Source organism: Sycon ciliatum, chromosome 1 (genome assembly GCF_964019385.1).
Source record: "Sycon ciliatum chromosome 1, ocSycCili1.1, whole genome shotgun sequence".
NCBI lineage: Eukaryota > Metazoa > Porifera > Calcarea > Leucosolenida > Sycettidae > Sycon > Sycon ciliatum.
The window spans coordinates 76,526,395-76,597,437 of NC_088643.1; the positions used below are offsets into that span (position 1 = coordinate 76,526,395).

At 47.2% G+C, this 71,043-nt stretch overlaps 4 protein-coding genes and 1 long non-coding RNA gene across 6 annotated transcripts in view; 3 read left to right on the forward strand and 2 right to left on the reverse strand.

The window, feature by feature from the left end:
* Positions 1-4,215, forward strand: part of LOC135805539 (uncharacterized) — an 8,012-nt gene extending 3,797 nt beyond the window's left edge. Inside the window, exons 4-6 of the mRNA XM_065319589.1 lie at positions 2,174-2,252; positions 2,729-3,088; positions 3,324-4,215. Of these exons, the coding sequence (XP_065175661.1) occupies positions 2,174-2,252; positions 2,729-3,088; positions 3,324-3,537 (653 nt within the window). The 3' untranslated portion in view covers positions 3,538-4,215. The remainder of the gene's footprint in view (positions 1-2,173; positions 2,253-2,728; positions 3,089-3,323) is intronic.
* Positions 4,216-5,434: 1,219 nt separating this feature from the next.
* On the forward strand, positions 5,435-22,749 carry LOC135805540 (uncharacterized). Its single transcript, XM_065319591.1, has 15 exons — positions 5,435-5,668; positions 8,886-9,058; positions 9,881-9,984; positions 10,832-10,923; positions 11,324-11,419; positions 11,679-11,803; positions 12,278-12,359; positions 12,551-12,678; positions 13,368-13,696; positions 14,001-14,083; positions 14,515-14,617; positions 15,244-15,330; positions 16,254-16,371; positions 16,668-16,838; positions 18,843-22,749. Exons 1-15 carry the CDS (start codon positions 5,592-5,594, stop codon positions 21,956-21,958), a joined length of 4,884 nt encoding a protein of 1,627 aa, XP_065175663.1. The 5' UTR covers positions 5,435-5,591; the 3' UTR covers positions 21,959-22,749.
* A 1,801-nt stretch (positions 22,750-24,550) lies between these two features.
* LOC135805541 (polycomb protein suz12-like) lies at positions 24,551-39,888 on the reverse strand. 2 transcript variants are annotated; one of them, XM_065319592.1, is made up of 18 exons: positions 39,625-39,888; positions 39,491-39,537; positions 38,293-38,360; positions 37,583-37,666; positions 36,233-36,282; positions 35,786-35,865; positions 35,165-35,383; positions 34,730-35,039; positions 33,947-34,312; positions 32,462-32,949; positions 31,859-32,113; positions 30,437-30,548; positions 28,835-29,028; positions 28,207-28,370; positions 27,972-28,028; positions 27,138-27,246; positions 26,140-26,219; positions 24,551-25,673 (listed from the first exon to the last, which is right to left on the reverse strand). In XM_065319592.1, exons 1-18 carry the CDS (start codon positions 39,671-39,673, stop codon positions 25,454-25,456), a joined length of 2,952 nt encoding a protein of 983 aa, XP_065175664.1. In that variant the 5' UTR covers positions 39,674-39,888; the 3' UTR covers positions 24,551-25,453. The 2 variants fall into 2 exon arrangements, with proteins under 2 accessions (XP_065175664.1, XP_065175665.1); XM_065319593.1 differs by lacking the exon at positions 33,947-34,312 and having other exon boundaries at positions 39,625-39,886.
* A 154-nt stretch (positions 39,889-40,042) lies between these two features.
* Positions 40,043-50,527, forward strand: LOC135805543 (uncharacterized). The gene is made up of 3 exons (XR_010551148.1): positions 40,043-40,336; positions 40,750-40,835; positions 49,720-50,527. It is a non-coding gene; the product is annotated as an uncharacterized LOC135805543 (long non-coding RNA).
* LOC135805542 (CD151 antigen-like) lies at positions 41,129-58,337 on the reverse strand. Its single transcript, XM_065319594.1, has 8 exons — positions 57,875-58,337; positions 57,019-57,060; positions 56,030-56,176; positions 54,641-54,715; positions 53,917-54,018; positions 49,229-49,396; positions 45,993-46,076; positions 41,129-41,848 (listed from the first exon to the last, which is right to left on the reverse strand). The coding sequence occupies exons 1-8, from the start codon at positions 57,938-57,940 to the stop codon at positions 41,774-41,776; spliced, it is 759 nt and encodes a 252-aa protein (XP_065175666.1). The 5' UTR covers positions 57,941-58,337; the 3' UTR covers positions 41,129-41,773.
* Between the last annotated feature and the right edge of the window lie 12,706 nt (positions 58,338-71,043).

Consider the following 71,043-nt stretch of genomic DNA (forward strand, 5'->3'; position numbering starts at 1 on the left):
CGCTCACGCTAGGGAAGATTCATCTATCTCCCGACACAACCAGTGCACAGTAGTTGAGTTAATATTCATACTTGTACATTACTATAAATGATACCTGACCGGTTTCTGTACGTATAGTGCTTCATCAGAAAATGAAAAATATATCTCTTACTATAGCTTTTATGCACAGCAATTTTATAGAAATCAACAGGTGCAATGCAGTTGGAACTATAGAGGTGTCTGAGACTAGCAGCAATTGCTGTTGCTTCTGGAAGAACAACTTCCGACACATCACTCAGACCTCCGTTTAAAAATAATGCAGGGGATTGAACAATCACTCTCGCTATCCTCTCAAGGAGAGTAGTGGGAGAGCAGTCCCCTCCCCCCTCTCCCCAAAAATTGCTCTCCTTATCTGTCCAAGGCCAGCACAATACAATCTGGGTTCAAGTTCGCTGATGTAGCATCGCCATAGTCGTCAACGTTCATTAGACCCAGTGTAAAGAACGTCGGCAGCCCTTGCTTGACAAGGTGCACCAACACGAGCTCTTTCTCGCTGCCCGTTTTCCTCGCCTGCGAACCGTCGTTCAGCACTGAGAAGGCTGTAGCTTGGGAGACTTGCGCCACAATCGTCGTCAATACGCTGGCTGCGAAATACTTGACGAACTCTCGTGCCCTGTCAGACGACTCACAGCCCTTCAGAAGTTGGACGCCGTTCGCCTTCTGAACTTTGACCATCGTGGTGAAAGTCGAAAACGGCTGCTCGCCAACAGGCACGATGTACGCCAGTGTTGCCAACCGCCCGTATTTGTCCGTATTTTTACGGAAAAACGAAGTTTTGTCCGCAGTACGGATGTCAATCGAATATCCCGCAAACGATCACGTATATGATCGATTGCTAAAACCTTCGTAACTCCATCGTTTCTTGCGCCAATTCCACAATCGAAGGGTCTACGTGGTAGCAAAAACTCCAAGTTGTCCAATGCAACAATCGCTGAAGCATTACGATGTCGGATTCCAGAGATTTCGCACGCCGTATTCATGTATTCTTACCTCAGCAAAATCAAATCTTTGATCGATCTCTTCCTATTTTAGGGAAAGTCCCTTTTTGCGTGACGAATTATTTGCTTGCATATTAGGCTTGGAGACGACTTTGCTGTGTTACCGCGCCTGATTTGTGGCGGCTTCATAATGGAGCTTGGCATCCTGGCGTTGCTCCTGCCAAGAGCTTTCCAACGAGCCCTAGATTGCGAAAATCAAGCGAAGCAAACCAAAGTTATGACCTGGTGAAGTTGAAAATTGTACTGAATCCGTAGGCTTCGCAAGTGAACTCTGTGGCTGGAAAAGTTGTACAGTATCGTTTTTCTTCCAAATTACACTAAATCAGTCAAAATGTTGACGTGAAAAACGAGTACGGAAAACTCTGAAAAATTCTGAAAAATGGCACTGGGCAGTACGCATGGGGGTAGAGGGCACTTGGTAACACTGATGTACGCCATGTTGAGGAGTTCCCTCGTCGCCTCCTGCGCCTGTTTCTGAAGAGCCGAGTCGATGAGAGGCTGTCGACGACGCCGGCAAAGATGTTGAGGAACTGGCAGCATCGTACTGGAGACGATCGCTTCGTGTGCAATAGCTGCTGCGTGAGCCTGCAGATAAATATTTACAATACTTGCGTTCACGACTAGTTCTGTGATAATGGGAAACTGGAAAATAAACACTTGCTTTGCTGGCACTCAAATGGCGAATAACTGCGTGTTTGGTAACGTAGTTTGTGCCTTCCACGAACTTCAGCATATCCTCCAGTGCCTTCCCACAAAGCTGACTGCACCTTCAGATCTTGTCCAAAAACTTGGCACACAGCTTGCACCACACTTTGGTGACGATGTCCTTGCCGCCGACACGCTCGACATCGTGGCCGATGCTGGCACCCACGTTCCATGAAAGGAGCTGAGTAGGTTATTTTAATAATGTGCTTGCAAAGCTGCTTGGTGTCCATCATCTCTTTCAGTTGTGATTCACATGGATATCATCGTGCACTATGGGTGATGCCTCACCCCATGCCCGCCATCCCCTGTTTGAAACTCATCTGTCTGTGTCTTGGCTCTGTGTCTGTCTGTCTGTCTGTCTGTCTGTACCCGTATATACATGCATGCATGTGTGTGTGTGTGTGTGACTGGGTGCATGTGTGTACATTCAGTGAGTGAAAGATATGCTTCTAGCAAGATCCGTGAGCTGTACAACAAGAGAGATGGTGGTTCTCGTAGCAGAGACAATAGGTTAGTTACTTTGTGTTGCCATTGCCCTGTGTGTCTGTGTTGGGCAGCCAGGAGTCTTTCTTCATGTAGCAGTGTCAATTGAGCTCACATGTGCATGCAGCCGGTTCGCACATTCACTCTTGCTGCATTGGGGGGGGGGGGGGGGCAAGAAAATACTTGGTTCAAAACAAACGAATAGGAGAGGTAATAAAGGAATGACCTTGTACCAGTAGTGTGTGTGTGTGCGTGTGTATTGAGTATGATTGATGTTAAAATATATTTATACTGGTACATTTATGCTACAGTTCTACAAGTGCAGTGCAAAGATGCCTGAGAAGATGATTCATTGTCTCAGGCCTTGCTTGTAGTATGTTATGATGTACTTAGAATCATATCCCTAGGCATGAACTCGAGGTAGTCTTTGCTGAAGGGCAGTTGTAGGAAGGTCATTTCGCACTTTATGATTCCTTTGCTTCGGTTGACTGTCTTGTGTTCAGAGATCGAGATGATCGCCGATCCTCCAGACATGATGACCGGCGGGATGAACGGTCGCGACGCCATACGCATCGTTCTTCACGCAAATCGAACCATTCTCGAGACTCCTCATCGGATTCTGATGACGATGGTGATCGCCGTAGACATCAGGATCGTCACCGAAAGAGGGGACGCTCGCGATCCCGGTCACCACGCCATAGCAGCAAGCGGCGTGAGACCAGCGGCCACTCATCACGTAAAGATCGCGTTAGGGATCGGAGCCCGTCTGCCAGTGACAAGGACGATAGAGATCGCTCGCTGCGCCGTGCTCTGAAAGAGCGTGATGTAGAGAGGAGACGACCCCGATCCTCGTCTCCGAACAGGTAAGGCTGTCTTTGGAGTCCCTTGTTGAATATTGACGTGGTTTACTGAAGGCCAGGCACATGTAAGGCACTTCAGTATCTGAACTCTCTTTTGCCAACACTTGTCATTTCAAGATAGCCCATTACACTTTGTGTCACCCTCGGCTGAATATGTGGCTATTCCCTGCCTCGTGCTTCTCTCCTATGAATGTTTCTGCTTGTCATGTTCTTTCTTCGGCTTCCTTGTCTATGCCAGGTCTCGGTTTGGGCGAAGACATCGTGACGCTAGCAGTTCTTCCTCTGCCGACTCGGACTCAGGCAGCAGTAGTGATAGTAGCAGCAGCAGCGATTCAGACAGCAATGACCGGCGAAGAAGTCGAAAACACAAGCACAAGAAACACAAGCACGGAAATGACAAGCACACGCGTGAAAAAAAGAAGCAGAAGTCACAAAAGACCAGTAAGCGCTGAAGGACTGTGTTTCCAACGTCCTGAGTCTGGCTTTCTATTGGATGTCCGTGTCTCTGTCTTTCAACCATAGATCACATGCCACAACGTTCTTCTACTTCTAAGGGTTATGTCTTGGCATGTGTAGTCGGTGCTAAATGCGGTGTCTGTATGTGTTTAGCCCGTATCATGTTGTGTTTGTCCTCGTAGTTTCTCATAAGAACGACTTTTCCTCCCTTGAGATTGTTCTGCTTTGCTGATTGGTATTCTGCTGTATCGCTAGTAATTCGCATGATATCTCTGTTGCGTTATTCCCCTCGCACTGCATATGGCATAAAACACACGAAACTTTATCAGTTTTATTGCAACTGTGTACAGATTACTACAGAACGCTAGCTCTCTCTCTCTCTCTCTCTCTCTCTCTCTCTCTCTCTCTCTCTCTCTCTCTCTCTCTCTCTCTTTCTCTCTCTCTCTCTCTCTCTCTCTCTCTTTCGTGGCTTGTTGCGGCTAACCTTGAAGGAGGGACAGTTTTGTGGCTTGCATTCCACTGAAACGTTAGCGCTGCTGTATCTTCAAGAATTGCTTGTATGTTGTATAATGACCTATCTGACGATGTTGCAGTTATTATTTGTGCGGCAGTACTTTGTCATCTGAGTGTCTTGCCTCCTGCCAGTCTTGGTCTTTGCCTGACTGCTTCCTGGACGTGCTGCCTTGTCATGCTGGTCATGCTCATCCCGTGGTAACAGAGAATACCCTGTGGACTGAGAATCTCTTACGGGAGTTGTCAACTACTTGGCATGACATGTACAGTTGCGCTCACTGAAATCCGACCAAAAGAGCAAAGCTGGTGTCCTAGACCAGTTACACTACTGTATTTGTACATGTGTACATCCAGCCGCATTCGTGCCACTGCCAGGGCATCAAGGGCGTGCAAGTAACTTACTTGAGGGCGCCACATTTGCACTTTGGGTCGGACTTCATCGAGCGCAACTGTACACACTTGGTATTTTGTTGTTGTCGTTGCTGGTGCCGGTGCTGGTATTTGTTGTTGTTGGTGGTGGTAGAGGTGGCGGTGTTGTTGTTGTTGTTGATAGTTGTACTCATCTAAAGCCGCATCACAAACAAACAACAGTTTATACCTTCTTGCATGTGTGTTTGATAAGTCCTTACATGCTCTGTGGATGCTGTCATTGGCCAGGACTGAGGACCTCAGTGAGGTAGCAAGAGTATTATCTGAAATAAACAACAGCAACGCCCACACCATGCACACTGCGCGTGCATGGTGTCCCAGACCCCTGCTGAGCGCTGACTCCTGCTAGTAGCCTACTGCTACCAGGGGCGTGCTCGGCCCCTCAACTAGGGGGGTGCACGGGAGCCGAGGGGAGCCCCCCCCCCGGCAATTTTCTGCAATTTGTTTGCAACCTTTCTTGAATTTTAGAGTATATTTGCATACATTACAATTGCCTTGGATCATATTGAAAATTTTTGGGGGGTGCACGTGCCCCCCGTGTCCATCGCCGAGCACGCGCCTGGAGCCTACAATATTAAAAAAAAAATAGTGCTATATCCTGCCTGTGAGTGTCATGTAGCTAGATCTGATGTTCGCCTTGGCTTAGGCCAGTAACTAACTACATATTATGTGTTACTTTAGGGCTAGCAGGCCTAGTAGTAGTGTACTGTACAGGGCCGTTCAAGGTTACCAATAGTATTTTCAAAACGAAAAGTTTTCGTTTGGGGGTGGGTGGGTTTGAAGGAGTTTCGTTTTGAAAATAATTGAATGCAGATGCAAACTTTTCGTTTTGCAAAAACTACTAGTATTGAACCCCGGACGGCCCCTTACGTCATTTTCACACCGCAGTGATACAGTTCATGCAGCGCAGTGCTCATGTCTCTGAGCATGAGATCGAGTAGGAACTAGGAAAAGAACTGATTCTGGATTTTATTCGTGTTGATTGCCCTAGCTCGAGCTGTGACTGAGAGGAGGTTTGTTTACCAATGATTATGTGATTCTTGTTGAAGGAAGTAGTTAGTTACGAAGAACTGAGATTTGCTGAGTTTTCAGCTCGAAGGTGGCGACCATGGATCTCATCACGCGCGATGAGCCGGTCGTGCTCATAACACCACAATTCAAGACGACAGCTGTGCTGAATCAAAAGTTAGTCTTTGAAAGTGTATTTCTCACTTTATGGTCTGCAGGGCCCATCGTTTCCCGTGCCATTTTGGGACGAATGCTACTAATGTATTATACCATTATGCGACATATAGACTACTCTAATTTCAGAAATTTTCGGTGCTCAATATTTTCGGTATGAGGGCAAAAGGCCAGGTTAGGTGAACAGAAATTTTCGGTACAGGGAAGCTGTTCCCTATTGGATTATGTGTGTTAGTTTTTGTTCGGTGTATTGAAATTTTAGGTATGAAGCAGATGCACCGAAAGTACCGAAAATAAAAGTACACCGAAAATTTGTGAAATTAGAGTATGTTCTGATAGTGATACCTGCCTCCACGATGACTTACGTAGCAGGGAGTAGTACACGGCTGTTCACGTGCAGGCACTTATCAATATGGCGTCGTTCGGTGCGATTTTTGTAACATTGTGCGAATAGTACAAATACGCGATGAGTTTGCGTTTTTGCGCGAAACTCATGTCGATTCTCGCGTGGTTCCACGATTTGGGACGCGAAACCAAGAGAAAAGTTTTGAAAGCGCTCGAGCGAGATACTCGACTTTTCGGCAATTTGAGAGAGAAAGAGGGTGGAAAGGCGTCCTGGCTTGCCCAGTTAGCTGTCTTTCCGCTTCAAACTTGCTCGAAGTACTCCTGGCAGTCTGGAGATTGATCTTACCAGTGATTGTCAGCCTCTGCTTGGCGTGCTCGCGTGTACAACATTCAAGTTAGACATTTCGTAATCGTTCAACGCACAATAGGGTAGATATCACAATTTCAAGCTCACTTGGCCGGCTGCTGTCTTCTTCTACAATATCCCACATGCCGACTAAGCAATTTACAGCAGGAAGCAGCCTTCTACACTCAACAGCAACTAAAGGGCCACACCATTTTGTCTTCCAAATCAAGAGAAAACAGGCTCCTGACTCGTCGCGCGTATTTAGAAGTTCACGCGCGTATTCTAATGACACTTGGGGAAGACAACCAGAGGATAGTCCTCTACCTGGGAAAAAATCGATCTAAGCTGGGAAAAAATCGGGAAGGGCTTCTCGGAGTCGAGTTTGTCAGCGACGACACAAGGAGTATTCCAGAACGAAGCCAAAGTCGCACGACACAGAACAAATGTTTCTTGAAGGAAAGGCAGTCATGTGAGGTACGAGCTGAAAGCTTGAAACAAGACGCAGATGATTAGCGTGTTCCCCGGGCTGTCCGGGCTGACTAGTCTCCAAAATCCAGGGGAAACCATGGCCTACTCGTGTTCTGACGATTTGAAAATTCAAATTTTCTTGCCATTGAAGCCCAATCAAGACTTTCGGCGGCCATATTGTTAAGTGGCGTGAAATCGCACAAAAAACAGCCGTGAGTAAAATACAGGGAGGTGACACGCCACTAATCGTGATTTTTGATGGGTGCCTCGCGCTTGTTTTTTTTTCTTTCGCAAAAAAAGATGATCTGCTGAATCAATCTTGAGTATTTGTCAAAGATCTAATTCCATGAAAAGGTCTATCCATCTCATGGAACAGCATTTGTTTTGCTCTTGTGATACATCTGTGTCATCGCCATATGGAAAGGTACCACCCTTCCGAAATTCGTCCCGATCGACGGCATGGAGCAATAGAACAAAGGTGATTTCCTTGAGAACAATACGTGTACGATTGGAGATGAAAAGCGAGTGCACCGATTTCGAAGTCGAAAAAATCTCTAGGACACCACACGATCGGCACTAATTTCTCCTCAGTTGTGATCAACCAGTACTTCTCGACCTTCTTTGTGATGATGAGCATTTCATATTATGGTATGCTAGAGATCCGGGAGTTCACTTTTCGGAATGAAATGTTCCTAAGTTTGTCAAGGATTCAATGCGGGCTACGTCGTCGTAAACAGCTTGTATCGACACAGGAAAAGTCTACGGCACGCAGGGATATCTCCCAAAGTGATACCACTCTTGCTAGAGTTCTATCCTGACATAGTGGTAGTTTGGTCGACTACCAAACTTTGTGAAGGCAGACAATTGTTGGAAATTCTCAGCGCTGAGTTTCTACGGGCTGCAGTAGGAGTCTCTTTGGCGGTAGGTATTTTATTACTCCCTGATCGAGAGAATCCTGATCCGCGCGCATGTCTACACACTTCGGTACCCATAGTACCCCAATCTCACCCGCCGGGTGAAAACGGTGCTGAGGCAATCGTCAAACTGGCCGTACATGCTCGTGTCACCTCCCTGTATTTTACTACTCCCTGGTACGTAGGGATGGATAAGCAGGGGCTGCATAAAAATAATGTAAAAAAAAAAGAGAAGAGGTTGTAGCAACTTTGGCGATACTTGTGGTGTGTTGCTCCCTATGTGGCCCTATAATGTGGGAGCTCGCGCTTTTCCTGCCGACTTGAATTCTCACTTGACTGACTCACGACTGCCGTCCAGAGCACACAAGGAGTCTATCGAACCTTCTACTCTGCGAATCTGCAGGAACGCACTATAATGTACTCCCTGCACAATACCCAGTGTTTCGGGGAATTCCCCTCGTCATTTGAGACTGAGTAGGCTAATGAAATTTGTGCTCGGAGAGCACTGCATTATGTAGTGCTCTCTGAGCCTAAGCATCACTAGGGATATCAACTTACAGTGACACTCCGTTTCCAGCGTAACAAACACCTCACAAACTCCCGAAAGCAACGTGAGTCAGTGTTGATTATGAAGGTGCAGAACAAGCGCTGAGGACCGCTGGCCTTTCACAATGCTGTTGCCTCCAAGCCAACGAATCGCAAGCCCGCTCTGGGGACGACAGTGCAAAGAAGAGGTTGTAGCAACGTCGGCGATACTTGAGGAATTGTGTATCAGCACTGACTCGAGTTGGCAGGGAAAGCGCGAGCTCTCACTTAGGGAGCAACACGCAATTCGGTAATAAGACTGTGATAGTAGAAATCCAGGATATACGTGCCAATCGAAGAACTACTATGAAATAGAGAAGACAGGGACGATGGATCAGGTGACGCTGAGAGAGTCAAGTGGTGACACAGGTCTGGAAGAGGCTGAGAGAGCCACGGTCCTTATCTTGCCAGGGCAACGTTCAGCCATGCAGAATAGGCAATGAACATAGGGGAGTACATGTACAAGATATGAATTACTCCTAGGGGAGGGGAAGTGGATTTCTTGTGCTGCGACGTCATTGCAAAACCTTCACTCAATCACACTGTACCACTCTTCTTGCAGGATCACCATGATAAATCGGCAGAAAGTTGACACGACGCCGGCTATAGGAATGCCGTTCGACTCTGTGTTTGAAATGCAAAAGACGTCTGGCTCGTCGAATCGTCCCGTCTTCAAACTGGTCCTGCTACCCGGTGAACGCAACCTGATGAAGTCTGATGAACGTGATGTACAAGGTAAGTTGCAGTGCATCACGTCATCACATCAACACGTATTACAATCTGTGTTATGACTAACTGACATTTTACTCACAAACTGATTGACATGAACAAGACTACTTTCCACTTCCAGTAACCTGCTTTGGTTATCAAGTAGCTGTCAAGAAAAGCAACCGGTATTATAGTAGGGATTTTTGGTAACATGCAGCTTTTCCGGTACACAGATCCCATGACACACACACACACACACACACACACACACACACACACACACACACACACACACACACACACCATTCGCACACACCATTCGCACACACACACCCCATTCACACACACACACACACACACACACACACACACACACACACACACACACACACACACACACACACACACACACACACACACACACACACACACACACACACACACACACACACACACACACACACACACACACACACACACACACGTACACACACACACACGTACACACAGTGTAGTATTCCACACGCTTATGCTCTTCTATGTCATGGGCTACACTGGCTTTCAGGTGTTTGAATGATTAACGCCCCTTATAAAACTGCATTGCAGTACATGTACTGGATGCTCGGAGCATGCATTCTACAAACAAATTTCGGCCGCCACTTATCATGTAGCCGTCAGTTTCGCTGAAGTATGTTAGGAAAAAAGGATGACTGTATTTCCGATTTGTGCCACTATACTGTTTAGTGCAGAACATGAGCTTATTCTGCTACTGTTGCCATCTCTTGCTGGGGACTGTATTTGTCTTTCGTAGTTGGTTTTTACCCTGTTTTGTGTGGTATGTTGTGACAGCGGCTGGTGATTATGACAATCGCAACCTAAAGGATGATGGTTCGTCTCAAGCATTGGACTATGAGGAGATTGAGCGCCTGAAGGCTGGAGGTCTCCGCGATCAGGTAAGCCCTGCCGCTGGACACGTACATGGCTTGCACAGCAATCTGTGTGAATTGCAGCGTTGTCAGTGGGAAGTGCAGGCCTCTACTACACTTGCGTAAGAACCGTCAAGCAGTGTTTGACGAGGCGGGAAACGCTCAGAGTTGATTTTCCACCATGCAAGCACATCTATTGACCCGGCCAGATGACACTCGGTGACCATAGTCACGTAGAGTTCAAGCTCGTCTTCTGCTCTAGAGGCTAGAACTGACGGACAACTCTGAATCTAGACCACCATCACATAGCAGAGCATCTAGCACTGAGCTTGGGACGGTTCCACTGCAATAACACCTGCATCATCGATACTGTAGAACGGGTAATTTTAGTGACTATTAATTTGAGCGTCTTGCCATTGTCAACCGGTTAGTGACGTTTTATTTTAGCGATTTGCAGTGATTTTACTCACGGATCACTAGTGCACTACTAATGTCTCAACGGATTAGCGACTTGAAACTTTAGCGAAAATGAGTCGATCGCTAAATTCGCTAGGGTTTTTACGTTGCTAAAATTACCCGTTCTACAGTGTGCTCTTTTAGCGATGTCATCGTCTGGAGACTAATCTTCAACTCGCAATGCCATCCCCATCGAAGAAACTGTGACTGTGGCAGTGAGGATCAAGTGTAGCTACATTATTGGTTCTGGCCTGTAACTGTGGACGGCAAACTTGTGTGTATTCCTGCACAATGCGGCCATCAGTGTGTTTGGCGCTTTGTTTAGGCCAGTACAATTGCTGCGTATTTGGCTAACTCTGTGCCCAGCTGTGACTGACATCTTCCATGGTGTCCTCTCACTGTTTGGTTGTTCTTGCAGGCTATGGTGGATCATCTAGTGGCACACAGCAAGACGTTTGAAGAGAAGACAGACTTTTCCAAGGCGAAGTACCTGAAGAAAAAGCAGGCCAAGTGAGTCGGCAGTGTTTCTGCTTGCCAAGTGTGCTGCCTTCATGCAAGGCTCCCTTCCTGTTAGTACAGTACTGGCATATCATGATGTATGGTGGTGACCTATTCTCTAATGCATGTACTGGTAGTGCTTGTACGTGTGTGCTCACGTACATACCGTTGTAAAGTTGTTATGTGTGTACCGTATTTTCTGGAGTATAGTGCGCACTTTAGATGTGCTATTTTAGGCCCTAAATCTCAGGTGCGCACTATGCTCTGAATATGAAATGCATGTACTTCAATGAAGATTGAAGTGGGCACCCCCAATGAAGATTGGGGGGGGGGGGGGGTGCGCGTTATACAAAGGTGCGCACTATACTCCGAAAAATACGGTATGTGATGCGTGTCTCTGCGTTGTTGTTAGGTACTGCTGCCGGGTCAAGATCTGTCGTCCTAATATTCAGTTGATGTGGGACCAGTTCTCAAACAATGTTGGCAATCTCAAGGACAACAAAATCTGGTATGCAACTACTTTTCTTTGCGCTAAGAACCTCTCCTGCTCCTTTTAATCGTTATGCTTTTGAGAAAGCCCGATTTCCGTAATTATGTACTGTATTGTAGCTGCGGCTTGTTCAGCTATAACCTTGTTGTGCATACTTTGCTGAATGCACATGTCCAGTTGTAGCCTTGACTTGCAGATTTGCTTGAACTTTGCTGCTTCTTTGATGTACTACGGTGTAGTGCTTAGTAGTATATTGTGTTCCGATGTGCCTCTGCAGCCAATTGCGACTCGACACGATATCTCAGATCGTCAATCAAGCTGATGTTCAGTTTGGGTCACGCCTTCTGCTGGTGGAAAACTGCATGGGCCTGGTTGCTGCAGCAATGTTAGAACGACTTGGAGGTCAGTGAGTCCCTAGCTGTGTTTTGTATTGTGCAGGCGTATTACAGAACATGTTCTGAACACTTCTAAATCAGTGCACACCAATCAAATGCCCCTGTTCTAAGCGATCCTGTTCCAGATCTGACCAATCGAACGCCCCTGTTCTAAGCGATCCTGTTCCGGATCTGACCAATCAAATGCCCCTGTTCTAAGCGATCCTGTTCCGGATCTGACCAATCAAACACCCCTGTTCTAAGCGATCCTGTTCCGGATCTGACCAACCGAATGCCCCTGTTCTAAGTGATCCTGTTCCGGATCCGACGAATCAAACGTGCCCTTAGGGAACCGTGTGATTTTGTAAATTGAGAATGCATGTGCATATAATTATACCAAAGCTTCACTATCCAGCAGGTGCTCTCTCATGTTGTGCTGTTGCCTCCCCTCACACGCACATTCTCATGCTCCCATTCCTCTGCTTTGCTATGTCTGGCCAAGGCTCGGGATCTCTTGTGCACATCCACAACTATCAGAGCAATCACTCAGTCATTTCGAAAACTCACCGCGGTGAAATCAGAATGTAAGTTGGCTGCTGTACCGGGCTAATCTTCTGCTCCTCTGTAACCTGTTGTAGGGATTTCTTTCCAAGACGTTTTGTATCATTTATGTGTGCACGGTCTTGAGATATGTCATGTACTGTATCTATGCGCTGATATGGCTATTATCTATCTGATTGTGTCGTATGTTGTTATTGTTTTTTTTTTGTGGCAGACCCATCATCCCTGCTGTGTGCTCCCCTAAACTCCGTAAAACACTTATAGACTTGCCGCTGGCAGAGTTGACTTGGATGCTGGCAGATGAACACTCCTGGCCATCCAGGCTCATCGAATGGGCAGACTGTAAGTGATTGTAACGTCTGAGTTTTATTTTCTCTTTCGGTCTGCACTTGGTTTGCACTCGGCTTTCCTTGGACAGTGGTTTCTCAGTTGTGGCTGCGGAATCAACATAGAAACTGTTTGTTTGTGTGTGCGCGCATGCGTCTGTGAGTGTGCTTGACAGCATTCACCAAGTTCGAAGTTTCGAAGTGGAATTCCCCGGTGCATGCTGTACCTGAGTAGGGCATTATGCCGTACACATTGTTGAGATGGGCATTGCTTTGGGTCTAGCCGATGATTCTCCGAGTAGGGCATTATGCCGTACACATTGTTGAGATGGGCATTGCTTTGGGTCTAGCCGATGATTCTCCGCATGAATCTATAATCATACTGTAAACCTGGAAATCTTTGCCACCTGGAATCGTTAGCGATTTTTGCGATGGGTGTTGCAAAAGTAAGCCGGCTTGAAATGTAGAACTGTAGAAATACAGAGGCGGTGCGGTGCGCCTTAACTGTGGAAATAGAACTAATGAAATGGACTCCGATCGGAAACCTTTCCAGGTGCAAATTGGTCGGTGCACGCGACTCACGAACTAGAACCGGCGCAAACGCTTCCTTGTTTACAGTAGTCCCGAAGATTTCTTTTTTTCGTGGCCGGGTCTGCAGCTCATCCACCTGCTTCGTATCTGTTGTGCTTTTGCTGTGCTTTGCAGCCCATCCATCCAGTGACCTGCACTCATTACTTGACAACTTTGAGCCCTCAATCGAAGAGTCATCTGAGATGCCACGCTTGCCGGGGGGACGGAGGCGGCAAGCCCCTTCGCGTCAACAACAGCGGCAGGACACTGAAAAGGGAACAGATGAAGCCATGGACACTGAACAGGTGGATCGCGAGCCCGTGCAAGCAGACACAGACAATGGCGATGTGCAAAGCGGTACTGCAACGTGCACTGAAACAACTTCCTCTGCCGCCGCATCAGAGGAGACATCGGAATCCAGTCTGAGTCGAGACCAGGTCCCCGCAGCTTGCATGCCATGTGAGGTTAGTTGCGTGTACTGGAGGCTGGCTCTGAACATTTTCATGACTACAATGGTACTAATGTGAAGAGCGTTTAAAAAATTCTAGTAGTGTGATCTAACCATCGTGTTTCCAGAGGACGTTCCATGCTATTGTTACCCATGTTGTCACTGCACTACTAACCGGTGTGTATGTAACAGTTATGTGTATGTGTGCGCATGTGACTGTGTGTGTCCGTCTTTGTCCATGCATGTGTGCACTTGTGTGCATACGTGCATGCGTCTGTGTTTTTGTATCTGTGTGCGACCAACGCTCTCCTGTTGTATAGCCCATGGCCATGGACAGCAAGCTGGAGCGTATAATCATGCTGTCACGCTTGAAGAGAGACCTCTGGAAAGGCAACTACCATGGGTACGTTGTAGTGGGTGTATTCTAGCTGAGCGGATACACTAAGAGGAGTCTTGCATATACATACACTATCTAGGCAGTTGCACTGACATTGATAACAGCTGCACCATGCTCTACGGTGTATTGATAAGTGTGTGCATGGCCGGTCAACTTGTCATGTATCTAAAATAATTGGTAGCTATCCAGGCTCTGTCCTAGCACGAATTTTTTTCAGCATTAATAGAGCAAGCTCACTTTTTATTCGAAAGCTACTGCTTACCCTTCGTATCACCTCTCATGCGACTCATATGTGTGTGTGTGTGTGTGTGTGTGCGTGTGTGTGTGTGCGTGTGTGTGTGTGGTGTGTGCGTGCGTGTGTTTGTGTGCCTGTGTGTGTGTTTGTGTGTGTATGTGTGTGTGTGCGTGCGTGTGTCGGTGTCTGTGTGTGTGCACAGCCTCATTCTGTGCACATCGTATCGTCCTTGGCCGCTTGTTGAAAAGCTGATTGGCTTTGTTGGACCTTCCCGGCCCGTCGTCATTTATAGCCGCTACATGGAGGTGAGGCGACACAGTACCTGCCGGTTCAGCTGTATAATTATCTTCAGTTGGTCACTGTGTGCATCTACTATGCACGCTGGCTACTACAGTGCTGCTCAATGAACTCCAGTCGCGTCACTCAAGTTTGCGCCGTGTACCATTTCGCACCTCAGTGTTCGCAGGTCTAGGGCTGCGCAGCGCCCGGCGCGTACTTGAGGGATGCGACTGGATTTCATTGAGCAGCACTGTAGTAGTTATCTTTTATCAAGCTATCATGCAGGCATACAGCTTTGCCGGCGTTTGCAGTAAACACCGCACTGCTGTCTTGCCCCAACTTACTTGTCTAGAGTAATGGCTGCGTGTGTGTAACCATAGCCTGGTGGTCAGACTTACACTAGTTTCCTGAGCAGCTTGTGATGGAGAGGAAGTCAAACTGCTGAGTTTGGTTGGTTTCGAGCCCGGCTGTAGAGAGGCTGGCATTGGTAGAGTGTACAGGGATGGAGTTGAATCCAGTTAACTTAATGTGTTGGGTGATGACAGTATGCACCATGACACGCAGTGTGTGTGTGTGTGAACTGCTACTGAAGTAGTAATTACTCGCGTGCACTATTGCTTGTCTCGATACTTGCTGTGTGCTTTCCTACCAGCCACTGATGGAGTGCTTTGACAACATGATTGCATCGTCCACATTCAATGCTGTGCGAATCATTGAGCCTTGGATGCGAGAACACCAGGTAAACCATTACAAACCTCTGTTGTTACTTAAATTGCTACTTCACGGTCTTTTTCTCGTTTGCCATAGCAGTTAGATGTTGTAGGACGATGTGTTGCAACCAGTCATTGGCCGTTTCTTTCGCTACTCCTGTCCCGCAGCTATTGCTAAGACGACGGTGCCGATATGGTATTGTTGTGTTGCCTGGTAGCTGCATGTTGTGCATGAAACTCTGGGCGGCAGCGGCACTGCAACCTTTCTCCGCTGTTCTACTGTGTGTATCATGGCATTCAATGTGCGTACTACAGTACTCGAAAGTCCGCCAGGTGGGTGGCCGTGTACTGGATGTCCAGGCGCACGGTATCCGTGTGAATAATGGCAGTTTGCCACTGAGCTGTGTGATGTGGAAGAAAGTATGTAGCGCTGTACGTTACGTGTACGTGCCGGTAGAAGTTGCTTTCAGCTATTGCCTTTGCTACTGTACATGTACTGCTGTACTGCTGTCTTGGAACGCATGTGGGCTCTGAAGCCAGTGTGATCCCATCAAATTCAACACTCTTGGAGTGCCGAAGGATATAGCCATGCGGACCAAGTGGTTGATTGACCAGGCAGTCACTTGTAAAGTACTGTAGAACGGGTAATTTTAGCGACTATTAATTTTAGCGTTTTCCCATTGTCAACCGGCTAGCGACGTTTTATTTTAGCGATTTGCAGCGATTTTACTCATGGATCACCAGTGCACTACGCGTACTAATGTCTCAACGGATTAGCGACTTGAAACTTTAGCGAAAATGAGTCGATCGCTAAATTCGCTAGGGTTTTTACGTTGCTAAAATTACCCGTTCTACTTCTACAGTGCTGTAGATTATCTAGAACATGTACATGTATGCATAATGCCATTGGACTCACTTGTTTCTTTTCACTATGCCATGTTCTCGCTGTCAGGTCCTACCTGATCGTAGCCACCCACTGATGCGCATGGTATCAAGTGGTGGATACCTGCTGGTAGCAACGACGGTCATGACAAAGACGGTGGCCAAGTCTCAACTGCCACACTACAAAGGTACAGTGGCTACTATGTACCGCCGCCGCCTGTAGTCTAGGACCGTAGCTTTTGCTACCTGTGTGCATAGCATTGGTGTGGCTTTGGATAGGTCAGTACTGGTGTCTATTGACTTTAGGTAGGCCAATCTGATGTCTACAGGCCAGTACTGCCTGGCTAGAGCCTAACTTAGTCTGATGCTACTACCTCCTCCACGATTATATCAGCTGCTTTTGCTTAGCCGGTACGCCTGAAAAACAGCACATGGATCATTTTTGCCTGCTGCTACGTGTTGGTGTTTTTTTGCTTGCTTGCAGTGCGTGCCCACCAGGAGCATTCAGTCATGGAAGGGGAGAATGTGGTGCAAGAAGCGCTGCGCATCCTGCGCGAGAAAGGCCTTCAAGTCGGTGGTAATCAGACTGCACATGGATCCTGCGGAGCAGCGTCCGCCGTTGATACTACAGTACAGGAGATGGACACAGCTCCAGGTAATAGCTTGCTGGTCTGCACATAGTATTAGCATTTATTTTTGCGGTAGGTGCTCATGTTGTCTTGTTCTTGTTTTTTTGTTTGTTTTTCGTTTACTTGGTACTTGTCTATTTTTGTCTTTTTTAGCCAGTGGTCTCTGTACATGAGCAGTAAACCACTTCTGTGATAACTTCACTTTCTAGGGACGTTGAAGTATAGGGTAACATGCTCAGACTTCTCTCTGCTGATTCTAAAGAATATTTTCATGATGGCAATTGCCAATCTTGAAATCCAGACAAGTTTTGTGTGAATGATAGTCCTTGTGGTGGTACATCTTCAACCACTGCAATTAAACCGATAGCCGCTCTGTCGCTGAACGACAAACAGTAGCAAGTGTGGTAGCAGCAGCAGCGGTGTGTCTTACCACTACGGGCCGCCGCTTGCCTGCAGTTGCATGCTAAGGGCCCCCCGTTCCGACTACTGATAAAAGTGACGGAATGGTTTTCCATGGTTATTTGATCACGTGACGTTACAGGCACTTTGCCGGCAGAACGGTTTTACTGCTGTGGCAGAAACAGCACTCCGGCAGTAAAAAAGGTGCTCAGGCTGGGAGTAAGGCAAAATCCCTTCTCAGTGCCGTGGTGAGAGCTGCACAAGTAACTTTGTTTAGTGGTAGTGCAAATGCCCTTCACGGTGTTATCGCCATTCCCGGTTTGACAGGGTTCTCGGTAGTCTGAACGCGCCCTTAGCTGCAGAAGGGCATGTTAGTTGTATCTGTGAGCAATGGTAGAATGATATGAAGGCTCCCATTTCAGCATCATAATGGAAGTAGATGAAAGGCATTCAAGCTGACTAGCTCGTTCCCATAACTCTGCAAAACACTGAACATCGTTTTCACATCGATTTTTTAGCAACGTTTTGGCATTTCTCCATCATCAGGTCATGTTCAGTGTTTTGCAGAGTTATGAGAATGAGCTTGTCAGCTCGAATGCCTTTCATCTAAATGAAACTGCAAGAAGCCTCGCCCTTACTTCATATTGGAGGTCGACGAAAAATGGTGGTTAAAACACACCTGGCGAAATGGCGGTAAATACAGCTTGCAAGAAGGGGGTGTGCTGTATGCACCAGCAAATATGGCATTCAGTTTTCTTGGAAACAAACATGACGTAATCACATTCAAGATATGAACAAGCTTCACACGTCTCGCACGGGACGTTTTCAAAAAATGTCCACGAGTGATTTGATGCCTTCTCATCATAAAAATTCAAAAATGCTCCTTGTTATGGTATTAACTCAGTTCTCTTTTTCTTTTTCTGAAGCCAAATTCCGAAACAGTGGTCGTGGTTTTGGTGAAAATATTATTTGTTGAAATAATCGAATTTTCATTTTTGTTAATCTGATGACGCTGACTACGCTTTATGGATCCTAGAGAAGGGTGATTTCCTCTAGGTTGAAAAGGCGCTTACTTCATACTGCTTGCTGGGCTCTCCGCTGATGATGGGGTGCAGTGAGTCCAACTGTGAGTGTGGTTTGACGTAGACCCAACTCCTTGTTGGCAGGTGTTGGCCAACTGCATTTACTTTACCTTGCTTCCTCATCTTGACACCATAGTTGCAACCGGTCATGGCACTGGCTGCTGTTCTGTGCTATGCCATGCTGCACTCCTTGTAAGCTGTCTTGCTGGCGTTGTACTCATTGTGAAGCTGTGTGTAGCTGAGCAGTATCACAGTACTACAGCCACAAGCAACGTACCAATATTCAACTGTGTTGACGCAATGCAACGTTGCTGTGCCTATTTTCCGCTGCTTCTGGCCATCTTTATTGTAATCTCCAGTGTGTTCTACAGTGTGCTGTGTGTTCTACAGTGTGCTGTGTGTTCTACAGTGTGCTGTGTGTTCTACAGTGTGCTGTGTATTGGGATGGGTGGTGATTGAAGAGCCAGCATTCTGTTTGCATCTGGTCCCCTCTCTTCTTTCATCTTTCTACATTTTTACTTTTCTTGCTACACTTTGTGTCCGGTGCAGGTCAATCTCTGGACCGTGAGACATTGTCTCACATACCAGCAGCAGCAGCAGGAGCAGAAGCAGCAGCAGCAGCAGTGACGGTAGCGACAGCACCGGGACCAGTGTCTGGCAGTGAGCAGCAGAATGCTGGTGAGATGAGAATCTCCACTGCTCAGACTGGTACTACCCTGAGTGGTAGCTGTGCTGCTTCAGCTGCAGGGCCACCTGCGAGCAGAACAGTTGCTCGCGGCAGTCCTGCCAGCGATGCTCACGAGGGCAACACTGACCCCCCGTGTTCAGAAACGGCTGTGACGGTCAGTGGCCCTCCTGCTGCTGGCATTTCATTCGCTGGCAATTGTGCTGTGCCGGCCCTCTCACAGGTCGAATGTGGTGTGGTGACTGGCAGTGAGCCTGGAGGTGTTTCTGAGAATATGTCTGGTGTGCGGTGTAGTGAGAAGAGCCAAGCAGTCGCAGCAGCTGCAGACGACATGCACACTGAAGCTGAACTCTCAGACCTACCTGCGGAAGATGAATGTGAAATGGCAATTGACGTCCTCTCTGTGTCCAGTGAGGATTCACCTGCTTATGCATGTCTGTGGGGAGACGAATCAGGAAGTGAAACTGAAGCGGATTCCAACAAGCCGTTCACAATTCTCGACTTAGAAGCTGAAGATGGCGATGCTGGTGCAACATTAGTTGAAGCTGAAGAGGAGGCGGTGTACCGCAGCAGCAACAGCAGCGACAGTAAGAATGCCACTGCGAATTCGTCGGTTGCTAGCTCTACTGGTGCAGAGGTACGTCAGCCTGACACACCAGTCTCCCCCGTCTTTGCCAGAGATGTGGACAGTGATGGTCAGGGCATTGCCGCTGTCAACCGTGCTCTACGCCGTAGGATCACGATCCGCTCGCCTACCCCGGAAGAACCTAACACGAGAAGTAGAACGGGGCCGAAACTGGAGAGTGAGCCAAGCGATGCGCTAACTTGCCCAGCAGTAGCAGTATCTACTCAGTCTGCCAGGGTCACGTCTGTTGAGCCGTGTTCAGCAGCATCTACACGTGCACAGCCGCCGCCAACGACACCTGATCAAGATGGGTCCGCTGGCGACGGGCCTACAGCAGTCGCTGGTGTGCACGCTGCTTCAGAGGGACGGCAGCTGTCAGCGTCGTCGGCCTCTGCTGCGGAGGCTGCGGCGGCAAATAGGTCAGCAGTGACAGTGTCCGGTGATGGTGCACTCTCTAAGACTTTACCAACTCAGTGCGGCCCTGCTGCTGCACTCGTGTCCAAGCCAACAGCTGATACCCCATCTGCTAGTAGCACACCCCAGGAGCAAAGCGCCAGCAGCTCCACAACGGAAAGAAGACCACAACAGCTAGTGCAGAATGATATCAAACACGCTTGTAAGACGGAGATACTGTTAAAAAAACAGGTGACCTTGCTTTCAACGTTTATCCGCAACACGCAGAATAAGGAAATGCAGAAGAGGGTGCAGTGTGATTTGAAAGAAGCTCAGAACAAGCTCGCAATCTGTAGCAAAGAACTCGTGAAGCTGAGGGCTGAGCTTCATTCTGTCCTGACCTATCATAGGATGAAGAGAATAAATTTAAGGGACTCGCAGCCGGCGATGCCACCAAAGGTAGCCCCGAACCCACAACAACACCCCCATAATCCGAAAAGGGTCTCAAAGCACCAAAAAAGACTGGCTGTGAGAGCGGAGAGACAAGCGCGCAAGCGAGCTGCTAAATCGGCAACACAAGGCACAGAACAACACTCAGCCGGTGGTGCAGCTCCAGGACTAGGCATGCCTGCTGGCGGTGCAGCTGCAAGCACAGCAGGATCAGCAGCAACAGCAGCACGCGTCGCATCTCATGATACTGCAGCTACAGCAGCAGCAGCAGCAGCAGAGGTGAACTATGATCCAATGTCTGTGTTCTGTAAACGTGTTCACTCGCAAAGTGCATCGCGATCGGGTGACGAGGCAGTCGGGGGACAGCCGCACCCTGACGAGGCAGTTGGGGGACAGCCACACCCTGACGAGGCAGTCGGGGGACAGCCACACCCTGAGCCACAGCAGCAAGCACACATCCAGCACAGCTGGGGCAACCCATCACACTCACAGCCAATGCAGCAATTCGAAAATCAAGTAGTGCGGCAGCAGCAGCAGCAGCAGCGAACACCTGTAGTTCATGCCCAACAATCACCAGGGCATCAGAGACAAGAGCATCCATGGCAGCAGCAGCAGCAGCAACCAACCCATCCGTGGCATAAGCAGGCTCAGCAGCAGCAGCATCCGTGGCATGAGCAGCCTCTGCCTGGTGTCGCTTTGAAGAGCAACAATGCCTCCGTTCACTCCCACCAGCAGCAGCACCAGCAACAGCAGCACCAGCAGCAGGAGAATAAGAGCACAGGTCAGCAGCAGCATCATTTCTCATCAGCAGGCCTACGCCATAAGTCCGTATCAACGCCTGCTGCCTCTATGACAACGTACCCATCTCATGCATCCTACTTGAGTTCAGAGACAGGCAGTCGCGGATCTCTGTACATTGCAGGGAACACGGCGGCCGCAGTTGGACAAGCTCCTGCATCTACAGCTGTGCAGCAGAGCCGTTGCAGTGCTGGTCCTGGCACTGGGACAAGCAGCAGTAGGACAAGCAGCAGCAGCAGCAGCAACCCTTACCGAGCAACGTCACTGAGTACCCCTCACCCTCCACCACTGGCAGCCAATAGTGTGCAATTGTCATTGTCCATTGACGCCACGTCACCACTTGCTTCTATATTTCAAGCTGCATGCAGCAACGCATCAGCAGCATACAATAGTAACCAAGCACCGCCTCGCACGCCCTCTCCGCTTGATATCGGACATGTACAATACGGACATCCGCAGGTATCACCCACTGGTCAACGGCATACATCCACATCTAGCTCGGCGGGTCCTAACACACGGAGCAGATCAAGAGCCTCGGGCTCCCAGACCGGCCATTCCTCGCGCGCCCGCTCTCCAATGTCACGCGGCCCTCTTGAGCACGTCTCCCCGTCGCATCGACGCCAGTTATCCGACCTCCGTGCACGCAGCCACCCACAGCCTGCGCATGCTGGCCGTGGTAGTAAAACCTCCTCGAACTCCTGGTCAACGTCTTGAACTTACGGAGTGAATGTAAGTTAGCTTTGCATCGCCGTGGCGTATCTTAGTTTTTTTATGACGGAGTAGAAATTACTGCAGTGTTAGTACCGTGTGCTGTTGTGTGTATGTGTGTGCTGTTGTGTGTATGTGTGTGTGTGCTGTTGTGTGTGTGTGTGTGTGTGTGTGTGTGTGTGTGTGCACGCGCGTGTGCGTGCGTGTGTGTGTGTGTGTGTGGTTTTCTGTGCGTGTAAATGTGTGTGCGTGCATGCGAGAGATTGTATATGTGTGTCTGTCTGTGTCTGTGCCTTCTCAGCTTATGGATTGGCATGTTGAGGTGTATGCTGTATGTGTGTGGACTTTTTACTCTCTTTGTTGACTTGGTCATTCTGCTTCAATGTCCGTTGGTGTTGCTTCATCACACCTTCGTTCATTCTTCGTCTGTATGACGTGTACATTTTTGTCCTAATGTTTTTTGATTGAGCATGTTTTTGAGTGGAAGCGAACGCAGCTGTGTGTCCCCTCCCCCATCGGAGCACCAGTGTCTATGTGCTTTGTTCATATTTTTCTATCATGATAACATTATGTCATAGTGCTGGCACATCTGAATACAATAATAATATACTAGATATACTGCATATCATACACAGCATAGTATTATTATACTACATAACATACCTACATGGTTGGACTACGATTCGCACTCCATCATTCTAGCTAATTCCTAAGCCAAGTCTACTTGTACCCGCTTTCTTTGCTAATAGTGTTCTCTCAAATCCTTTGGGTTACAAAAAGAGTTGAGTCACAAACGAGGCACAAAGTGAACGTTTTTATGAGGAAGACACATTGTTATTTAAAAAGACGGTTGTGTTATGGCAGGGTGTGCCCGCTTAGTGGGAAAATTGCAAATCGTCTTTTAAAACATTAAAAACTCGTCAGGACCGTGCAGCTTAGAAAGCGCTGTGTACGTGTGGGCAGACGCTACTGTAGGCGTGTATTTACCGCCGTTTGACCATGTATAACTAAGAGTGTTCATGTGCTCGGTTGCACACATCGGCTGTGCACGTGTTGTGAGCTGAGCCAGGCCGGGAGTCGTCAACCTTGGTTGCAGCGTGTACTAAATGCACAGGTAACTGGTTGTCTAGTAGTCTAACCCAGGCCAGGCCAGGGATCCCTACACATACCAAGAGTACAATACTGTACAGTGTACTCTTGCACATACCGATATGTGTAGGGCTCCCAGGTCTACCCTAAAAATGTAATAGTAATACAGCTGCAGACAGCAAGCAACTCTGCACTGCTTTATCGTGCATGTCTCTGTGCTTCGATTATGAACATCAAAACCCCCGGCTACAAATAATGGTGCACGGGCGCAGCTGGTACCACGACTACGAGTGTTGTACAGTGGAGATTGGATATAAAGACACTCCTTCGGGAGAAAGCAAAATGTCGCTATATTATTTTGATCTGTCACTAAACCCGATCTTCACATTTAGTATGCAATATGTATATCAAAATGACAGAAATGTATTGTAGATAATACCTGGACATGTGTCTTGCATACATTGTTCAAGGTGAAGTCATCCTGCACTGGGGCGACAACGTGCAATATTATGTAAAGCACGCATAAATTCATCATGAGTGACCCGGAGGTCCGGGCATATGGCACAGCCATAATTATGATATACAGCCGTCCCTCTCTAATCCGGCACTTGTTTATCCGGAACCCTTGCCAACCGGCGCACTTTCTGACGAAACCGATTTTTTTCGTTCAACTCCTACATCTTAATTCGGCACTTGAATTCCGCCTCCGGCAGTGACTTTTTGAAACAAATCGCTCAAACTGCACGTAGTTTGATTTCATAATCCGGCAGTCGTAAATCGACTGTGCGTGTGTGTGCAAGAGTACGTATACATGTGAACATGTTCTCTGTTTTACTTTATCACTGTGTAAAGTTGAGAATATAAAGCCGTGCACCAAATACTGGGGTCGACACGGAAAACCCTGCGTTTTGACGTATGATACATGCATGCAATTGGGTAGGGCCGGGTCAGAGGGCAGGATTTCTTAATCCAGCAACCTCGTTAATCCAGCAGAAAATGCCGTAGCAAAAGGTGCCGGATTAGAGAGGGACGACTGTACCATGTTCCAGACATGCCAGTCTGCCTGATACAAGAGGAAAGTCATTAGTTCCTATGTATTTTCTCTGTTTTTCAGGTCTTCGGGCACCAAAAAAGTGTCAGTAAATTCGATCTGTCGTTATTTTCGAGGTCGTTATACCCGATCTATAATGTACAGAAAGGACTTGTGCAACAGAATTGTGTCGCTAAACTAGAATAAAATGAATAATTTTGTCGTTATACCCAATCTCCACTGTAGCAGGTTCTAACCTGTATACGTGGGTGGGCCGTGGGGCTGGTGCGAACTATCCTCCTTCACAGCCTGCAGCTGCTGGAGCACAACCAGACATTTAAAAAAATTCCAGCATAGAACGCTGACTGACAACCAGACAGTATGCAGTCGACTAGTCTGAGTCCCGCTCGATCCGTGCGCAGCGCAGCAGCGTGTTTCACATGCAATCACCATACCGTGTGAGAAAGAAAGCAAGGGAATGGCTGCATCAAGAAAGTCATTATAAAAAGTGTGTTTCAATGGCCGCACGCACACTGCAGAGTAGCAGCAGCAGCAGCAACTCAAAGACACCAGCATATTGTGACAGGGGAATGCAAGTGGCATCTTGGGCCTGGCGAGCACAAAAAAAAGAAGAAGTAAGAAGAGACAATGAAAACGATACGGAAAGCCAGTCATAGGTAGCAAAAACATCAGGCAACTTGAAGAGAGCAGAGACAACGTACACAGAAAGAAGGGGAGCAACCACTTAGCAAACAACATATAATAAACGCTTTTTCGTGACCATGAGCAGTGTGACAAGAGCAATGTGGCCAATAGCATGAGTTCTATGAATACGCAATCAGTCGTGATCCAGTGACATCACATGTCGGTATAAAAATCATGAAAAAGAGCAATAGTCAATCATTGACATGTTGGGAGTCCCAATTTGGACGCATAAAAAAAGGAAAAGAAGAATCTATGCTAATTCTGTCTTGTGATTGACTAATTTTTAAATGATCGTACAAGTAGAAGGTCATAAAGCCATACATACATACACACACAGCAGCAGTATCGGCATCAGGCTGAGAGAGAGAGAGAGAGAGAGAGAGAGAGAGAGAGAGAGAGAGAGAGAGAGAGAGAGAGAGAGAATTGTTGCCAGCCCTGGTATAGTCATGCAGACAACATCCCACTTTCCCTAGGCTTTAAGCATGTGCCACTGCCGCCACCACCACCAACATCACCACCTGGCTGTTTAGAAGAAATTCAAACATGAACACCGAAGAGCATCCGGCATCAGCAATGCCCTCCGGCGACAGCTAAGGTAGAAAAATTCCTCATCCGACTGGTGACCAAGGTGTTGGCAGCAAACGACACGTCTGAATACGTTGACCGTCAGCATGCAATCACGTCAGCACAGATTCGCCACCACCGTCACTGTCAGCCCCGGACAGGCGCACTTGTGCATAGCACTGATGCAGGCACTCCTGGCTGATGAGGCCAAAGTCGCACAGCGTGGACAGGTGCAGGAGAAAGTTGCGCTGCAGGTCGAACCGGTGGATAGTGGAGGCATGGAGTTTGGTGAAGGACAGGCACGCCGAGGGCATCTCAGAGTCCACACTCACTCTGCGCAGTGGAGCAACAACAACAACAACAACAACAACAACAACACAGTGATAGAAAGCGAGTTAGGGTGTATTCTAATAGGTGGTGATACTAGTAGTGTGTCACAGTGTGTGTGTAACTCTAGCCCAGGCTGGTCAAGGTGCAGGCTAGCCCGCACACGCCCGGCCGGGATCTTGTGCCGCAGTGCGTGCATAAACAATACACTGAAAACTCCTTGTGCATTCACACGTCAAACGGGCTGGTAGGTCCACATACAATCAGAACCTGGGCCAGTGCGTAACGAGTCAGGTCCGCTACAACCTTGTGATTACCATACAAGGAATGAGCGTGGCATGCACAGTGAATAACCAGTCACAGACTTGCAGTTTAGCACCATTGCACCCTAGTACAATAAGCCGCCCAACATTTGCGTCACAAAATTTACGTCGCGAACATTACCCACACCAAAGGCTAACAGCAAACTCACCGTTCTTTCAAGACATAGTCATTCCACAGTTTCATCATAGCCTTTTCCCCATTGTTGACGTCAGTAAACTCGTTCAACAGCTGTATATTGCCGAAAAAAAGCATTAGATCAGCGTTTGCTTTGCATCCAAACAACTTCACAACACTTGGTCTGTGGTACTTGGAGTGCACGAAGCCCGTGGCCATTTCATCACGAGCAGTCACTTTCTCTCGCCAGCCTTAGTCACATACCGTGTTCCCCCGAATGCAAGTCGCACCTTTTTACACTAAACTTTAAGGGCAAAGAAGAGTATGCGACTTACAATCAAGTGTGACTTCCTACTTATGCCAATGTATTGAAACAACTTGGCTCAGACCTGAAAACGGGTTGTGACTTATAATCGGGGAAATACGGTACTTTCACAGGGCCTTCCCGCTGTCTTCCTGTTCGATAAACAATGTCTTCCTGACGGACCTTGTGGCCCAGAGGTGGAACAAATATGACACACTCGTTCTCCACATGCGTTCATACGACCTCTGCCACTGATAAGAAACAAACCCTGTGCAATAAATACAATGAAGTATAACACCCCCGCCGGCCGTAAATCTGTACTTTATAGCCGGAGCACAGTATATCAGTGTCTGAAGTCAACTGACTGCTGTAGCATAATGCAGGGTCCTGTAGTGTAGAGTACTACTCTATACCCCAGGGAATTTTCTAGAACCGCCCCAACCGGTTTTCGACCGGTTGAAATTGTTGGCGACCGGTTGAAAAGTTACAAATCAGTTCCAACCGCCCGTACTTTTCTGTGGGTGAATGGAGCTGTGAATGGTCAAACGCCAAGAAATCTGTTAAATTGCTGTCGAGTGCCATATTTGGGTTGCATTTGGAAAATAATTCCGGGGGGGGGGGACCGTAACCGGTTGGAAATTCGTCCTAGAATAGACCCTGAATATTACCCCACTGTATGTCATACCCCGGGGTACTTTACTACACACTGCAGTTCCACTGTAACTTACATCCGCCATTTTCGTGGATATCCACTCCGGTGGAGAGCTATCGTCCTCACTGTCTTCATCAGCTTCCGATGGCACAACGGGCAGTGATGTTCGACAGTGGAAGAACACTCTGAGAAAACAGACAACATTCAACAAGTGAGAACACAAAACCGAAAAAAACACCATTGATTGGAGCATTACACATGGAACCAATGGTTTAATACGAAAGCAGTGGCAAATTCCTTTGGGTTCGAGAGACAATTTTCAACTTGCTTCTTGAATTAAAAAAAGAAAAGCTTATGGCTCGTGCGAAAGTCACTCTGACTGATTTCTCCGCATTCACTGGAATGCCACTACCACCAGGATCGAAGTGTCATATGCAGTTCCTAGAGCGGCGTTCTAATCTCACAGCTCATGTATACACTCACGCGTGTGTGTATGAGGAAAAAAGATCAAAGGGAGGGATTCACTGGCCAGAAAAAGCCACTTCAAATAGCTGTGCTGTGTAGACCAGGCTGAGTAGCAGCAGTCAATTCTTCAGCCTGGCAAGCTGTCGAAAAGGTGCAATCCCAGCACAAGTTGCGGTAGCATTGCATGGGCATCAAAGGTCAAGGGTGTGTGCGTGTGTGTGTGTAGGCCACTACAAGTACGTGTTTCCGTTGTCAGCACTACTGACTATTTGGAACAGGAACGTTTGTTTCACAGCATCATTATCCTGCACAAACAAGCCACGGGTACAGATAATCCAGTGATGGGAAGTGGTGGTGGTGTTGGTGGTGGTGGTGTGTGTGTGTGGGGGGGGGGGGGGGGGGGGGGCATGAACAGCAGTCTGCACAAGCACAAATTCCGGCATACCTGCCCACTCCACCGAGGAGCTGGAATTCCTTGAGGTCAAACTTGAAAGAGCGGCCACTGATGAGAAGAGCATGCAAGCAAGACAGAAACAAAGGTATGACAGGACTCTCTGACCAGCACGTCTACAAGACGAAGAGATAGAACTCTGGAAAAAGCAGAAAACTTGACAACGACAGCAGCTGCAACTTGCAAGCGTAAACACCGAAATTGCACGCACAAGCAAAAGTGAGCCTACCGTCGCCCATAGAAAGCCTTTGTGAACGAGGTGCGTTTCTTCGGTGCTCGGCTACAAGTCTGGCCAACAGCATCCCAGCGTCTGGCCGGGTGCAAGTCAGAGTCATAGTACACGTCATATCGGCTATTTAGGCAAACATCAATCTCGTAAGCCTGACCGCGTTGCTGCAGGGACAAAGAGCAGAGCAGTGAATGGTTGTTCACTTGAGACAGGGGAACTGCGACTACAACTAGTACAAGTACAACGAAAACTGAAATAAGCTGTCAGTCAGCACGCACGCACGACTGGGTGCATAACAGTGATATGCCTGATGAATTGTTCAACTATCTCTCCCTTCAAGTACCTCTCCCTATAATGATACTTGTCGGATTAGTGCATTTCTAGTTTTCTCTTTGCTGCACGCAGGAGTCCACAAAGGAGGAACAGTCCTGTCCGCAGATTGAGACATTTCTCAAGACACGCAGACTCCACTGAATCCTCTCAGTTTACGGCTATACATATTTATTTCTTGATTGATCGGTGTAGCCTGGAGACCGTTCACTGAGAGTGCTATGAGGATGTGCATGGGTTAGTGCAACAGCTGTGAATGCATACTTCCATAAAAAGATGAAAGCCGTGCAAAACTCACGGTCAGAGAGAAAGTGAACCGCGGATGATTGAGCTGCATGTGCTTCAACAGTGAGTAGATATGAAAACAGAATACTCGGCACCAAGGACACGTCAGTTTGTCAGCTGTTTCCGTCTGCTGGCGCTGGCCGTTGCGATAGATGAAGTTGTAGGTGACAGAGAGAGGGGGATGCGCAGCGTTGCCCGAACGTAATCCTGCAGTCAAGACAGCCAAATCCACAGGTACAGACCGTATGCCAAGGAGCAGCACATAACCAGGGCTTGAGAATGAGAGGAGCTGTGCACAAAGCTCAGTTTGCGCCGAGCACCATGATGATGTCACACACACACACACACCTCAGACCTGCCCATCGCAGAAGCAATGATAGCGAACAGCTATGTTAGACATAGCAACTAGTGCTGGGATTACACCATTCAACAGCTTGCAAGGCTGATGAATCACTAATTTTAGCCTGGTATCCACCACACAGCTGATTGAAGCGGCTTTTTCTGGCCCGTAAATCCCTATTTTTCATTTCTTCATTTAAAAAAAATGTAATTCGGATGGTGAGCCAATTAAATAATTGTGCAAAGAAGAAGGACAAAATGTTACGAGTTATGCATGCGCTGACTGTGTAAGATCTGGTTACGTTGGTGGACAGTTAGTCATACTGGTCAAACCCTTTTAAAAACAAACTGGTCAAACCCTTCAAAACAGAAATTACATGTAAAACCGGAAAACCTGGCCTAAAAATAAACTTCAGTTGTAGCGAAAACAAAGTATATAGCCAGAATTGCGAAGCGATGCAGAGACGGAATCTGGAGAAAAACTAAAAATATTTAAATAAATCCCATCGAATTTTGCAAAACACTACGCATCTATAGTTTTGAAATGGACTGTAGTATCAAGAGTACATGACCAAGAGTGTGCAACTCGAGAGTTCGTCAGGTTCAAGACATCGATCTATCGTCCGTTGTTCTGCTTCGACTACCGTAGCTGTAATGTACAAATCATTTGTACTTTGATCTCTGGCTACGCATGGTGGCATCAGTGAGCCAAACCGCCGCCAAAGACTGATGTCATAAAAAAATTCCGCCGTGGGCTGGGGGGGTCGTCGAGTTGCACACTCTTGGTTATGTACTCTTGCTAGTATGCAGCAGGCGTGGCTTGCTCTTGATCTGTCACTGAATTACCCAAACCCTATTGCCGCTCTGTACAAGAACAATGCTTCTGTTGCTAGCCAGTGTCAGCTCATCAGAAACCTATTCGTACTGTGGAAGAGGTGTGTAGTGTGTAGTGTGTAGGGTGTAGTGGGTGGTTTACTAATGTCAGCATATGTATATGTACTGCAAATGTCTGCAATGCCCAGATTTACCCTTCAATTATCAGAAGGTTACACTGTATAAGCAGAAAAATTTGCTAGAATTCAAGTTTGTTATTCCGTTCACATTATGGAGCAGGCAACAAGGGTAAACATGACCAGCATGACTTTTACAGGCGCCATGGGGGCACGTTCACCACACAGGCATGACAGCAATAGCACGAGGACATAGAAGAAGAGAGCAACCAACAGACTCCACACTCCGGAGTGCGTACTTGTTGGCCATGGCCCCAAACGCTTACCTTCCACACCAGCGGAGACATTTGACCTAGGTGGGCGCGACTGAAGAAACTCCGGTTTGCCTTCTGGCCAGGTGACAACAAAGCGCAGGCTGGGTCCTTGCAGGGCTGACAACTAGTCACCACAGGGGAAAACAACAACAATTCAAATTCATGGGGACCTCTACTCGTATTATATCATAATTACGGGATCGGGTATTGCATTCCCCTCCTTGTATCGGTTGAGCACTCTGCCTGGTCGACGTCAAAGTTTTCTGCCACCGTCGTGCAAAGTTCACTGTCTTTCTCGTAGTTTGAGCAATTGATTGTGATACAGCAAGCCAGTTTAACCCTTTAGGGCCCACAATTATTTCAAGGAATGCACTGCATACGCGAGCCCAGTTACTTATCTGGTCGTTACTTTGGTGTTCTTTGGCCGATTTTGGTGATCTTGGGCTTTCTGGAAAGCTCTTGGCCAGAGGAACACAGCGATACCCAGAAATCCACAGAACCAGTGCCGCAGCGCGATTCGGCGCTCCAAAGCCAGCATTGCGAGCGCCCAACTCAAATTCTCTGCCGTTTCAACAAAATGTATCGCAGATCGCTCAATTTTTTTACATGAGAGCTGAGAAACATGCCTTTGCGATGACGTGAACTATCTGTGGCTGTGTGGGCCGCGAGTCAGGGAAAACCCCCAAAAACGAGTTCAAAATGCACGCGCCCGAGGTGACTCTGCTGAGCGAATTTAGTTCGAGTCTCATAACTCCGCTCTCCAACCTCAGATCGCCTTCGGGTTTTTTCGAGCCGATAGCTGAGACAATTCTAATGTCGATAGACCTTTCGATGGTCCGATTTGGTCAAGGGACGGCCGAGTTACGCCAGGTTGCGCTTTGAAAAGTATGCACTGTACACTGGTACGGATATATCCGTACTATGGGCCTCAAAGGGTTAAAGATGTGCTATTGTTCACTACATTGTATTGCAACAGGTTCAGCCAGTGACTCTGACCTGTGATCAGGCCCTAGCACTACTAAACAGATACACTGTAGCGGTCTGTTGATTGAGCATCAAAAAAGGTGATGTAAGCAGACCCGGTCTCACTGAAAGAGCATATCGCTCTGCAGACGCATTGAGCTCCACGCTGACAATGGTGACAGGATAGTGTGTCATCTTCGCTCACTGATACCATTACCATACGTTTCGCCATCACACTGGGCACTCACGCACATACAAGAGCATCCTGGTATAACTGACCGTGATTTGGAAGAGGGAACTATAATGCACGTCGTCAGGTATACAGGCACACCCGTATACACGTATGTGTGTGTGTGTGTGTGTGTGTGTGTGTGTGTGTGTGTGTGTGTGTGTGTGTGTTATGTTAAGTGGCATCACCACCAACAAGGAGCTGACCAATGGAGAAAATGCAGCTTCAAAGACAACACATACCGAGTGAAGCGTTTGTGGCAGAGACTCCCACACGGCCTGGCCGTAAGGTTGCGAAGAAGGATGCTGTGGACATGAAGGTGCAGCCGGCACATCCAGGCTGGACACTGGAGATGGGAACAGTGTGCCAATACCACTGTCACCATCAGTCCTGGCCATGTCAACCGCAGGAGTCGTACCGCTGTCTTCCCTTTGCAATGTCATATCATAATGACCAGCTTCCAGCAGGCACCGTCTGTCTTCATCAGCCAGCAGCACCTGAGAGCAGACACACCACACCCAAATCAAAGACAATGCAACTGTGAAAAAAAGCAAGGTACTCCACTGTCCAAAGAGATGGCTGTACCCTCCACAAACCAGTTGCCTGATCATTGTCGAAATGTGAAACCTGGTGTTGCAACGAATCCCCCCCCCCCCCCCCCCTCTCTCTCTCTCTCTGCGTGCAACACAGTTGTACTATGGAAACTGACATCAGCCTAATAACTAACACTGGAGCTGGTGCACTAGCAGCACCCCTATCTGCGGAGCAGGTGCAGCCACCAGGCATCCACGACGTTGTACGTTGGTGAAAGGCACAACACACGACATCAAAGTCGAAAGACATACCTCCACAAAGTAGGCTCTGTCATGAACACTGGACGGGGTCGGTGGCGTAGAGTGTGGCCGTTCGATAGGGGGACTAGGTGTTCTGACCGGGGTCTCACTAGACACCTTGCCTCCACTAATACCAGCGACGGTAGCAGTGGCAGTAGCATTGGCAGTAGCAGAAGCACTGGCACCACCACCATTGGCTGTTGCGGTGTGGACCACCTTTGCTGCTGCTGCTGCTGCTGGTGTTGACGTGGGAACAGTGGGACGTGGCAGAAGAAGATGACCTGCAGGAGGTTTGGTGTATCCGCGGCGACCGCGAGCGTACGAGAACTCTGGCAGGCCAGAGTTGTCGGGCGGGTCGTCCAGCACTAAGCCACGCAACTCGCGGTTCCTGCGCAAAAGTGGCTGCACTTTGCGGTTGCATGCTGCACTGCTCTGTGTCAGTTCTCCATTCCATTGGCTCCAGTCAACACACCCTTCTTCTTCGGGACCACCATCTTGAGCTGTGTGAAGATGCACACAAGAAAGAAAGAACATTATGGTCAGTGCAAACCTGAGCAGACATATCAGTAGACCAAACCTAGTATCTGCTTGCATTCAGGAAGCAATGAGAACACATCAAACAGTGCCAACTGGGGCCCATAAGCAGGCAGGCTGGGCATGTAGGATCACCGCAGGACCATAAGCAGGCTGGCTATATTAGGATGGTCTGTCCTGAAGTCTTCCAGAGGTGCTAGTGTGCACAAAGAAGACCAAGTCGCACTAGCAAACAGCCACACACGCTTGGTAAGTATTTCAGGGCAGAAGTGCAGCACAGGCTCTATAACGCATACGCACAGTACGCCAACACCACGCAAAGAAGCAGCAAAAGAGCCAGAGGAAACGAAGCCACTGCTCGTCAAACAGGAAGCAGTAAACCACAATATAGGAGTAAAGCAAGAGCGTGATGATAGAGGCACGGAACTACAACTGAGGAGCAGTAGTGCGGACATGCAAGAGGCTTTTGCCAGCTGGTGCAGACAGACCCCGCGTGCTGCACAGTAACAGCAACAGTGAAGTGAACATCATCCGCACATCGCTGGGTAACTTCAACCATGAGCGAGGGATCAAACACAGCGTGCGGAATGCATTCAATCTGTCAACACTCCTGCAAGCCTCTTCTACACTGCAGCAGCAGCAGCAGTAGCGAGGCGCAGCTACATCACACCGCGTACTGATCAACTACTAATTTTAGCGAAAGGAGTAATTTCGCCAAACTTCAGAATCACCAAAATGAGAACTATACACCCATGATCAGCATTCGCAATACACACTGTACTGCTGTTCCTTTGACTTGGGACTCGGGGCGCTAGATTTCGCTGTTGCGAAACTGAGCTTAATCGGAAAATGCTAAAAACTCCCCGTGGTACAGGACTAGACAACTTAGGGTTTTTTATGAATGATCTTTAGCAGAACTGGTGCGCGGAGAATCCACACTCCACTGTCACACATGCAACTCACGGCGGCGGTGCATGGCGGCCATGAAACGAGGATCAAAAAGGTGCTGTGGTGGTGCGCCTGATGCTGCTGGATGCTGCTGTTGCTGCCTCAAATATTGAATGTCACTGTCAGACATCACACAGCTATTAATGTCAAAGGAGTTGTAATCAACATCATCATCATCATCATCATCCTCATCAACATCATCATCATTATTGCCATCAATATGACCGGGATCATCTGCCACAGCACCAGCAGCAGTGCCACCCAAGTGGCTAGCGTTGGTTGCCACCGCCGCTGCTGCTGGTGGTGATGATGCTGGGTGGGCGCCAGTGCCGGCGGCGACCAATATGACTGCAGAAGGTGGCCGTGTGGTGCCACCAGTTGCTACACAATGAGCAATAACACAACAGCGTGGCATTAACGCAAGCCAGCGCAACACAACACAACTGCACAACCACCCACACAGCATTTTGACATGAAGTACGGGCATGTTCGCGCTGAGGGCCAACACACATGTATACCTTTTTCAAGTCTTTCCAGAGCAAAGAGAGGCCACACCTTGCAGAGGTGCACATCACTTGGCCTGACTACAGCTCAGGGTAAAAAGAACAGGTTTTCAACAGCACCGGGGTACTACCCAGCATTCCGCAATGCAACCAGTGCAACACCACTACCCAAACATTGCATAGCCACAACGACAACACAAAAAACTACCCCAGGATTTTCACCATCAAGAAGATTGGAGAGTAAAAAGTTAGTGAGTTAACCATGCCTGCATGCAGCATACACGAAAGTACTGACCACCAATTGGCGAGTGTCGATGGCCATTCATGACAGGGCTGGGAGAAGAGAAGGGTGGAGCGATGCAGTGGCGTTTAGCCGGCGGAGAAGTATCCATAAGCACGGCTGCAGAGCCGGTGGATTCACCTACAGAGCTGGGCTGAGTGACAACAAGCGGCGAGGAGGCATTCGCCGTAGCAAACGTAGCCGGACTAGATGAGCACGAGTGGGAAGGTGACGGAGACATCATCAGGCCGGATACGGAGGACTCGTAAGTAATCTGACGGTGACCATTAGCTGGAAAACCAGCTTGTTCCGTGTGAAAGTAGACCTGAGCGAGCACAAGAGAAAACAGAACGAGCCAGGAGAAATAACTTCAGCATGAAACGGAACACCACTGCGAGCAGAGCGGCAGGGGCCCAACACAGAAAAAAGCCACAATCTGACAACACCCACCTTGAACAAAAGCTTCTGCTCCTTGACACCAAGGCCGCCCAGCATGCTGAATCCAAACACGCCCAGGGGAACAACAACGAGACTCTCCATGCTGGCTGCGCTGCCTGTACTGGATGCAGTGGAGCATGGCGCGCTGCCACCGCCGGCACGTCGCCGCCACTCGCACGGCACAGTGTACGTGCCCAACGATACGTCATCACTGGAGTTACCCAGTGACTCCTACCATGTACACACAGCACAGCACACCACATCACATTACATGACACGTTACATGCACAGACACACAGAGGACATGGCTTCACTTCAGTAGCAAGAACCCCCCAAAAGTCCAAAGTAAAGACAAACAACGATAGTCAAAAGTGTGTCTCATGGGCAAAAGCATATACTCTGTACAGGCAGAAAATTTCGTCGGTCAATAATTTCGTCCAACTCCAAAGAAAGGGAGTTCGTCCGGTTGTAAATTTCGTCCATGGATCATAAGAGTGTGTTGAAAAGGTGGACAAATTGACAGTAGTCCGGCATTTAATTTTGTCCAAAAGCTCCTTGGACAAAAAAGAAGAAATTAAATTTCAGACGAATAGTTCTGCTTATACAGTAAATCAAAGTGACCAGCAGCCATACCTTGGCACGACGGAAGCCTTCTTTGCGTAGAGTTACTTCTACTATAGCTTCTGTGGGCAAGGAGCTGGATGACTTGGAAACTGCAGGAGGGTAGAAACAAGAAGCTACCCGATCAATGAAGTTCGCACATGAACATGTTTTTATCTGCCAAAAGCCGAATTACATCAACAGGGATGTGCTGTATTTCCGGGGTCGAGCTGCACCAGTAACTGTACCACAATCCCATCTTGCAGGTAAATGCCGCTTTCACTTTCCAGTTCATATATTTTGCAGTTCGAATGAGAATAAGTGCTCACGTATAAGTCGCAGGGGCAAAATCGATCCATTTTCATAAGAGTGCGGTTTTCAACCCGGAAAGTACAGTAAAAACCAGGTGCCAGTGATACAAGAATCCACGAATGATACAAGTCCAAAAACCAAACAGACACGACAACATGAAGGACTTACCACAGTCATCAGAGAACAGCAAGAAGCTAAGCTCCAGGGGACCACCACTCCTAAACACAAGTCAAACAAAACAAACATACACACATATACCTCAGACCTCAGACATGCCCATCGCGGAAGCGATGATAGCGAACAGCTACTGTAAAAGCCATATATAAACGAAGTGCTAACTCTAACGAATTAACGAGGAGAAATCTGTCGTTAAAATAGAAATCGTTATACAGAAATCGATACATATACCGTATTTTACCGGTTGTAAGTCGACCCCGGTTATAGGTCGACCCCTGTATCCGGAGGTCTCAATTCTGCGTTTAAGTTTTCACCCAACGAAGCACTACCAACCACTCCCTGCTACTAATACATCATGTAAACATTCCTTATTGGAGGGTATAACGTCCCAATCCTTGAAAAAGGCCAATAAACTGTGTACACATGGTGCATTCATGCATGCAGGGCAGGTCATGTTTTTGTAAGATTCTGATAGTTCCCGGTTATAAGTCGAATCCCGGTTGTAAGTCGACCCCCACCCTTTCTCCTTCTATTTTTAGTGGTAAAAGGTCGACTTACAACCGGAAAAATACGGTACTGTCCTATTGAGCGTTGAGAATGAGTGAGAATCGTTACCTTTGGTACACGTAAACTAGTCAATTTTGGGAAATCGTTATATATGTGCCTCGTTAGAATAATGGCTTTTACAGGATGTTAGACATAGCAACTTGTGCTACATATACATACATACAGACACACACACATACACACACATAGGCACGCACACAGACACACATACAGACACACACACACATACACACACACACACAAAATACAATACACAAAACTGAGCACTGCATTCACAACACATGCCTTCTGGCTGCATTGTTTGCGCCAGCAACCAAGATTCAAAGAACTGAATACATAAACAAGAGCATGCAACAGCAACTAGTTTGGTTCGAGGAAGAATCTTTGTTGATGTCAACTTTTCTGGAGATCATCAGTCACACCGTATGAGGTATGTACTACGAGTCTGCGTCCGCGTGAACTCGGCACGGTTCACTAAACTTGCACTACGAGTACGGTAGAAAGCTACAGCACTGAGAGAAAGATTTAATTTTTTGTTTCGAAAGCGGCAAAAACACAAACTCGCGATGAAGGTCATCTTCCAGCGCACGCTTTGTACGGCATGTGTCATGGGTTCTGAAAAAGGTCAACAACGAAAATCCACCGTGGACCAGACCAGCTGCGGAGTTGCACGCACTTGTTTTTGTACTCTTGATAGAAACGAAGAAAGAAAGAGAGGAGGGCAGAGGGACCATGGAAGCACCACCTCCCCAATTAGTATAGTTTAGGACATACCGTATGCAGTCGCTGCTAACGACAGAGTGGTCCAGGGCAGCTTTGTGATCACGCAAGTCATTTAGACAGCGTTTAGCCGACTTCCTGTAAACCAACAAAAACATCGAGGCGATGACAACAGTGAGAATGAAGAACTGTTACTGAGACAAGTACAAGCCCGCACAGGCAGCCTGCTATAGTATTTAAATATATATGTACATGTAAACATACAGAACAGGAACAGCTTATTCTAAACTTCAGACATGCTTCGGGCCAAGGCGGAGTAGGCCTGAATAATGTACCGTAAAGTCTTGTATAAACGCCGCACTTGAATAGAAGCCGCAATTTTGGGCCCATCAAATCACACATAAGCCTGGTTTTAGTGTTGACATACATAGAAATACCTGTCTTGTATAGAAGCCTGTCTCATATAAGCCTGCAAAATTTCAACAAGAAAGTCATAGAAGCCGCGGCTTTTATACAAGACTTTATGGAAGTCTAACGGTGCGTTCTTAAATCCTCCCGGAAAAGTTCGAGAATATATCCTCCCTGAATTTTAGGAGACGTGTCCAAAGCTCTCCGAACTTCAAAGGCGGTTGAGAGAGAGAGCCAGAGCCAGAGAGAGAGAGAGAGAGAGAGAGAGAGAGAGAGAGAGAGAGAGAGAGAGAGAGAGAGAGAGAGAGAGAGAGAGAGAGAGAGAGCAGGTGAAAGTACTACTTTGACTGCCTGACCTTCTTTTCTCGGTGTGTTTCGGTCGCCCATAGCGCATGTAGCTGAGAGTGCGTTGCAAGAAACACGGCTAAATGGGGGCAGGATACACAATAAAGCAGATAGCAGGGCTGTGAGCAAATAAATGCTAGTAACCGACAGAAAAGAACAATGTAACTTTAACACTTGCTCTTAGCACTGATAACAAAATTACTTCTAGTTGTCAAGCAAGCATTTCCACACCCAGCATGAATGCAAGTGCTATGGGTGGTACTGATTGAAAGTGCCCAGGCACTGCTCTGTGTGTGTGTGTGCATGTGTGCGGACTTGTATGAGCATGCGTACATCATGGACAGTTTACAACCCTAAGCGGAGAAGCATTATACTAGGGAGGTTTCGCTCTACGTAATTACGTATGAAAATAACGTAGGAACTGCACGTAATTTTCATACGTAACAATCAGCGCTGTTGAGTTTTGCTCTACGTGATTTCTCCACGACTACTAAGCATGCCGCCGCTTTGGAGACGCGTTGGCTACATGTGTCCACCACATGCGACACGAACTGAAACCGCGTTTTCCATTTTGTTTTCCACGTGGTGTGTACCTTGTGTTTCCCGCGGCTTGAACATTGCCATGGATAAATCCGGAAAGTGCAAAAATTATTTCAAAAAGTCCTGCGGAGGACCCAACGTAGGAAAGAGCTTTCCTACGTTAATCTAATCCGGAGAGAGATTTACATATGAAAGTTGCCCTCGCTCCCCCGGTGCGTACGACATACGGATTCGGTGACTTGCCGTCCTTGTCGGCAATGGCCAAGGCCGTGTTGGTGACTTGCAGGGTTGGGCCTTTTCTCTTTCCTTTACATGTGTGGCATGTTCAATCTTGGTACATGTAATGACGTATCAAGCCCTTCGAATTCTCCCAACTTCCTACTTACTACAAAGACTTGTGCACCGAAATTCGTAACACCTAAAACACTTGCACTGCAGCATTGATGGATGGTACTCGGTGGTATATCCTGCTTTTCAAAATACTGTAGTTAACTGTTACTTTCGGTGACCAAGTTCCACTTATGGAAGCATGTACCAATGCTGTGATATCAATGAGTTATGAGTAAGAAAGAACAAATCCTTATTCATTACTTCAGTTACCAGAAGATCGTTACGGAAATTTTCAAATTTTTACAGGAGAAAAGCTTCAATACAATAAACCATACTGACCGATTTTTCGTGGTAAGACCGCATGTAGCGATAAATTTGCGTGGGCCCTAAAAGAAGGACAATGACAAAGTGATATTTCAGACCAATTGTCGACTTTCCAAAGCGCAGCTGCTGTGTACATGAGGTGCGCTTACTCTCAAACGCCTGGAGAAAGTCCTCGTAATCGTGTTCAGCCTCCGCCATGACTAAAGGACGGGTGTGGATTCCCTCCGCAACACTGCATAAGAGTTCCGCAATACGAATTGTTTGTAAATATATCCAGAATCTAAGTGCAATTATACAGTCCGCGGTCAAGTAAGTTAGTTAGTTGTACGTCGTCCCTGCACGACCTACATCGCAGGCAAACATGAACAGCAACAATGAACAAACCCCAAGATCACGCTTTGTCTTCCGCGCCATTTGCGTACCACTGGTGGCCATGGCAATCATAATGAACTTATCGACACATGTTTTTATGCACTGTACTAACATGTAAGCGCGGGAAATTCACGCGGCCACGTGGGTGACATAAAATGACATGAATATGTACGTAGATCTAGATATCTACGTGCCCGAATAATATCCGAGGAAGTATCGTACAGCGTCACAATTGCATCAATACTCGTATCGCGATATTAGAGCTTCGAGCTTCGTGCTATCTCGAGCGAAGGAGAACACCGTTTAGGGCAGTAGTACAGTGTTTAGGTTTATCCGTGGAAGTAACAGTTTGACAGTGTGTGGCAAGTATTGAAGTAAGTAAGTAACAGTTGGCAAAATCCGACGCCGGTCCGAGGCGGAGCCGCCTCTACGCCAGGCTCAGTGACCGTCAGAAGTGAATGTCACTTATGTGGAGGGCAGTAACTCACGGTACGTAGGGGCTCAGTTACCCTTTCACTTCCAGAGCATGTGCCTATGTGTAGGACTGGTCACTGAAACCCGGCGTGGTATTGCCGCATTTGACAAGGTCACGGTTGACTGTTGTGACCTGCTGATTTGCAGCACTATAATCAGTGGTTAGCAAGATCATCACATCCATCATACATCCATCATACATACATCATACATACATCATACATACATCACGATAGCAAGAGTACAAGCTCCGAGCTTATAACTTTGCATGTAGCCATAACCGGCGATGGTTGTCTGGCTTGATCACCGCCGTCAACTTGGCCAAGCCGGTTAGACCTGGCACTGTCCCGGATATAATTCTTATGATTTCATGTGACTTCAATACAACAATGATACCTCTAAACTTGGACTGAACTGCGTTGATGCAGGCACAATTCAGACTACCCTCCATCCGATTGCCATGAGTCACAAGACGGCCAAGCCCTGAGCGGCAGCATGTCTGCCACCTGAGCAGGTAGGTGATGGCGAGTTAGTGTTGATACCGTGGCTCAGTAAAACTCACGGTGATTATCGAGCCCGAGTGGCCTGGGTTTAATTAGCCTGGCGCAGAGGCTAGGCCGGCTCCGCATGCCGTTTGGTGTCACGACCGCCCATCACGAAACACACCGTGAGTCGACACGCCTACATCTGCAGCACATCCAGTTTATAGCAGGTAATCTAGAACATCAATCGGTGCAGCCATACTCTGACATTGAGTAATGCCATGTCACATGTGACTATGCTCCATCAACGTGGCTTATATGCGGGTAAACAGCTTGAGTTCAGTTTTGTTTTCAAAGCAAAAATGAACAGACTGGTACATGTACATGTACGAGTGATACGGACCACATTCTCAGTCAGTCTAGCCAGTCATACATACATACATACATACATACATACATACATACATACATACATACATACAATAGTCATCCATACATGTACACGGCAATCAAGTGTAATAGGAACGGGAGCAGCCTAGGAAGACCACACGTGTATGAGGATCGAGGATCGACCTGCATGTAGTTGGATTGAGGAATGCTAGAATAATGAATGACATGCAATGGGAATAACTGCAGCGGTACGCATCGACTCTGGATCCTGGCGCTGAGCCGCTCGGATTTGCACCAGCAAGTGAAAAAAAACTTTGGCACGGAATGCAATCGCAGCGTGGTTTGGCCAAACTAAACAGTTCCAAGCAGTGGCAATACAAGCACAATGGGAAAGCATCCGGCATGTTGTTGACCAGATCCAACCCGCTACTAAGTTAGTATGCATTGTGACAATGTACTCTAGGGCATTGCCGTAATCATGAGTTGCTATAGAATGTGTCAGGTTTGGTGTGCTGAGCTAGACCAGAATTTGACATGTACATGCACACAGAGCGGCACTCGGTGCAGGCCGGCAAGCCGCTCAATCAAACTGGTTGTAACGGCCGTACTTCTTTATAGAATGTGCTAAGATGGCGCTGAGCACGATGCCAATGAGCTGGGATAACACCGAGCAAAAAAAAACAAAACAAAAAACAGAAGAATGCAACAGTTAGAACATGGGTGAGAGAGCTATGTTATTACATCTTGGGGTAGAGGGGGGGGGGGGGGGGGGTACGTATTGGGGTGAGATGGGACTGAGAGGGGGGGGGGGGGGGGTAGTGTTACGTATTGGGGTGGGGTACAACTCACCTGACCTCTATACTTCTCACTATCCACTAGACATAATAATGTTTTCGCTCAGCCTAGCTACTGCTGTTGAGATGACTTTCCCTCAGCCTAGCTACTGCTGTTGAGATGACTTTCCCTCAGCCTAGCTACTGCTGTTGAGATGACTTTCCCTCAGCCTAGCTACTGCTGTTGAGATGACTTTCCCTCAGCCTAGCTACTGCTGTTGAGATGACTTTCCCTCACTCAGCCTAGCTACTGCTGTTGAGATGACTTTCCCTCAGCCTAGCTACTGCTGTTGAGATGACTTTCCCTCAGCCTAGCTACTGCTGTTGAGATGACTTTCCCTCAGCCTAGCTACTGCTGATGAGATGACTTTCCCTCAGCCTAGCTACTGCTGTTGAGATGACTTTCCCTCAGCCTAGCTACTGCTGTTGAGATGACTTTCCCTCAGCCTAGCTACTGCTGTTGAGATGACTTTCCCTCAGCCTAGCTACTGCTGTTGAGATGACTTTCCCTCAGCCTAGCTACTGCTGTTGAGATGACTTTCCCTCAGCCTAGCTACTGCTGTTGAGATGACTTTCCCTCAGCCTAGCTACTGCTGTTGAGATGACTTTCCCTCAGCCTAGCTACTGCTGTTGAGATGACTTTCCCTCAGGAGTCACGGTCTCATGAATATCAATTAGGCAGCTTTTAGGTTTTAGGTTCATTACAGTATTCATAGGGTTTTAGGTTCATTACAGTATTCATAGGTTTTAGGTTCATTACAGTATTCATAGGGTTTTAGGTTCATCACAGTATTCATAAGGTTGAGGGAGTAAAATCATAAGTTGACTGTCATCCAAGCAGAGACCGCTCAACACCCACAGTCCCTTATCATTTTTTGTTGAGTTCGATGCCTGCCTCATTACGGTACTGTCGGGCGCCGAAGAACGGAGCGCCAAAGAACGACCAGGCTAGAATTTCACCAAGCACAGCATGCCAATGCAGGGCTCTAGCCAGGTCAAAATAGTAGGGGGGGGGGGGGGGGAAGCAGTTACCCCGTAACTAGGGCTGAAACGATCGTGGATTTTCATGTATCGATTACTCTTTAGCTTAAGGGGGCAGCCTACCCATAAATTTCATATGGCATTCAATTGACCGTAACTTTGGTGTTTCTCAGTGGATTTGAGTGAAATTTTGACCACACACTCCTGCCACTATGCTGGCCCTCAGGACATGATTTACAAGTTCTTGCGCCTCACTGACAGGCTTTCCAGGCCGGAAAAACTCAAATTTCCGGCATAGGGCCACGGTGTGCGAGCCACCCAGGAGCCAAACAAATGCATTTACATTTTTTTCACATTTTCGTGCCCATTCTGTCCGTGCGCGGGACCCAAACCTAAAACAAGTCCAGAAGCAGCCATGGGTGGTGGGGTAGGGCCCCTCAACGTGGCCCTGGAATCTGTCACAACGGAACGAGTGGGCGTTCTCTCGCGGACTCCCACAGACCCAAGTCAATTTTTGAATTTTTTAGGTTTAGCACGTGCTACGAGGTCGTACCTTTGATACAACATCCAGTGCTGGGACCTCCACAGCAAGCCATTTCCACAGCACTGCACACCAAATCCAGGATGCCCTCAGAAACCGGCAAAGACTGCCACTCACGTTTCACTACTGCCTAGTACTGAATCCTACCTGACTTCTTGACACGACTCAAACTTGCCAAAGTCACTAAATCAACGTCAACTACAATAATCAAGCCACATATCTGCAACGTCACGAGGGTGCTGGCAAAAGTCCTGCTGCACGGCGGCGGGCGAAGCCCGCCGCCGTGCAGCCCAATACGTGGTTTTTAACGTGTTTTTTTGGGCTTTTTTGGACTTGGGCAAAATTCTGCACACTTTCGCGTGTTTTCATAATACGACAAGTTGCGCACGGTCTGCTCACATTCAAATACAGTGCTGCCAACAAATGACAGCATGCAACAAAAAAATCTTTCCTTGCAAGGGCACATTTTCGGCCATAACTATTGAACGGCTGGTCAGATAGGGACACAATTTTCAGAGAATTTGCAGCTATTCATGCTCTTTCAACTGACGTAGCACTCAATATGAATTTACAAATTCGATTTTTCAGCGAATTTTTGGGTAGTCTGCCACCTTAACGATCGAGTAATCGATTATAATCGTTAGCAAATAGAGTCATAATTCTGTGCAAACATTACTCTGTTTCCACAAACTATGCCTTCATAATACCAACAAATCTGCATTAGTGAAAGGGTAGCTCCGAAACATGGCAGTTTTGAAGTCAATTTAACCTCAGAACATGAACCATACCGCTGGCAACTGCATACTCCCAGCGTAAACTGATTCAAACTTCACAAAACGAGGGTTTACAGTACTTTCTGGACACAAATTTAAAAAACGCAAAATAATCGTAATCGGTAATCTAAACGATTGCTCGATCGCTAGAGTTATCAAACGAGTACTCGATTATTCGGTATAATCGTTTCAGCCCTACCCGTAACCCATTTTTCCATTTTCAAAATAACTGTCTTGCAATGCGAAATGCAACGTACGGAGCGAACACCTGACGTCACCCCAGACACATGTGCCTTTATGAACCCTTTTAAAAGTACTGACTATCGACAGCATTTTCGTCGAATGGCATGAAAAAGCATGAAAATGAGTGTGGGGGGGGGGGGCTGCGTCCCCTACCCCCCCCCCCCCCCCCCCCCCCCCCGCCGCCTTGGCTAGAACCCTGCAATGTATACACGGTTAGAACCCTGCAATGCATACACGGTGATTCAACTGTGCATAGACTGTAAAACATGAAAATAAGAATGATCTAGGCTAGGAGGCTGTTGTGCATGTAGCGCAGTAAGTGCGCATGCTACGCTTGTCGCGATGTAGTACACTTGCTGTGAATTGCATGACTTCGCATGTCCTCCTGGCACGAAATGTGGAAGTCTATTGTATAGTAACTGTAACTACTGGCTGCTAAAGGGAACGCGATAACCCGCCTGTTAAAGGGGAAGTATACCCTAAAATCAAATTTTCACCAGTTGTAGTCTTCTGGGTGCTGAGTCGAATGGTCTTGGTCCGAGGAAGCTGCGACGCTCCCTTCCTACTTGAATCCCAATCGAACTCGCGCACTTCCACCGAAACTGGGTGACTGCGCCCTACGAGATGGGGATTTGTATGCAAAATGTCACTAAAAGCGCCATTTCGTTCTTATAAAAGCACGGATCACCGCGATTGGCCCATATGTTGTAGTCTTTTGGACGCTGAGTCGACTGGTTTTGGTCCGAAAAGGCTGCGATGCAGCGTTCCTCCTTTATTCCCAATCGAACATGGTTGAACAAGCGGTCACGTGCTCCTGGGTGCCCAAATCACCTGGTCACCGCGCCAGCAGGCGACAACTTTCACACCAAGGTTCAACTCGGGTTCAACTCGAGTGACAGGACTGTACCCAAAAAAGGTCAAACAGGCTAGTAAGTTGTACCCTGCAGGCACGGTGACCAGCTGACTGGTGTACGCAGGAGCACGTGACCGCTTGTTCAACCATGTTCGATTGGGAATAAAGGAGGAACGCTGCATCGCAGCCTTTTCGGACCAAAACCAGTCGACTCAGCGTCCAAAAGACTACAACATATGGGCCAATCGCGGTGATCCGTGCTTTTATAAGAACGAAATGGCGCTTTTAGTGACATTTTGCATACAAATCCCCATCTAGTAGGGCGCAGTCACCCAGTTTTGGTGGAAGTGCGCGAGTTCGATTGGGATTCAAGTAGGAAGGGAGCGTCGCAGCTTCCTCGGACCAAGACCATTCGACTCAGCACCCAGAAGACTACAACTGGTGAAAATTTGATTTTAGGGTATACTTCCCCTTTAAGCCAAGTACCCGTTTGTTACCTTAAAGGGTTACTGTTTCACCCCTAGAGCCTCATAGCAATGATGTTGTGCACATGTGTCGTGCTTTGTGACACATACCTGCGCGAAGGCAATGCCGATTGCCGTGCCAGCCAATTCTTTCCAGTGGTAGCGCACGGCACTGTGCACTACACCGAAGCAGGTCTAACACAGATCAACACACCGACAAGGAGCACACAGAGGTTCAAAAGCTGGACACGGTCAGCTGGTGCTACCAGGACAGAAGAAACAGATCAGCAGCTGCTGTATGCATGCACTTGTAGTATAGGTACATTGGTATACAGTTGTAATAGGTGTATGTATGCTACGACCTGAATACTCACTATTTGTATTTCCCGCTCGTTCCCCTTGGCAATGAGCACTCACATAGAAGAGCGCATGCTCCAGTTCTGTTGTAGTGTAGTCTAGTCTTGAGTTGTCGTTGTCCTGTTCTCCTTCTGTTTACACTCTTATCGAATACTTCTAATTATCCAATCATAATACCCTTGTGTTCCGGTGTGAGGGGGCATCATTAGCCGGGAGCAGCTAACACTGGTGGCAGCGGTGGGATTCGAACCCACGCCTCCGGAGAGACTGGAGGGATATTCACCTTCCGCTTGTTCTTCTCGCCTACCGTGCTGCTGTACACAGTAGTACTGGTTTTACGCCTTCCCGTTTGTTGTATGGTGCTGAGCTTCGCCTGCCTGTTGATCTGGTCTTTCCTCCTCCTGATCCTCCCGAGCTCTCCCCATTTGCCTATGTTCAGCTCGTACGTGATCGTTTAGCTCAGGCTCATTCTCTTGCTCGTGTTCAGTTAGCTGCTGTCCATCGTCACCAGAAGTCAGTGTATGATGCTCACTGCAGTGGTGCTTCGTTTGTCGTTGGCGATTTAGTCTGGCTGCATGATAAGGTGATTCATGCTGGCGAGTCTGCCAAGTTCCACCGTTATTGGTCCGGTCCGTTTCGTGTTGTTCGTGTGAATGGTCCTACGTCGTATACCTTGTCTATGCCTGGGTGTGAACGTACCGTCCATTTCAATCGCCTCAAGAAAGCTGTAACTGTGTCCGGTCCTGTTACATTGCCGCTGCCCGATGATGATTTGCCGCGCTGCGTTCCGCCGCTACAGCCACCGTCGTCTGATCCGGTCCGTACTTCTTCTCCTGTTTCTCGTCGTTCTGGCCGTGTCCGCACTGCACCTGCTCGACTAGCTGACTATGTCCTGGACTGAGTTTATTATTTGGTTTGTTTTCTTTTGTTGTTTCCTAGGTATTTCGTTCATTCCCGTGGACGTGAATTTAAGCTAGGGGGGCACAGTGTAATAGGTGTATGTATGCTACGACCTGAATACTCACTATTTGTATTTCCCGCTCGTTCCCCTTGGCAATGAGCACTCACATAGAAGAGCGCATGCTCCAGTTCTGTTGTAGTGTAGTCTAGTCTTGAGTTGTCGTTGTCCTGTTCTCCTTCTGTTTACACTCTTATCGAATACTTCTAATTATCCAATCATAATACCCTTGTGTTCCGGTGTGAGGGGGCATCATTAGCCGGGAGCAGCTAACACAGTCCATTATCATAAGTACTTAGTCTACACCGTGATTTCTCAAAATGCCAAGACTCCATTGTAGCCGTCCACTATATCCATACAGTCATCTTCTCAAAATGAAAAGACTCCATTGTAGCCGTCCACTATATCCATACAGTCATCTTCTCAAAATGCGAAGACTCCATTGTAGCCGTCCACTACATCCATACAGTCATCTTCACAACACTCTCCAAACGGTCTCTGGGCTACACCAATCGATAAAAGAAAGAGATGGTAAATCTGTAACATGGAAATTGTGGGCACACGTTATACGATCGAGTCCACCAACTAAACCAGATTTTGAACAGTCAGACGTGCACAATCTAGCACAAAACTGGCAAGGAGTACTGAGGCATTCCACGGCATGAAAGTCAGCTGGAGTGGACTCGATCGCATAACTTGTGCACACAATTTCCATGTTACAATTTTTCTCCTTGGCTCACCATCTGAGTTCTTAATGCACACCTGAAGAGCCGTCATGAACAATACTGCGAAACGATCGTTGTGTGATACTATACATGTTATTGCAATTAGTTAGTTCATCATTGTCATCCACTAAGCACAGTACCGTAGGGTACTGGCGTTCGGTTTGTTACAGTTTGTCCTCGTGAAGCTTCCCCTTCATATTTTCATCTCTGATAATATTGAGCCTCCCAAGTTGGGTGGTTGTTGCTCTGCGTTGTCGAATTGTGGTTTGACCGTTCTGTCTGGTCTTGCCGTCCCATCATCATACCAGGCCAGCATTCCATGAAGCCTTGGAATGTAGCTTGTGCTCGGCTCAATGGCGCTTGCCTTCCCCTCTTTGGAATTGGCACTAATATCCATCAACCTTCCAAGTTGGAAGGCCGTTGGTTAGCGCTATCGAGCAGTGCTCAAGCTGACTTTCGTGCCGTGGAATGTCTCAGTACTCCTTGTCAGTTGTGTGCTACATTGTGCACGTTTGACTGTTCAAAATCTGGTTTAGTTGGTGGACTCGATCGCATAACTTGTGCCCACAATTTCAATGTTACAATGATTTTTCCTTGGCTCACCGGGGGATGAATTGCCAATGGGCATCACATTGCATTCAACTTTGTCCAGGGGCGTCGGAACCGGTGCGGCAGGTGCGGCCAAAGCCGCACCAATAATTTTGGATTTTTTTTTTTTTTTTTTTTTTTTTTTTTTTTTTACATTTTCAACCTTGTTGATGGCTTGTCGACTCTTGTACAGGTACCATATTTTACATCGACAATGCGGTGTGTCATGAGCATGCATATTCTTATTTCTCATATTATTCGGTAGCATTAAAAATATGGCCTTTTAGGCCCAATTTTCAAAAAAATCCCGTGGGAGGACCCCCGGACCCCCCTCTCACACTTTCGCCGCACCAATGTTAAACTGCTTCCGACGCCCCTGTTGTCACAGTGTGTTTGGTCACAACAATAATAGGTCACTGTTATGATATGACTCGTGATCGTTGCCAGGTCCATCATGGTCCATGGTCACGATCAGGTCAGGCCTGGTCAGGTCAATGGCCACTGGGCAACGCTTGCACCAAGGGCAGTGATACGCCATATTGCCCACAAAAATCTGTTAATTAAAAGCATGCGTGCAGAGCCGGTGACATGGCACTTTCGCAGTCTTCACTGGCCTGCTATGCATGTGTACATGACGTTCTGCAAGTACACACTGAGCCAAGTGACTGCGGCATACACATGCACCCCCCCCCCCCCCCCACACACACACACGCACCAACCTCATTATAGTGGTTCTCAGCATATATGCTGCAGGGCACATTGGATGGAAGACAGCACGAATATGGTAGTTCCTTCTTGTCAAGACGTTGGTGCATCACTAGGAAGTCATACCACAGGGTTTCATTCGATAGCCAGTCCTCATCCTGCTGAACACCACAGCACTCGTTCTGCAGCCAGGCAAAGAAAAATGTTCATGGAGATTGAAAAATTCAAGTGAAGTACCATCTTGCCTTGGTATTCATGGCATATTCAGAATTTTGACCATTGTGTGTGTGTGTGTGTGTGTGTGTGTGTGTGTGTGTGTGTGTGTGTGTACCGTGTGTGTGTGTACCGTGTGTACCATGTGTACCATGTGTGTTTGTTTGTGTGTGTGTGTGTGTGCACCGTGTGTACCATGTATGTGTGTGTGTGTGTGTGTGTGTGTGTGTGTGTGTGTGTGTGTGTGTGTGTGTGTGTGTGTGTGTGTGTGAAATCGGCTGCGGGTCTCAAGCGTCACCGTTGTGGAACCTGTCCAAAGCGCCCTACTATGGCTGAACGCCAGCAATTCAAGTTTCACTGCCAAGTTTGCCACAACCGACAGTCCGGAGGCGGCAAGATCTGGATCGCCACTTGGAGCATTGCCTTCCTCCCCCCTAACCTCTCTGACAGTACCTCCCCTCTGGGAGCGGCGTGGCCAATTCTGGCAGCTGTCAATATTGAGTAGTAGTACTTGCAAGTAGTAGTAGTTGTAGTAGTAGTAGTTTTTTTTTTTAGTTTTAGTTTTTTTGTTTTGTTTTGTTTTTCTATTACGAATACCCTCTTCAGTGTAATGCCTGTTTCGTGCTTTGGAGTTGGAGTTACAATTGTGTTCTTTTCTTGTTTTCTCGCTAATAGTAGTAATGCACCATATTTTTGAAATATCTGGTTAGCCTGATTCTCGAGAAGAATATCGATCTATCGTACTCTGTTGTGATGAGTCATTTGCGCTGCCGTTTATCGTTTTGTCTCCTTCGTTGGTGTATCACTTGTTTGCGTGGCTGTAGAGCATCCTATCGTACTAAGCGCTCTGCAAATTTTGTTCATGAATGTTGTGTACTGTCGCGTGTTTAAATGACTTGCTCAGTTTTTGTTTTGTTTTGTTTTTCTATTACGAATGCCCTCTTCAGTGTAATCCCTGTTTCGTGCTTTGGAGTTGGAGTTACAATTGTGTTCTTTTCTTGTTTTCTCGCTACCTTCTCTGATTATTGATTTTGAATTGCCTTCATCATTGTTTTGCTTTGAATCTCTTTTTCGTTTTTGTTCTTTTTCCATATTTATAACTTCGGGTTCTTTCAAATAAAGATTTTGAGTAGTAGTAGTAGTAGTAGTAGTAGTAGTAGTAGTAGTAGTAGTAGTAGTAGTAGTAGTAGTAGTAGTAGTAGTAGTAGTGTGTGTGTGTGTGTGTGTGTGTGTGTGTGTGTGTGTGTGTGTGTGTGTGTGTGTGTGTGTGTGTGTGTGTGTGTGTGTGTGTGTAGGGAGGAGGGGGTATTGCATACTTTGCTAGACAACTAGCCCACAACTTCCTTCCAATCAGACATTTTGAGTTACCATCGCTGCACTATGCATGCACTAATGTACTTAACAGATAAGTTCCCTCGAGCGCAATCGCTCAGGTTCATTGGAGAAGGCAACAGCCTTCTTTCACAACGGGTCCTTTTCCCGTCAAGCTCACATCTTGCCCACGTCAACAAGTAAGGGTGCTTGGTCAACACGTGCTGATGTACTGAGGTCAGGACTGTGCCTGGTGTTCAAACATCGGATTCGAACATGAGCTGGGCCGACTTATTCTACTCAGTCAAAAAATTGGACTCGGCCGGGAACAGAGTTTCAGTGGAAGAAGAAAACGTTACCACCCTGTGCTAATGCACGCGTTGGTTGTATACATGAACCCAGTTACTACAAAGTTGAAAGTTCTCAACAACCTGTGACGTCACACTTCGGAGTTAATGGCCACTTGCCAGCTGATGCTCAGGGACATGTTGTAGTGGCATACTGTGTACCCCTGATTTGAGGACGTACCCTTGTCACTACATTGCTTTTGAAAATTAGTCTTCATGATAGCTGCCATCCGGCGGAGCAGCTGAATGGCACAAGTCATGTGACGGACTCAGCTTGCAACCAGTCCCCATTCTGGCGGCTAAATGGTAGAAGGTACAGGTCGTCCCCCGTTAATACGAGTCCGGTTAGTACACAAACCTCGTTAGTACATAAGAAATCAAGTCCCGGACGAAACGTGGTCACTTCCATACAAATTGTGTCGGCTAGTACATAATTTGTTAGTTCATAAACCCCGTTATGGGCCGTCCGTAAATATCGATGTTACGATATTTGTTCATTTCTCCCTAGACCCCCTCCCTCCCCCCTCAAAACGAACATACGCATGTTTATGCAAGGGATCGATATTTTTTAATTAAGTTCAATTTCCTCATGGAACGTGACCAGCTGCCACTCTAATTTCACCATACACCTAGGTTTATGTTGCCACGGTCGCACAACCTTGCCATAGCTATGCTCACGAGGTTGACTTTCACTTTGTGAAGGTCATAAACTACATGTTCGAACAGCGCGCCCGTCCATAGATAGAGTTCGATATTTTTTTCTGCAAAAGAGACGAACAGGGCCCAAACCCCCTCCCCCCCCCCCCCAAACGAACGAATATCTTCTCTAAAAAAACATCGATATTTGTGGACGACCCCTTAGTACATAACATTTCTCCGTACCCGCATGCCACCTACCTCAATAGTACACAATTTGTTGGTCTTTTCACCTTCCAGTGGAGGCACATCGTGTTCTAGTTTCTACTTGTGGACGCAATTAGCTCAGAAATCAGAGCGCACATCACAAACCGACAAAGCTCTGTTTTTTTCCGAGTGACTGTACAGGTGCGGCTGGGCATGTATCATGTAAACTGAAGAATCTTCGCTAACTGTGACCGTTATAACATAATTAGATGATGTACAGGTTATCAGTTGTCTGAGGATTGCCTTAGCTTTGCTATGTGCATGAAACGCAGCGTTACAACAATGACCTAGCCGGCTGTATCTATTCTCTTCTGCCTTTTGTGGTAATGCTCCATCCTTGTGGTGTTGAGCACTCTAGGCAATCTGGGAACTCTCGCTATTGTAATTTTATGTTAAATTGAGGGAATCAAGAATATCTCGCTGCCTAGTCATGGTAGCAAGAAACTCAGAAAAGTTGAAAAAGTGAAAACTTCTGGTACACAAGCAAGTTATGTACACTTTCGTTTAGTACATAAACCCCGTTAATACATAACATTTGTCAAGCCCCAGAGATTATGCATTAACGAGGGACGACCTGTAACTTGGATTTGTTGGCTGATGTACAGTCTGTATTGGCTATAGCGTACCCTTTTGATTTCCGTGATTTTATCACTATAACCGATGCATCACTATATGCGATACGATCGATTTTGAATTTTTTTCGATCGACACATGAAAGGCAAGGAAATACTTCCAACATGGCGTTTTGACAAATGAACATGCTGCATAGTTGACAGTGCCTGCATTTCCATAAAAAATTCTGTTATGTTCATGTGAATGCATCACTATAAAAATAAGCAACGTGAAGAAAGTAAAAAAAAATAGGGCCTTTGATATTATTGCTACATGTATTTTAAAGTTATCACTATAGCCGATATTATAGTGTGTTATGCATGTTTTGATTCTGTGTTGCCATCATAATATCCGATATATCATTACATCCGATAATATTGGTTATAGTGATATTTTTACTGGATAAAATACGTTTTGCTTTTGATATTTCGTACCAATAATTATTACTTTAGCCGATATATTCTTATATCTGGTCACTCTGTAGCCGATACAGACTGTACAATGTAAATGGCTTGGCTTTGCTGCTTTGTTATGCCGAGCTTCAAGGCTTCAGTCTTGTACCTTGTTTAGGTGTGCTTTTGTTCAACTGCCAACATTTTGATTAGTCCTAAACATCCAGCAGTGAATGGGGGGGGGGGGGCAGGAACTTTCATAGCAGGTGTGTGTATAATAATGCCCTGGTGATAGAGGGAGCCACATTCATGCACATTCTAGAGTTGAAATGCTATTTCACAAACATGTCCTTCAACATTTTGATTGGGCCATCTGAGATAAATCGTTTATGTCCTCCTGGCCGCCTTTGCTGGTTCGTAGTTACATGAAATTGTGTTGCATTCTATATACATTCCATATGCATACATTCCATACGGGTGTATCTAGGTACGGGGCAATAGGGAGGTTTAGTCCCACGTAATCCGTGGGTACTTTACGTGTGTGTACCACGTGATACTCAGTGACCCATGTACAGACGTTTTCTGATTCACGACATACCGTGTATGGAGGCTCACCCACGTTCCGCCAGAACATGGGTGAAAATCAGAATGGAGCGCATTGTGAGAGCTGTAAGGGTGCTCAGCTGAAGAAGTTTCCGAAGTACGAAATCAAAATATTGGATGAGCTTCTTAGGCCCGGGTAGCTTCGTCTTTGACCAGGTTTGGGCCTTTCGCTTCATGCTTTTGTTTGTTCCGTCTGACTAAACACAACATTGCAACATGGGTGCCCTTCATCCACTTTACGTGGATCACCCACGTACGCGCTTCCGTTACGTGGGAACTAAACCTCCCTAATACCGTGACGTAATGTTCTGTGGCGCTTACCTCTGCTTGCACGCTTTTCCACGCATTGCGGATTCTGTTGTTGACCGCTGGGTCGTACTTGGCAATGGTGGTGTTCATGCCTTTGATGACTTCATCTCTCAGCTGTAGCAGGGAACAGCAGGGTGCATGACATCATGTACGGTCTACTTTGAGACAGCAGCTGACCGCTAGTGATCCTTGCTGTGGGCCCAGTACAAGTCATATTCTATTTGAAATGGTTAAAGTTTGTCTCTTCCTAATGGACTCCTACTACATGTAGATGTGAACATAAAGGCTCATTCACGATATATCACTTTCTCCAGTGCAATGTGCGACACATGACACTTGCGACAAGGAAATGCCTGTCGCATACTGTCGCAAGGAGTAGCAAGGTCGCTGCCGGAGAAGTTGACCAAAGTTCAATTTTTGCAACGTGCAACGCACGCTGCACACAAATGGAGTATAGTTTTCTACTCTGTATGCACGTGCAGTGCACGTGCACAGTGCATGAATAGAACAGGGTTGTCGCAAAAACCTAAAATATAGTGAATCGTGTGTCACGGTTGCAGCTCGTCGCTGGTGTTGCAAGTCGCATGTCGTGTCGCAATAAGTGATATTGTGAATTGACCTTAACTCTACGCGAACCTGGAATCTTGAACTATGTGAGTAAAGCCCACTCACATACTGGGAAAACAATGTGGAGGGGGGGGGGGGGGGGTGGCCGGGGACTGAAAGATCGACTTACTTTGTCACGAAATTGATAGCCAAGGCCGCCTGCCACACATTCCAAAATGAAAATCAGCGACACCAAGGAGGCATACTGAAGCACAGCAATGGCGACCGTGATGGCAGAAAAACCGACATCATCAACAGCAGCAGAAACAGCAGCAGCAGCAGCGATGACAATGACAACAATGGAAACAAAAAGCAGCAGAAGAGAGGTGAGTCAACATCAGCATGCCACCATGGCCAATCCACACGGAATAGGATGAAGCTGGACAGGTTTGATTTTTCATGTTCTAGCCGCACACTGTTTCACTGCAGCATGAGTTCAGAGCCAGTTAGATAGAGGACAGGGGCGGATCCAGGAGGGGTTCCAAGGGTTCCGCGGAACCCCTAAATTTCCTAAATGTACTACTGGCAACCATAGGAGTGTCTGTGTACACGTATCAGCTATTCAGTTTTGACTATACTTGAACCCTCCTGTAGAGATCGCTGGATCTGCCGTTGGAGGATATTCAAAAAAGCGGGATTCACAGAAGCTTTTTTACGATGCGATGCGCGAGGTGACGTGATCTGCGACGGTGGCGTGCGATGCAAACTCGCGAAATGCCAGTCACATAAGAAGTCAGCGATGTGATATCGCCTTGCTGATTTGGCGCGAAGTTCAACGATGCAGGTGAGTAAGTACATCATCATGGTATTCGCGTGGCTTGGTACAACTTTTACAAATCTAGAAGCAACAATTGAACATTTTGTACAACTTTGCTGCAAAGAAGATCGACCTCATACAACTCATCGAATTTCGAAAGCTGCGACAGTTGTGTGAGCTGCGGGATGGATGCAATTTGGGGATTTCCCGGTTTCGCGGCAATCGCATGTATTTCGCGTTTTCTTTAATTTTGAATGAATGTCATGCAGTAGGCGCCGGCGGATAATGCTAGCACAATAGCTAGCATAATGACCTATGTGGGGAAGACCGGCACTGTCCTGGCATAAATTCTCCAAATGTGACCTTGTCTAGCACAATCGATGTGTGAAACTAGCACTATGTCCAGTCTGTTGCCACCACCGTGAAAAGTAGCACTATATTTAGAGCGCAGAGAGACACACTGCTGCTCCCTGCAGCGCTGGAAGCCCTCTGTACTGATGTAATGAAAGTGTAAGCATTTTTTCACCGTGTTCGCCCTGCGATATTGCCCTATTCCGAGTGACTGCATAGGGAAATCATTATTTCCCACCGCAAGGATAGCAATTTTGTAGCACTATCAGCACTGCTAGCATTATAACTAGCACAATAGATCCAAATAACTAGCAGTGCTACTAGCACAATTTCCACATATAACTAGTATTATCCGCCGGTGCCTATCATGCAGCCATGCCCACAGACACACAGCGCTATGATGTAGCTTACCACCACAAGAAGAGTTCTGTTCTCCTTGAGCGTGCCAATGCAACCGACCAGCCCCACCACCATGACGATGGCACCGACCGCGATCAGCGTTCCACTGTAGCCGTTACTGTGCTCGTCCATGATGATTGCGTAGTCGCTGTGGTCAGTCTGCACAATACACAGTGCCGGCGGCAGAGGAACAAGTACACCGGTATGTACAATATCACGGCACAGTGCTGTCCACAGATTGAGTGTACAAACTGTGTCAATAATAATTATCGTGACTGTACAAAAAGCATTCATGTTGAACCCTTTCAGGCGTTTGGAGTTTGGACGTCATAGGACGCTCAGGTCAATGACACGGCTTTTCATGTGATACCCAGCGTGTTTTGCATAGCATGCAGTGTGACGGGAATGAGCCCAGGGAAATGAGGTCATACGACTTAGCCAAGTGCTGGCGCTACGGATTGTCATACATACCCACATCTAGGCGCATTCCCTGGCGCATGAAGAAATGCACTTTCTGTCCCCTTCCAAACTGCAAAATGTCCGGTTTAGCTCTTGTAAGTCCGAGGATCCAGTTAATGTGCAGTGTGATTGTAATACACACGGCTACTTCAACTTAATTGGAATGGTGAGTGAACGTAACGGTATACTGTCATCAGTATCAGTGTGAAGTTGAATGTATTGGCTGAGCACTATACCGTTACCGTATACGCTTTTCCGTATTTTGGTACATGTACATGCGTGTACATCATTTAGTTAGCTGAACCAGTGTAGGTGCAGCCTCAGTGGCCTAGAAGTAGTATGTCACATTGAAGTTTGCATTTGTTTTTTAGTACAAGATTGTTTAGGTTCAGTTACAGTAGGTTGAAGGCAAGATTTCTTGTAGATTTCGAGAAAAAGTCTCGAAGTGCAGCATATACCTGTACATGTACATGACTGTATGCAGTGAAGTGGGTTATTTCACATGAAACCACGGTGCACTAGCTGCAATGGCAAAGCTGTACCTTCACATAGATGCCGACACCAAACACTGCTATTCCAAGAACCTGCAATGGACAGACACGCACAAGAGATGGATGTCAGCAGCAATAGGAGAATGCACGGAGACTGCTGCAGATACTGGGACTTGCATGCTGGTCTGATCTCAGTGCAGTCTGAAAGCAGACATGAGCGCATGGTGAGTGGCATCACCATCTTCAAGGGTGTATTCTCAACATGCAGGATACCATAATGGCGGATTCAACCAATGGGACTCATCAGTTGTACTCTTTAGTCTAGAGGATTGTTTTAGAGGCCTACTATAGTACTAAGCTGGGGTGTGGACACACCATGGTCACTAGGGCACCGCTCTTTTCCCCAGGTACACCCCCACACACACACACTAGACTTGTTCTACCCCCAGAGTAAATTCTTTCCAGGATGGCTGGCCGTAGCACCGCCTCTGCCGTGTGTACGTAATCCCATGTTCTGTAAAAATCGTTACAAGTCATAAAAGTTACAAAAAGTAAAGGGGCTCTCTTTGCCGCCCCATAGCCAGGCGCAGTACAGAGGGGACAGCTTCAAGCGACCTATGGCCATTGCTACAAAACTGTTGACATCCCATTGCAAGTCCTAAGCGATCGATGTTGTGCAAACACTAAGTCTTGTAACAGCTTGTGTACTTCCTACACGAGCAGCTTTAGCATAATCATAGTGCCGTTTTACGTGGTGTGCTCATGAAGACAGACCCATCACCCCCGCCCGTCGGGTAACCAAAGATGAAAGAAGGCAGTATCGGGGGCATTCCAGTCGCACCACTTGGCACGGCATCACAAACGTCAGGCACGTACAACCTCATCGCAACCGCGGCCCCGAGCTTACCCAAAAGAGAATGTTGAAGAAGAATAGCGCCCATTTCAAAACGAGCCGATTCTCTCGAAGACCCATGATTTCGACTCCCGACTCCTGTTCTTCCTCGCCAAGCGGACGCGTTCACCACGAGCTCACTGCACTTCCGGTGACGATAGTTTGTCAACACGACCACGAAAGCCACGACCACGAAAGCCACCACCACTACGAACTTCTAGTGCCAATGGAACGTTAGGATGAAAACGGATGGAAATCACTAGCTAGGCAAGGGTTCATTTGACGGTGAACTGCTTTGTTGGACTAGTCTGCTTGCTACAAGTCTTCAGCGGTGTTCCACCTCAGCCGACATAAGACGTGTTGCGATTATGTGTGTCACTGTGTGTCACTATCTGGTCGATGCTGGTGTCCATCGATGCATCGGCTTGTTCCGTACCCGTGTGCAGTGACCGCGTGGAACACAGTCGTAGAGAGATTCGTGTGACTACATGACTGTATAACTGTGCAACTAACGTCTTACTTATGCCGTGTGATGAAGGATGCATGCATGGGACTCATCGGTGTGAGGCTACACTCAGTCAGGGTATTCTATCTACATGTAGGTCCAGTTGACTGCGATATGCCAGCATGACCACAATGTAACACTACTAACAGTAATAGTGCGTGTGGTGAGGTTGCCGTGTGTCGCTGCTGGCAGTTTCCACCGCCGCAGCACACTCACACAGGCAGTGGTGCTAGCTGTTGAGTGTTGGCAGGTAGTTATGGCCGCGATCGCGCGAGGGCCATGCTTCGTCGGGCAACGAACCGTGCTACGATCATCGGCACATCGCCTGGCCGTCAGTCCATGCGTGCCAACTCCATTACTCCATTATGGATACTGTGCATGGATGGGATAGGATCATGCCCAAGTCAAGGTCTGACTACTTACATCTATTTACATCAGTTGTATCACGCTGCCGCAATATTGCTAGTACAATTTGACATTGTCAGGAAGAAGTAGGCCCATACTCTAAAGCCGCAAAGGTGCACATCCAGACCCCTAACTAGCACAAAGACTCAAGAGTACAAAAAGCCATGCACTCTTGCTAAGACGGTTCTCTTGTCGCTAGTACATGATTGTACTAACGTTAGCAAAACTTAGTTCAGTAGTGACCATGTGCCGCCGGCCTTCTGAAGCAACGCTAGTATGTTCAGGAAGTGAGCATTCTTGGCCAGCATTCTGTAATCCTCTTCCTTTTGCAGATCCACATGTCTTCCAGGAGTACCAGGAAGTCTAGTCCGGCCAGCTAGCAGCAGTGTTGACGGTTCGCTACATGTGCTTGGCTGGCTAGCTACATAATCATTTAGGTTCGCGCGAGGGCAAGGCGTCCCAGCACCGGTGCTTGCATATTATGCACTACAAATATAACAGTATAACCATGCAAGCATAAGAGATTACTCAATCTATTTCTTTTTGCCCGTACAAACGGCTTTAGAATAATAGATTATACATGTATTAGATAAACCTTGTTTTGTGGAAAACATGTGCCAATAGTGGCAATAGTGGACAATGGCGGATGGGTGTAGTAAGGAGCACTGTTTCCGAACACAGTCAGTGGTCCTCCACCTTGTAACATGCTGTCAACCAAAAATTAATAATAGATTAGTAGTATGCTACTCTTGTATTGGTTCATAGGGGAAGGTAGCCCAAGTCTGAACACCACATGACATCGCACCCTGCCTTATGTTCACTTGTTCAGGCCCACAAGTTGCACGGAAAACTGCGATCAGGCAGAGAGACCAACTTACTTTCAACACCTCCAGTGTCTTGCGCTCACAGAAAGGAGGTGTCATCAGCCAGCCACAAGCAATCGGCACAGACACGTAGAGTATTTTGGAGAACTTGCTGACGTCACGCTCCTCCCTTGTTCCCCGCTCACCACCATGAGAACAATCCCCACACGGGCCACCGGATGGGTGTCGGACCTAGGCAAGCTAAGGCGTGGACACTTTGCAAAACTACAAGAATGTATAGTGTGAACGAGATGTGTACATGTATGATACACTATAGTGTGATGACAACAACGTTGTCACGTCATTGGTGTTGCAGTGTCTATTCATGTATTATATTGCTATTCGGTGACGCTTGCTGGAACCTGGGACCTCTTTAGGCTGAGAGAGAATGTCAATGGTTACAGCGAGACTTTACAAAGGGTGTCCCGACAGTCCTTTTTTTCTTCAGTCTAATTGTCTGTCTGTCTGCCTGCCTGCCTGTCTGTTTGTCTGCTTCTGTATCCTCCGTTGAATTTTAGGAATCCTTTGGCCAGGACAACAAACAACAAGACCCATGTTTCAATCGCTATAACCGTCCAACCGCTGAATCGTCGAAACTGTTCTGCGACCGTCTCAAGGAGAAGTTACCTTCTCTACTTCCACTCTCCGCAAACATCGACAATGACTCCGTGGATAAGGCGTGGCGTGGATTCGTCTGGGCTACGCATGATGCAGCGCAGGATGCATTCGGGAAAGTGCCCACTGGTTCTGCTCCGAAAGCAAGCACGAACCCTCGCGTTGCATCCTTATCCACTGGACAGAAGAATCTGCACTGCCGCATAAACGCTGAACCTGATCCAGAGCAACGTAAAGCTTTAAAGATTGAAAGATCTGCAAAACTCCACGAGATTCGAAGGATACTACAGAAGGAGGGCGAGCAATATTGGCAACGTAAGGCTGTTGAAGTAGATGCTTTACGCCCTGACCCACGGTCCTACTTCAGCGCCATCAACAACTTACGCCAACTACGCTCTGGGAAGAAGGCTGCGCCTGTGCGTCTTGCTGACGCAGACGGCAGAATCATGGCAGACATCCCATGGAATCTTAACCCTTTTACGGTCTCACATTTGAAAATCGATCACCGGTGATCGATTTTTTCAAACTATCGTAACTCAGTCAATTTTTGAGCAAATTCGAACATCTAAATATCTAGGTTGAAGAGAAAGCTCCAGGCTATCCGTAGGAACAATCGCCGAAGCGATAGAGTGAACGGCTGCGATGCTACGAAGCTCGCGATCTGCGTCACGGCTCATTTGCGATTTGAGTGGGCGAGCTGGGTCTTGAGGACGGGTTTTTCCCTTTGCAGCTAGCTGTCGCCATAGAGACACGGATTCAAATGAGAGTATGGACTCGCAGCACTCCTCACAAAAAATGTGAGCTCGATGTGAGCAAGGAGAGGGAAATGGCTGTTGAATCTTGTTTCTCGTCGTGAATCAAGCACTGGGGCGATGTCGCTGCGCTGCAGCGCTGGATCCACGGCACGCTTGGTGTCGAATTGTAGCTCGGCGTGTTGCTCGTGTCCAGAGCTTTCCAGAGAGCCCAAGATCATGAAAATCAGCGAAGGGAAACTGAAGTTATGGATGAATCAAGGTACGAAATTGTTGAATTCTGTAAATAGCCTCATTTTGACTGGATTCTGAGACCGTGAAAGGGTTAATGCCTTTTAAAATGAATATTATGAATCGGTATTTTACACTGATGGCCAGCCACTCGACCTCAGGCAGCAATCGAATGAGGAAGATCCATTCACAATCGAAGAAGTACGGTCCGCAATTATCAAGCAGAAGTCTGGTGGTACTGTCGGTCCTGATGGTATCAGTGCTGATGCTTTGAAGTCAGCTAAAAACCTTTTCGCACCCTGGCTGACGAACTTCTTCAACGCTGTTCAAGCTACAGAGTACTGTCCTGACGACATGCGCTGCGGCCTCATCGTTCCCATCTACAAAGCCGGCAAGCCTCTAGGACATCCAAAAAGCTACCGCCCCGTTATGCTCCTTTCCGTCGTCCGTAAGATCTTGACGTCAATACTCACCAGACGACACACACTCCATGTGCAGTCATATGTGGCAGAGAGCCAAGCTGGTTTCCGCCCTGGCAGATCGACCACGGATGGTGTCTTTTACGCCAGGACGATGTGTGAGCGCGCACTACTTGGCGACTGGTCATATTCATCGGCACTATTGCTGAGTATTGGACTTCAGCGGTGCGTTTGACACTGTCATTCGTCAGGTTGCTCTGGAGAGGTTAGCCACTGCTGGCGCACCAACGTCCACCACTGCAGTCCTAGTATCAAACACAACAGCCCGCACGAAGCTTGGTAAACAACTAAGCAAACCATTTCCAACGAACATCGGCGTCGTCCAGGGCGACCCAATGTCACCAATAATGTTTATAACTTACGCCGAAGGTTCCATGCGTAAGATCCGAGCGCAAGCTCTACCCGCGTCAGACCTACCAGCAACTTTCACACAATACGCAGACGACACCACTGCCCATCAGAACGAGCGATCATCTGTGGAAGAAACCGTCCGTGTGTGTGAACCCGTTTTCTCGGATGACAATCTGAAGCTTAACGTGGCAAAAACTCAATATTTCACTGTGACCAAGGAAGATGATTCCTGGAAATCGGTGAAGCTGCTGGGGAGTATGCTAGGCACAGCAGAAGACATAGCAGCCAGAGTGTCTGCTGCAAATCGGGCATTTGCAAGCATTCCATGGAAACGCCACAACCTGAATTCCAGGCTGTGTATGTTTTCCTGCCTGATATTGCCTGTCTTGCTGTACAATTGTGCGCTTTGGACCTTATCGCAAACATTAACCGACGTCGTCAGTGTATGACACCGGGAGAAACTACGTACCATCATTGGTATCGCGTACCCACAACGAATCTCGAACACAGCGCTGTATGCCAGAACCGAGCAGACCCCACTATCCCAAGTCTGCAGGCAACGGATACTGCTGTGGTTCGGCCATGTAGTGAGGGAAGGCGAAGAATCGTCCTCTTTCCAAGCCCTCCTAATGTCAATCAACACAACAGACATACGACGACCCCGAGGACGACCACGTCTGAGATGGATCGACGTTGTCAAAAAAGACTTACAATGCATTAATCTGTCGCTTCTGGATGCTGTGCAATCTGCTTCTGATAGAGCTGCTTGGCTCGAAATTGTTAACAGATGCGTTGACCTCATGCAATGAGTGATATGCGAACTGTCATTATTATTATTATTATTTCCCGTTTGTGTCTTTCCCCTCAAACCAGTTAATATTATTATTATTATTATTATTATTATTTGACCAGGACTGTGCTGGCGTGTCAAGCTTTTGCGGAACTTCTGTCTGCTTGTCTGTCTGTTTGTCTGTCTATCAGCCCAAGTCCGTGTATGTGTATGCGTGCGTGCTTGCGCGTGTGTGTATATCGGAATGGCTGTCCACCCAAGTCTGTTCATGTAAGAGTGTGCTTTGTTTTCTTGTTTTGCCTGCCTAGTCGTCTGTTTGTCTGGCTAATCTGTTTGTTTGTCTGTCTGCTCTAAACGTCCAATAATAATACTTACATGTACATGTATGACCCCTCGAGTTTTCAATTCTTTATCAACTGACAAAGTAAGTTGTTTACAACAAACAAGACCTCTGGAAAACATGTTTGTAACCTGCAGCTACATGTGCATGCACATGTACATGCATGTACCACTCTTGGTCCGAATACATGACGAACATTGATCTGTGTACTGGTATATCGGTTGTGTATGCTGTGTGCCTGTTGTGTATGCAGTGTGTATGCAGTGTGCCTGTTGTGTATGCATGCAGTGTGCCTGGCCAACGTGTAGTGTTCTACATTGTACTTTGCTGCCCAACCACTTCATTGGGCGTTAACAATCATAATGCTATGGAATAATCATCCGGATCGACCCGGATACAATGCCACGTTGTGGCTGGGATCATTTTACGCACATCCTCCTTGCCTTATCCATGCCCATAACTTACATATATAACGTAGATCTACGTGTATAGTAATCTGCAGTCTGATACCCCGGCAATTGCCACCCTTGGCCACGCGACTCATTCATGATAAGGAGACCATACCGGAATTCGGTTGGGCGGAGGGGGGGGGGGGGGGGGAGGTACGGCCAAAGAAGATACTATGTAGTAGTCAAGGTGAGTATCTACAATTCACGTTCTCAGTATTGAAACAAGAGGGCTATAGCACGCCATGCACATGACACTGTTGTAACACTTTCTGTCTCCTGCCCAGTTGATCCAGGGACACCATTACTGCATTGTAGTGTTGCCTTTTTCAGCCCGACACACATGTCAACTGAACGTTTACTCAAGTAAGTTACGATCAGTTCGACCAGATTGGTACGTGATCATGTACATGTCTATTTTGATCTCATACAATAATTGCATAATGGAATCGGTAGGGTACACCATGCGCACGGCGGAATCCGGATATCGCTATTGGTGCACATCAAAATGACGTCATGCATCGAGTCAGGTACTAGGTCACAATCTCGTTTGAATACGGTTTGATACAATCATAGTCATTGATATCGCTCTTTACAGAGCTACTAGTATGCCATAATAATAGTAATAGTAATAGTTACAGTTCGCATGTCACTAATGGAAGGATCCATGGGCTTAACGTATCTGTCAATGAAATACAGGCAGAAGAGTAAGTCATAAAGACTAGTAAGAGTGAGAATTGATCAAGGTACTTTTGTTAAGACTTCAAGTAACAGTTGGTAGGAGTGGTTGGTGCAATGGCCTTGTCCCTGTCAGACAGTCGCACGCTCCTGCGTGCTGCAGTGATGGCGATGGTACGTTTTCCATAATCAGTCTTTAATTTTATAATACATTGTAAGTAACAATCATCACCGCAGGTGGGCTGTCTAGGCCTCTCGGACTCCCAAGTCCTGAAGTGTTTCCAAAAACTGACATTCGTGCAAGGTACTCTGCCGTGCTGCCACTGCAGTGTGTGACTGGGAGCAGCACTTGGTTCCCATCTTTTCTCTACACATATGTTAGTACGGACATTACATGCAGGGATCATCATGGACATGGCCTGTGATAATCTTATCAACCATCCACGCAGAGTGAACTGCGACGAAAATAACTTCCAGTCCCAGAGCTCACACTCCTGTCTCGGGCGGTGCAAGGTCATGGTCGTAATCATCATTCATCATCATCACAATCATTCACCATACATACATGTACATGTACATGGTCATGAAGTCCTAATTCTGGTCGCTATCTGGAAGGCTATTGTTCAGCTTAGTGACCTTACCAAGTAAGATATGAATAAAGTTTAATGGTAATTTGATACGGGTCCGAGCACCTACATGTACATGTACATGTACATGTAGACAGTTGAATCAATGATTTGATCCTTCGTCGTCATCTTTTCCATACTCAGTAGACCAACACTACTACTACTACTAGTACTACTACTAGCACATGCGAGCAACCGCACGAACACATGCACATGCTCGTCAGCAAAACACTGGAAACAGAGCTAGAGTCGTAGAGAGTAGAGTTCGAAATACATGTGCAATCGTGCACTGGCAGACTCTGCGAGAGGGAGCACTGCGCCATATTTGGCCGTCTTTTACGGTGCCCGGAGATGTCAAAATAAAAATAATCGGAGGCGACGACTTGAACGAAAACAGGTGGATTCTTGTCCGGCAATCACAATTGAGTTGGGTGTATGCCTAGGCGTACGGCCCACCGCTGCAGTCACAGTGGGTCACTATTGTTGCGGAAAGATGCAAGGAAACTACTCACAGTTTGTGATCGGATTTACAAGTAGACGTACAATAGGGACCCGGCACCTTACGAACACCGCCCTCACACTTTGCTACAATGCAGTACTAACTGTGCTTGACATCATACTCAAGCAAGCAAGAGATCATTAACGCCTCTAGACTCTCGCCTTGACGACCAGAATAGAGCGAGTGGGTCGAGCATACATGTACCTTACCTGAGCTAACTTACTTCGCCAAGATTCGAAGGAAGGATTGCTGACGCGTGCAACTCCGAGTACCAGTAACAGCAGCAACGCTTTGTTTTCCTTTTTTCTTTAGTATCATGAATCTGTACAGTTAGTCCATCGGCCAAATCTCAGAAAGGGCCTCTTTCGGCGAAGGTGATGCACTGAAGCTCCAACTAAACGCCCTTTGGCACACTAGCTCATGAGACCCCATAGAATACGAATCCGTTTGTTGGACGTTGCCAATCCAGTCCAGGATAGTCGAACTGGGTCGAATACCTTCTTCCGATTTTCGTAATTTCGTCCACCATTACATCTTTCTCATCGACTTTTTTTCGCTTGGCGAATGTTCTTGAGCCGCTGAGCAGAATCTACGTGCGCTCGAACACTTGAAATGCCTGCATGTTGACGGTTCGCAAGATTCTAGCGAGCTTGGTGGAAATCTATTATTTATTTTGACATTTTTGGGGGAATCTGAATTAGAACGGTAGAAGCTCATTCGGAGAAGACGGCGTGTCGCCGCTGTCGGATTGTCGCTACTGTGTTTCAGACGTATTTGCTTGAACGTGCTATTGAGGATGGACAGAAGATGAAGTGACGGCTTTCTTGAACACGGAAGTTTTGTCTACATTGTAGCTGAAACATCTCATCTGGCGTCTCGAACGCAATTATTATGAGTTGTGAGTGCCAGCTGAGCTGAACACAAGCTGGACACCATTCGTCAGCTGGGAATTTGCATCGAAGCTCTTGATAGCCACGATAAGCATAATTATACAGAGGTAACCTTGTTTGACTCAATACGCATGCAGGTGATACCACTAGTGGCACTACAATGTAAATGGTGCAAAATTGATGCAACAGCGAATATGTACTTCGTACAATCACGAACAATTGTAAGGCAAGTGTTCATGTCTGTCATAGAAGAATTTCAGCCCGGAAGTATTGTTGTCATGGTCATAAAAAATACAGGACTTGAGTTGGCTCTGGACATAAACACACTTGTGGTGAATACGGTCATTATTGCGAGAAAAATATTTAGCCATTGTATGTTAACACCTGATGCCGCACTACAAGCAATATTAATCCATTCATGTACATGTATGTGAGACTCAATTGCATCCACAAGGCCGTAGATGCATGTAAGCACACAATGCTGTACAGTATAAGTAGTAGTCGACATGTGGTGCCTTCCTGCTGCACATGCACATGCGGCAAGTTGGCAACGACACATGACCTATCTGCACCGCACAGCGTGAGCTTAGAAAGGAATATTGCACACATAGTGCTATTTGTGTTCCGATATCATTAAGCCGGTATACATGTACTAGTATCCTTATGCATGTACCTGGTCACTCGATAGGCGATGCCGACTGTACTAATCTTATCCATATTACCCGATAGGCTATAGCACACTGCGTCAGATCACTATGCAACAAAACAAGAGCTTTGGAGCGAATATACACTGAAGCAAAGTAGGTTTCAACGGTACAGCACTAGTCACGATGAGGGGAGTTACGAGGATGGTTAGGCCGTGACACATAGATGATGATTGTTTTAAAATGATTCATGCACGGTGGAAAATTACCACCAATGGCGATGATATTGCTTTCACAACAATGACATCAGTAGGAGCAGTGACACAACCTTACTGCTCCAAGTAGGATTTACAAGCGAGTGAAGGGAGAGCAGACTGGTCTAATAGCAGACCGGGTCTAAGCAAGGAAGTAATCGGCATCAGAGGTGAGCTTGCACATCAGAAAACAGATGATGATCACCAAACACAGAGAAGTTGGCTATGTGTATGTTTGTGTCACTGTGTGTGCATGTGTGTTTGTGTGTATGCGCGCACATCTGTGTGTGAGAGAGAGGCAGACAGACAGATAGCATATGGTGGGAGGGATCAAGGTCTGACCTCAGAGTTAAATGCTGACGGTGTGGAATAGCAACAGTGCGAAATCGGGCAGGGTGGTTAATGGCCCACACTGGAGCCGAGTAGGAGCGCCAGTGGTAGAGGGCTAGCACAGGAGTAGCAGCAGCTCCAGCCTAGGAAGATCAGCTTCTGGATGAAAATCTCCCGGACACAGTAGGTACCAAGCTTCACTAGCAGGTTGCCGGCAGGGGTGCACGGCGAGCACCCGTACATCCCTCAAGCCACCAGAGCCGCAGTACTTGGACACGATCCAGGTACTTACCCGCCAACAATGCTGAGAAGGCACTGGAGCCATACAGAAACTTATGATCGAGCATGACCACAGACTTGAAATACAGGGTTCGGCGTTGAATACTGAGACAGCGACGTCTCCTCCACAGAACACCACTCAGCCCCACCATTGCATTATTTTCGCTTTTTCATGATTTTTACAATTGTGTTAGAGCACACAGCACTCGATGCAACATTTACCAGTGACTAAATAACTCCACGTCTCCGACCATAACTGCAGCGTTCCCGTGAGCCTGTTGGATTTCCGTCAGCCTGTTGAGATTATCTTCATCTCGTCACATGTGAGCCTGTGTGTTTCATCCGTATCGTGGCACAATTACACACACACGATTTCCAACTCGGGCCGGTTCCGTTGCTCGAAGGGTTGGCGGTAAGAATTGCTACGCCGTCTGTGGCTGCATGGGAACCTGGCGAGTCGTCGTCTTTCTCCATAAATCCTGATCGTCACGCGAACAACAGCCACTATTGCCTAAAAACTACGACACAACAGTATCAAGCTCGCCCCAGCAGAAGGACACGAATGACGAGCGCTAAGACGGAGAAAGAGGGACAGGGTTAGCGAGAGCTGACTAGTGCAGGTACGCTGTCATCTCCTGAGGTGGTGGGCGAAGCAGCGAAGTGAAACGAAGGAAGATAGAACTTATTAGAAGGCATACGGAGGCACCAAAACCTATTGCCTGTCACATACTAAGTGCCATTTAGGGTTGACAGCTGTCAGCTGACAGCCTCAAAGATTTGAAAATCTGCTCAAAAAACTCTCGATCAGAACTCTGTGCACTCTCAAATGGAGCGCACAGTATAAAACTCGGCGACGAAGAACGCTTCGTATCGACGCCCTGGACTGAATTCGGCACGTCCAACAAACGGAATAGTGTTCTCTGGTATATTCTCTACGTGCTGGGTATGGTCGCGTTTAGTTGGAAGCTCAGTGCATCACCACTTTCGATTTTGAGACTTGGCCGATGGACTAAGTCAGGTGTGTACATGATGAGTACATGACCAGATGATGTAGTCGGACATACAGCGAATGCCAGAGCTAGGGAACACGGTTACGGGTAGGTCAATATTACTAGTAGTAGACGAAATGGTGGGTTACTGAGGGTATTCAAATCTCCTACTTGTCACCTTCAGATGAAACGTAATACTAATTCTGCAATGCGTTTCTGCAGCGTCGGGAATGGTTATGCTAATGCCCACTGTTTTTTTTTTAATGTTTATTTGAATTCGGATAGCTCAACAGTACAGAAGTACAACTACAAAGAGTACCGAATAGAAGGCCCCGAGAACGGGAAAAAAAACTGTATTGACGGCGGAGTGAACGTGAAGCGGCTTTCCGATGCTGTGCTAATGCTAGTAGTGCTAGTAATGCTAGTAGTGCTAGTAGTACTAGTAATGGTGCCCTTGATGAGTAGCGCATATTGCTGGAGTTTAACAAATGCCGTTATGGGACACAGCTTTCAGTATGTTTGCCTATTTCGAGGGAGATCTAGATCTGGGACTCTGGAACACAGTAGCCCTGTAGCCCTAATGAATGGGAAAGACTTCCGCTAGTACTTCATTCTTCAGCGGAGCACTAGCAAAGAAATATGAGAATAGTGACTCGCATCCTCTTCTACAGTCTCAGCCACATTCTTGCCTGTCACATTCATGTCTATGGCAGTGATGAAGCGCTGATTTCAAGAGTACAATGATTGCACTTGGAGCTTTCATTATCACAATAAAGTCTTCACGCCTTTCACGCACCGTGGCGAGAGAAATGATGTTCACATCTGCTGCATATACTATTCGCTACAGATCCTAGCTGTCTCCTCTCTGAGGAACAAGGTTTCCAGTCACGACTACGAACAAAGCCCTCCCAGACATACTTTGTCCTAGCAGACACATGTGAAGTCAGTAGGTATGGCCCCTAGCTGTGTTTAGGCTAGTCAGGTAATGTGATCCTCTTAACTGGTAGGAGGGGAATGACCATTGCTCAACAGTTCATACACACGTTGTACTTAACCATCATCATACCCGACCCAGAAAAGGATAGTGCAGATGAAAACAAATACATAATGTAATGGCGATGAAAAGAGAAAGAAGTGCAGCAACTGCAACTTAAGGAAAATGACATTTTTCAAATTAATTTCTTCTGGAACGTGCTTATAGCCTTCTACTACATGTATGTGTAATTGCCAGTTTATATCAAGAATACTCCTTGCAAACTCCACAACACGAACAAAGATGTCACTCTACCACCGGATCAATAGTCGTAGTATAGGTATGTAAGCAAGGTACTGTGTGTAAGCAGCTCGTCCCAGGGCAAAATATCCTCAGGGGGTCTGACATTGTTGACCGTTGAAGCGACGCCTCTTTATTTGGTACTTTCACTGCGTACTCATGATCTGTGTGTGCACTTCATCGTGCTGTCTCATAAAGCATGTTTGCGGTGACACTCAGTGTCATGTGTTTGATAACTACTTTGTTTACAGCTGGCTAGTCGCGTTCAATGGCATTCCCAATCCGAAAACGGAAGTTATAATCATAGACATAGTATTATCCCGTCAACACTCTCCTCTAGCCTACTGTGCTCTAAATCCAGAATACCACAGACTCGTGCATCATAACATTATCATCGGACATGCTGCATGGCCACATGCAGCACCTGCGACTGATGGGACATTCACCGGTATGCCGTATGTTGCTCTAAAGACCTAGTGGTTGTTTTGTCTGGGAAGCAGGTTTGCCGCGACCGGTACTCCAATGACTCTATTATTTAGAGACAAAAGCCAAAAGCAAAGAGGCAGTAACGCGCCGGTGATACCATGCGGACAACGTGACACGTAACGTCGTTACGCTCCTGATTACCGTACCCCATTCAAGGCTCTCGGCGGACCATCCCATGAATCCCAGGATTGCTAACTAGCCCAATGATTATTGTACATACGGATATGACATCTGAAAGCAGTCACTGTGTCAGACACAGTGCATGTCGGCCAGTTGTCGTTCCTGATCCAAATGAGGTAGTATCGCGTGTTCAAATCTATTCTCTTTACTTCCACAATGTATTTAGGATATTGCTTCATTTCATGCAAAGTCCAATGTTCGACGAAAAACCACTCCCTCGTCTTTCTCCGAGAATGGCGGAAGACTTCAAATGGTTACCTGACGATGGAGCTTCTGTTC

Excerpts from the sequence above, each read along its gene's own strand:
- LOC135805540 (XM_065319591.1), top strand. The coding sequence starts at position 5,592 with ATGGATCTCATCACGCGCGATGAGCCGGTCGTGCTCATAACACCACAA. Across the intron at positions 9,059-9,880 it reads TGATGAACGTGATGTACAAG|CGGCTGGTGATTATGACAAT; the intron begins GTAAGTTGCAGT and ends ATGTTGTGACAG. Across the intron at positions 10,924-11,323 it reads CTGAAGAAAAAGCAGGCCAA|GTACTGCTGCCGGGTCAAGA; the intron begins GTGAGTCGGCAG and ends CGTTGTTGTTAG.
- LOC135805541 (XM_065319592.1), bottom strand. The coding sequence starts at position 39,673 with ATGGCGGAGGCTGAACACGATTACGAGGACTTTCTCCAGGCGTTTGAG. Across the intron at positions 37,667-38,292 it reads AAACACACCGAGAAAAGAAG|GAAGTCGGCTAAACGCTGTC; the intron begins GTCAGGCAGTCA and ends GTTGGTTTACAG. Across the intron at positions 35,384-35,785 it reads AAGGCTTCCGTCGTGCCAAG|GAGTCACTGGGTAACTCCAG; the intron begins GTATGGCTGCTG and ends TGTACATGGTAG.
- LOC135805542 (XM_065319594.1), bottom strand. The coding sequence starts at position 57,940 with ATGGGTCTTCGAGAGAATCGGCTCGTTTTGAAATGGGCGCTATTCTTC. Across the intron at positions 54,716-56,029 it reads ACAGAACTCTTCTTGTGGTG|TATGCCTCCTTGGTGTCGCT; the intron begins GTAAGCTACATC and ends GCTGTGCTTCAG. Across the intron at positions 46,077-49,228 it reads CTGAGAACCACTATAATGAG|ACCTGCTTCGGTGTAGTGCA; the intron begins GTTGGTGCGTGT and ends GATCTGTGTTAG.